The following is a 72089-nucleotide window of genomic DNA, read 5'->3' as shown; positions in this document are numbered from 1 at the left end:
TACCCATGAAACGGGTGATGAAGTTTGGGAAGAAGGGCAAGCTTAGCCCGAGGTACATTGGCCGGTTTGAGATTCTCAAACGTGTGGGAGAAGTGGCTTAAAAGTTGGCTTTACCTCCGGGTCTATCAGGCGTTTATCCGGTGTTCTATGTGTCGATGTTGAAGAGGTACCACGACGATGGTTCCTATATAATTCGTTGGAATTCGGTTTTGTTAGATGAGAATTTATCGTATGGGAAAGAGCCTGTTGCTATCTTAGATAAGGATGTTCGCAAGTTGAGGTCCAAGGAAATAGCTTTTGTGAAAGTTCAGTGGAAAAATCGCCCAGTGGAAGAAGCTACTTGGGAAATAGAATCTGATATACGTAGCAAATACCCTCAGCTTTTCACCGAGGCAGGTAGCTCCTCCCTAGATTTCTCACCCTTGTCCGTTCGGGGACGAACGATATTTTAATTGGTATCTGGTGTAACGATCCTTCCGGTCGTTATGGGAAATTAGAATTCCGTTGGGAATTCCGAGACCACGGGTGGATTCGTAGGGCGTCTTTTTGTATATGTGCATATTTGTTTTGTGTTTTTGAGGCCTTGGATGAAATGTGGGGTGATAGGGGGAAAAGGTGGACAAAAGTCGAGCTCACTGCCCAAAATGTACCGCTGTGGCGGTGGGAATACCGCTGCGGCGGTATCGCTAAGGCGGTACATGGACCGCTGCCAGCGGCCATCCATTTTCCTTGGTAGCCGCTGTGGTGGGCAGGGTACCGCTATAGAGCGGTGGATAGACCGCCATAGCGGTCACAGTGATTTCGTGGCGGGCCGCTATAGAGGTCAGCGGTCGACGTAAAATAGTAGCCCAAATTTTATATACTCAGTTTTATTTCTCTTTTCACAAAACACTAACACACTTCCTAACAAGCACCTAGGGTGAATTTTCAAGCTAGGACAAGATACTTTGAGAGGTAAGTTTCTTTGATTTACATTCTATCGTTCCATTCTCCTTCACTATTGTAATCCTCTTTATGGGTCTCGAATGGTGAAATTGAAATAGAAATCCTAGAATGTTAATAAACCTTCTAATCTTGCTGGGTTATGGTTGTTATCGCTTAGTTATCATCTAAATGTATTGGTTAGTTGCTCTTGATCATAAATTGAACATTTTAGAGACATAAACTAAATGATTGGAGACCTAGGGCTCTATAAAAATGGTATCTTTACCATAAAAACTGTTTGTAATGGGAATGTTGATAGAATATTGTTATAAATTGATGATTAATGATTACTAAGGGACTTGATAGGTTGTTTATCACCTATAAAATCATCCACCCCTTGGAATGGGGTAAGGGAAGGGTATTCTTGCTTTAGTACTTGTGATTTGAGTATTATGACTCATTGAGCCTTCTATTTCTAAACTTTGAGCGTTCTGAGGCTTTGAGGAAAGGAAAGGCTGTAGCAGAGTGACTTGTATTGTTCCAGCTCTACTTTGAGGTAGGTTACGGTCTACTTGAGTTAGACTTTGGTTAGTTGATTGTATGTTTTATGATTTCCTTAGGAGAAAGGATGTCTGGTTTTCACACATGACATTGTGTGGTTAAACTCCTATGTGAATGCGAATTGAGTGTTTGTGTAGGATTTGTGCCATTATTCCTATGTGATTGAATCTTCAGTGGTTGTATTGTGATGAGAAGCTAATATAATCTTCTCGATGGTATTGTGACATGAAATGATGAGGTGAGTATTGATACTGAAAGGTAAGAAACACTGTTCTGTAAGAGGTATGGAAAGGCACATATGTGACCTAGATTATGGGTTCGTGGTCCGAGGATAGTTCCGAAAACGAGAGGTACATTGATATGTCATGCGTGTGAGGTTCGTTTCGGAGCGGAGGTTTGTGCTCGGGTCCGAGGAGTATTCCAGAACGAAGTGTACATGGACATCATGGGTCCCCTGCAGGTCATGGCTACTGAGCAATGACATCAGTTAGCATGTGTGTACAGTGAGTGAGGTTATTGTGGTAAACTTATTTCCGTTGTGGCTTACGTGATTGTGATTTCTGACATTTTGGTGATTTGATCATGATTATCCTTGGTTGCTTTTCTGTGATCTATTGATATTTATGTCTGTTAACTGGTTTGTTTATTCTATTCATTTGATGAAATATGCATTATACTAATCTTTGTCGGCCTATGATATGTACCGATACATAGTGTTTGTACTGATACTACCTTGCTGCATTCTTTTGAGTGCAGATTGTGATACAGAGACCGCTATTCGCCTTCACATCTAGCGTGGGGACATTTGCTGACAGATTTTAGGGTGAGCTTCTTCCCATGTCGGGGCGCCCGAAGATCTTCTTACTATGATGTCTTTTCGTACTCTGGACATTATGGTTATTTATTTGTTAGACTTTAGTTCTTAGATATGTTTTAGATTAGAGTCCTGTACGATGACTTTCAAATTTTGGGGATATTTGTAATTGTTAGAACTTCCGCACTTATTTCAGTATTTTATGGCATGACTTACTTAGTTTATTTTGATGCGTGATGAGTATAATCGGTTGACTTGGTTAATATAAAATCAGACGTGAATGAATAGAGATCTTGTGTGTTGGTTCGCTCACTAGGATTTAGTTGGGTGCTAGTCATGGCGGGCTGGGTCGTGACAAGTTATAGTAGTTAATTATGTTTTATATGCTTAGCTTTAGTTAATCATGTATTAGTTAGCCTATAGTTGCTTAATTATGTTTTATTCTGATTAGCCACATATTAGTTTAGGTCTATAGCTGCTTAATTGTGCTCCATATGTTTAGTTTAGTTTAAATCATGTTCAGTACACTGCTAGTATGGTTTATCCGTTTATATATCCAGATATTGTGGCCTATGTCCTAACTTTAGTAATATAAATTAATATAAGTTTGTTTTAGGCTAAGTTAAGCTCCTAAAAGTATGATTAATACTTGTTTAGCTCAGTCTTAGTTGGATTCAGTCACTTATGATTTGGTTAGAGTAGACTTAACTTGATTAAATCTGTTATTAGGTTCAGTACATGGCTATTATTTACTAACAATGATGTTCTGAATGCTTAGATGTTTGTAATGATCACGTTAGTTAGACTTTGGTTGCATATAGACATATAACTCTATATGAGTATGATAGTTGGGTATAAATGATATAAATCATGTTTATTGAATCAAGCTTGGGTATGTTGACTTGAATAAGTCTTTATGTCTAAACTGCATGATAATCACTTTGCAAGCATGATTAGTTTCCTTACTATAGGGGGTACATCTGCATGACCATTTTAATCTAGTTTAACTCTGATTTGCAAATCTATTTGTGTAATGACCCGCTAGGTCGTTATGGTGGTGAGTTAGTATACTAGACCTCCGGTTGAAATTTTGAGAGCGCGGGTGAGTCCGTAGCGTGTTTTTATGTATATGTCATTTTTGGTTTGCGCCTGTAGGGCCTCGGATTGGTGTTGAGATTTTTGGGTGAACATTGGTGGAAAAACCTGAGCTATTGGTCAAAATGGACCGCTGTAGTGGTTGTGGGACTGCTGCAGCGGGTTCATCGTAGCGGGTAGGTGACCGCCGCAGCAGGGCGGAGGGAAATTAATGAGGTCCGTCATAGCGGGACATTTAGCGCTATAGCGGGACCGCCACAGCGAGAAGTAGCTATCGACGGGAGGCAGAATCAACATTTTATATTATTAATTTCGAACCCATTCCCCACATAACTCCAAAACAGTTCCCAAAAACTCTTGTGGCGAATTTCTAAGGCTAGGGCTAAAATACTTTTGAAAGGTAAGTCTCAACCCACTACTTTGTTCATTCGATCATCACATTAAGTTCCATGATTAGTTTAAGGTTCGTTAATGGTGAATGAAAGGACTAAAGCCCTAGAGCGTAAAAAACCCTTGAATAATGAATGGGTTAGTGATTTTATTGTTGTTTATTCATCTAAGGTTATAGATTATCATTTCTAGGGTGAGAATTCAAGTTCTAATGGATGAGAATGATGTATTGGTACTTAGGGTTTCATGAAGTTGGTAACTTTGGCATAAAAACTACTTGTAAAAGGGTTGAATTGATTAGAAAACTCATGAATGGGAATAGTATGATGGTTGGGGTTGACTTTATGATGAATTCACACTTAGTGATAGTTCACCCATTTGAAAAAGGTAGAAGTAGTTGGGTTCTCTTCCCCAATTGTTATTTGTTTGAGTAGATGATCCATTACTCACTTAGAGTTATGATTACTAGACTTTCAACGTTCTGAAGCTTTGCGAAAGGGGAAAGCTATTGCAGAGTGATTGCATTGTTCCAGTTCGGCTTTGAGGTAGGTTATGGTATACTTGAGTTAGACTTTGATTGGTTGATTGTGTATGTTATGAAATTGATAGGAGAAAGCATGATTAGGGCTTCAGACATAAAGTGTGGTTGGAAATTCCTAAGTTTGACATTGATTGATTTATTATGTGATGTATTGTTATGATATGATAAAGAAGGAGTTTGAATACTCTTCTTGTTGACTTGGAGTAATCCCTTGTTTATGTTATTGATAAATCAATTCTTGAGTCTTGATATGACTTGTGACAAGGTGACTTATGTTCCTTGATATTGATTTATTGACTGTTCACATTCCCTATTGATTGTTGGAACAGAAATTCATTGAAATGAGAAAGAACATATAAATATGAAAAGACACATTTGACAGGGGGTGAGGATGTGGCCTAGTTCTGACAGATTTGAGAGTGAGTTCCTATCCATGCCAGGCCATTTGAAGATCTTCTCTTATAGATGTCTATTTTCATTCCAGACATTACTTATGTTATTACAGACAATTGTTATATACTTAGACAGTTTATGTTTTAGAGTCCTTGTACGATGACTTTCGAATTTCAGGGTTTTAATAGTTAGACTTTCGTATTTGTATTTATTTATGGAATGACTAGACGTTATGAGTGATTATTAATTTTGTTATATCCTTGATTTATCTAAAAGTGGTTAAGTAATTGGTAATCGTTTGGATGGTTGGTTAAGTAGATGGTTCGCCCACTAGGGTATTTATGTGGATGCCACTCACGGCTGTTTGGGTCGTGAAAAAGTTTGTATCAGAGCCAGGGGTTCGTCGATCTCGTTGTACAAGGACATGTCTAGTAGAGTCTTGTGGATCGGTACTGTAACACCTCGTAAACTAACTACGTGTGAATGAGTAAAAATCTAGTGTTAAGATGATATTTTATCTATATGAATCCATTCTTGATGAATTAGGGTGGAAGATGGTCGTTTTGAAGTCAAACCAACAATTGAAGTTCTTAAGGGCTTTTAAATTCGCCTAGGTTTTCGTAGGTCTGTCTTCTGGGAAATTTTCATGAAAATTTGTTGAGGATCTGGAAAAACTTCCTTGATGAAACTTGTAAATATTTGAAATAGCTTTCCAACGGTAGGTCGCCCAACCCAAGCAAAGTTTCTTACAAAAAGTTATGCCCATATTACTGAAGCCTGTCTTCGCTGGAAATTTGGCCTGTGTTACGGTGAGACGTTACAGACCGTAACACGTGTTACGGGCCGTAACATGGAACCGTAACCTCAAAAATCACCAGACCTCTCTGAAAATTTCCACAAAAGGACGGTCCAAAGAACGGTCCGTAACACGAAGGACGGTCCGTCCTTCAAGGGCGTCTTTTGGCCCGTTTTCACCAGAAAAGTATAAATAAGACACTTGTTTTGTTTATTCCTCCACTTTCTGAACAACCCTAAGGATGAAAATCATTCCTCCAAGTCTCCAAATCAAAGGTAATAACACCCCTAACATTACTATTCGATTCTAACATCAAACCCATGATTCTTAACATGATTCTTGTGATCAAAACCTAGGGTTTGCAACATAATTCTTCCCAAAGTGATTCAAGCTAGGGTTTGGGTGTTCTTCATTAGAAAAGGGAATTGTTAAACTTTGTTTAACATATTAAGGTATGTCTCTTTTAAAAATCCTTTTGACTATAAAGGTGATTTGTATGTCTCTTTAAAAATAAAATCCTTTTTGAATATAAAGGTAATTTATATGTCTCTTTTGCAAACACTCTTGAAAGATTGATTCTTTATAAAAGCATGTTTTGAATGATATGATGAATTGGTTTTACACTCTTGAAATCTAATATATGTTTTGATTAATGGTTAATGTGCGTGAGGGGACAAGCCCACATTAAACCTTGATTGTATTATCCTCTATATACTTATATGAAATCATAATCGTTTTCTTCTATAAGAGATGATCAGTGATGATGGTTAATTGTTGGTATTGATCATTTTACAAAGCAACTATGACAAAGGAATCTTGTTTAAAGAAGTGGAAACGTTTTCAAGATTATCTATGAAATTATGGATTTTCGTAATGGCATAATGAACTTTAATGCTATTTGATGGTGTGACTACTTTGAGACAAATTGTGAATCGACTTCTATGCTATGAACTATGTTGTTGTGTTTGGCCTAGATACTCGGGAGGAAGGGTAGCCACTATGGATCCTAGTGTGGTAATTGCCTAGCCATTCGGGAGGAAGGATAGCCACCGAAAATTTCATATTTCGGTATGGTGCGCTGTGACAAGGGAACCCTACGGTCATCCCTTCGATGTGATTGATTCTTGGGCCTGTATTGGCATGTGTGATATTCTTATTCTCTCATGGAACTGTTGTTGACAATCATGATCAATTTGAAAAGCATAATTGAAAGTTGTAACTTGACAAAAGACTTTATAATCGGTTTTGATAATTCTTATTGAGATACACAAACTGAATAACTGCTCTTACATTGGTTTCATATGATTTTCAGAACTGATCTTTTTATGTATTATTGTACTTTATTTTTATAATACTTGTTGTCCCTGAGGCACTCACTGAATACGAAAGTACTCAGGCATACCATTGTTTTTTTTGATGGTATGTTAGGTAACGGAGAAGAGTAGGTTCGTGATACTCTCGACGCTTAGGATATCTTGCTGCTGTTGTTGATTTGGTGAGCCCACATCCTTGTTCGTGGGACACTTCCTGTTTCATTTATTATTCTAGATTTTCAGGCTGCGTCCCGAAGTTAGATGATTGTTGTGTCTCTTAGAAGCTCCATAGATAGTTATCAGAATTGTGGGTAGATTGTCAAAGTCTCGTATGACTTAATGGGTGTTTGCCACGTTTATGACTATTTACTTATATTAGACTTCCGTTGATCTTATTTCATAATTGTGATCCTGATATATGCAGTTACTTATAACTTTGTTTAATTTAATAAGAAAATATTATTAAGAAGGAACTTGATGTTACATTTATTTTATAAACTGTTGGAGGCGAATATTGAACCTGGCGGGTTCAAGTGTTAGTATTGCTTCGTTTAGGTTGTTCCGATGTTGTTCATGACGTCGGATGCCGGTCACAGCTAGGGTGAGTTTTGGGGCGTGACAAGCTTGGTATCAGAGCCAGGTTTAAATGTGTCCTAGAGTTGTCTGTGTCTGTGGAGCCGTGTCTAGTGGAGTCTTCCTTGTGCAGCCTGATCACCTGCATGATCGAAAGACTACCAGGGCATTTATAGGTGTTTCTCACTCTTCTTTATTCTAGATTGTGCTATAGAGCTTGAACTACCATTAGGATCATTCTGACGTGTCCGATAATTCGTGCCCCGCAGAAATGGCTTTAACTCGTACGAGGACTGCTAATCAGGGAAACAATAGTGCTTCTAACTCATCGTCTGGCGGATAATGTAACACCCCGTAAACTTGAACTACGTGTAAATGAGTAAAAATCTAGTGTTAAGATAATATTTTATCTGTATGAATCCATTCTTGATGAATTCGGGTGGAAGATGGTCGTTTTGAAGTCAAACCAACAATTGAAGTTCTTAAGGGCTCTTAATTTCGCCTAAGTTTTCGTAGGTCCGTCTTCTGGGCAATTTTCATGAAAATTTGTTGAGGATCTGGAAAAACTTTCTCGATGAAAGTTGTAGATCTTTGAAATAGGTTTCCAACGGTAGGTCGCCCAGCCCAAAAAAAGTTTCGTACAAAACGTTATGCCCATTTTACTGAAGCATGTCTTCGCTGGAAATTTGGCCTGTGTTCCGGTGAGACGTTACGGACCGTAACACGTGTTACGGGCCGTAACATGGAACCGTAATGCCTAAAGAATCACCAGAACCCTCTGGAAATTTCCACTAAAGGACGGTCCAAAGAACGGTCCGTAACACGAAGGACGGTCCGTCCTTCGGGGGCGTCCTTTAGCCCGTTTTCACCAGAAACGTATAAATAAGACACTTGTTTTGTTTATTCCTCCACTTTCTGAACAACCCTAAGGACGAAAATCATTCCTCCAAGTCTCCAAATCAAAGGTAAGAACACCCCTAACATTACTAATCGATTCTAACATCAAGCCCATGATTCTTGACATGATTCTTGTGACCAAAACCTAGGGTTTGCACCATAATTCTTCCCAAAGTGATTCAAGCTAAGGTTTGGGTGTTCTTCATTGGAAAAGTGAATTGTTAAAATTTGTTTAACATATTAAGGTATGTCTCTTTTAAAAATCCTTTTGACTATAAAGGTAAAATCCTTTTTGAATATAAAGGTAATTTATATGTCTCTTTTGCAAACACTCTTGAAAGATTGATTCTTTATAAAAGCATGTTTTGAATGATATGATGAATTGGTGTTACACTCTTGAAATCTATTACATGTTTTGATTAATGGTTAATGTGCGTGAGGGGACAAGCCTACATTAAACCTTGATTGTATTATCCTTTATATACATATATGAAATCATAATAGTTTTCTTCTATAAGAGATGATCAGTGGTGATGGTTAATTGTTGGTATTGATGATTTTACAAAGGAACTATGACAAAGGAATCTCGTTTAAAGAAGTGGAAACGTTTCAAGATTATCTATGAAATTATGGATTTTCGTAATGGCATAATAAACTTAAATGCTATTTGATGGTATAACTACTTTGAGACAAATTGTGAATCGGCTTCTATGCTATGAACTTTGTTGTTGTGTTTGGCCTAGCTACTCGGGAGGAAGGGTAGCCACTATTGATTCTGGTGTGGTAATTGCCTAGACATTCGGGAGGAAGAGTGGCCACTACCGAGTTCGCTACCCGGAGTGTGGTTAATGCCTAGCTATTCGGGAGGAAGGATAGCCACCGAGAATTTCATATTCTGGTATGGTGCGCTGTGACAAGGGAACCCTACGGTCATCCCTTCGATGTGATTGATTCTTGGGCCTGTATTGGCATGTGTGATATTCTTATTCTCTCATGGAACTGTTGTTGACAATCATGATCAATTTGAAAGGCACAATTGAAAGTTATAACTTGACAAAAGACTTTATAATCGGTTTTGATAATTCTTATTGAGATACACAAACTGAATAACTGCTCTTACATTGGTTTTATATGATTTTCAGAACTGGTCTCTTTATGTATTATTGTACTTTATTTTTATAATACTTGTTGTCCTCGAGGCACTCACTGAGTACGAAAGTACTCAGGTATACCATTGTTGTTTTGATGGTATGTTAGGTAACGGAGAAGAGCAGGTTCGTGATACTCTCGACGCTTAGGAGAACTTGCTGCTATTGTTGATTTGGTGAGCCCACATCCTTGTTCATGGGACACTTCCTGTTTCATTTATTATTCTAGATTTCCAGGATACGTCCCGAAGTTAGATGGTTGTTGTGTCTCTTAGAAGCTCCATAGATAGTTATCAGAATTGTGGGTAGATTGTCAAAGTCTCGTATGACTTAATGGGGTTTTGCCACGTCTATGACTATTTACTTATATTAGACTTCCGCTGATCTTATTTCATAATTGTGATCCTGATATATGCAGTTACTTATAACTTTGTTTAACTTAATAAGGAAAGATTATTAAAAAGGAACTTGATGTTACATTTATTTTATAAACTGTTGGAGGCGAATGTTGAACCTGGCGGGTTCAAGTGTTAGTATTGCATTGTTTAGGTTCTTCCTATGTTGTTCATGATGTCGGATGCGGGTCACGTCTTGGGTGGGTTTTGGGGTGTGACAGGTACGGAGACGTCTGTACTTGTCTTCGAGAGGCTATGGGGCACTAGGAAATTTCAAATTCTTTCTTTCTTTCATGCGACTTGATTCTAATTGGTATCTGGATGATTCAATTGGTATCTGACTTTTCTTTCTATTCTTTCACAGATGGTGAGGACTCGTGCGGCAGCAGCAGCTAATGAGATACTCGCACCGGCCGTTGGGGCCACAGCTCGCGGTGGGGGGTATGCCGCTGGGGCCGCAGTTCATGGTGGAGGCTCGACCATGTTAGGACTGTTGAGGGTGTTAGGCAGCATGGTTAGAAAAAGTACGCGGAGAAGAAGGCCCGAAAGGGTGGTAATTTCAGGGGCTCTTTCTCTAAGGGCCAGATTTCCCAGGTCTATTCGGGACGCCATGTTCAGTCAGCCATGCAGGCTTCAGTTGGAGGCCCATTAGGGGCCAGTCAGCACTATTGCAGTCAGCCAGGGGTTTGTAGGACAGAGCTTCGAATTATGGTGGTTATTCGGCTTCGTCTGTTTCTGTTCAACGTCCGATGCAGATGCTTCGAGTGTGTTGATATGGGGCATTTTAAGAGGAATTGTCCCAGACTTAGGCAAGGTGGCCAGGGCAATCAGTTTCAGGCTCCCAGAGTTCCAGCATCAAGTAGAGGGGGAGGATCCTATGGGGCTACCCGCGCTCAGTCTGGGCATGGCGGTCACACAGCTGGTAGAGGTGGCACCCAACCTAACAGAGGTGGGTTTCAGTCTGGTAGAGGTGGACATCAGCCGGACAGGGGCGGAGCTCAGACATGGAAAGTTGATCGCAATGGTTCGTAGGCTACTGGTGGACGGGTCCATTGTTATACCTTTCATGGCAGGACAAAGGCTAAGGGCTCAGATTCAGTCATTACAGGTAACATCTCAGTCTGTCACCAGATGGCTTTTGTATTGTTTGACCCGAGTTCTACATTTTCTTATGTGTCTACATATTTCTCTATAGGGGTAACCGCGCTCAGTCTGGGCGTAGCGGTTACACAGCTGGTAGAAGTGGCACCCAACCTAACAGAGATGGGTTTTAGTCTAGTAGGGGTGGACATCAGCCCGGAAGGGGCGGAGCTCAGACAGGACAGGTTGATCGTAATGGTTCGCAGGCTGCTGGCGGACGGGTCCATTGTTATGCCTTTCCTGACAGGACAAAGGCTGAGGGCTCAGATTCAGTCATTACATGTAACATCTCAGTCCGTCATCGGATGGCTTCTGTATTTTTTGACCCGAGTTCTAGATTTTCTTATGTGTCTACATATTTTCTATGGGTCTTGATATGGTATGCGATTTCCTTGATGCCGTTATACATGTATCTACTCCAGTTGGAGATTCTGTGGTTGTAGATAGAGTCTTTTGATCTTGTACTGTCACACTTAAAGGGTATGGCACCTGCGTTGATTTAGTGATTCTGGACATGATAGATTTTGATGTCATCCTGGGTATGAGTTGGTTAGCTCCTTATCATGTAATTCTGGATTGTCATGCCAAGACAGTCACCTTAGCTATGCCCGAGGTGCCTAGACTTGAGTGGAAGGGTAACTTTAGTCCATCCCCAAAGACAATTATTTCCTTTATTCGTGCAAAGAAGCTAGCAGATAGGGGATACTTGACTTATTTGGCACATATTTGTGATACCAGTGTTGACGACCCATCTCTTGAGTCATTTCTTGTGGTACGTGAGTTTGCGGAGGTGTTTCCCGCAGACTTGCCGGGCATGCCACCGGACCATGATATTAATTTCTGCATTGTATTAGAGCTAGGGACCAGCCCTATTTCTATTCCGCCATATCGGATGGCACCAGCAGAGTTGAGGGAATTAAAAGAACAACTTCAGGATCTTCTCAGTAAGGGTTTCACTCGTCCGAGTATCTCCCCGTGGGGAGTTCCTGTTCTATTCGTGAAAAAGAAAGATGGGACTATGCGGATGTGCATTGATTATCGCCAGTTAAATAAAGTCACCATCCGAAATAAATACCCCATCCCTCATATTGACTATTTGTTTGATCAGCTTCAGGGGGGCTTCTGTGTTTTTGAAAATTAATTTGAGAATGGGTTATCATCAGTTGAAAAAATTTCGGGCAGAGGATATTCCTAAGATAGCTTTCCGGACTACATATGGGCATTATGAATTTTTGGTTATGTCTTAGGGCTTACTAATGCCCCAGCTGCTTTTATGGATTTGATAAATGGCTTTTTTAAGCCATGCTTAGGCTCCTTTGTGATAGTGTTTATTGATGACATCCTGATTTATTCAAAAAGTAAAGAAGATCATGAAAAACACTTGAGAGTTGTTCTTGGGTTGCTGAGTGACAAGGAGTTGTATGCCAAGTTCTCTAAGTGTGAGTTTTGTCTTTCGTCTATATCCTTCTTGGGACATGTGGTTTCGAAGGAAGGGATTATGGTTGATCCTAAAAAGATCGAAGTGAGAGATTGGGATAGGCCTACATCAGTGACAGAGATTCGCAGCTTTGTGGGGTTGGCCAGTTACTATCGTCGGTTTGTGAAGGGGTTTGCTTCTATTGCTTCGCATTTGACCCGTTTGACTCAGAAAGAGGTACCTTTTCAGTGGTCCAATGAGTGTGAGGAGAGCTTCCAAAAGCTTTAGTCTCTATTGACTACAACTCCTATTTTATCTTTGCCCGTGGAGTGTAAGGACTTTGTGGTTTATTGTGACGCTTATTGTTCGGGTTTGGGTGCTATTTTGATGCAAGAAAAGAAGGTGATTGCTTATGCTTCCAGAAAGCTAAAGATTCATGAAAAGAACTATTCTACTCATGACTTGGAGTTGGCAGCTGTGGTTTTTACGTTGAAGATTTGGAGGCACTATCTTTATGGTGCCCATTGCGAGTATTCACTGATCATCGCAGTCTTCAACATGTGTTTAATCAGAGGGATCTTAATTCTAGGCAGCAGAGATTGATGGTGTTGCTTAAGGATTACAATATTACTATCTTGTATCATCCTGGCAAGGCAAATGTGGTGGCAGATGCCTTGAGCAAGAAAGCTAGCATGGGTAGTTTGGCCCGTTTGGTTACGTTAGAGCTTCCGTTGGCCAAGGAGGTTCAGACTCTGGCTAACAGTTTCATGAGGCTTGATCTGTCTAATTCGGGCAGAGTGTTGGCTTGTACTGAGGCGAGATCATCGTTAATGGAGAATATTAAGGCTAAACAGTTTGAGGATGCGAGTTTGAGTAAGATTCGCTATAAAGTATTGTGTGGAGAGGCCAAGAAGGTCGTGATTGATGATAAGGGTATCTTGAGAATCAAGGGGCGTGTTTGTGTTCCCCGTGTTGATGGTTTGATTAAGATAATTTTAGCGGAGGCTCACAGTTCTAGGTATTCCATTTATCCTGGTGCTACCAAGATGTATCGTGACTTGAGGAAACACTACTGGTGGGCTAGGATGAAGCATGATACTATTAAGTTCGTTGCACAGTGTTTGAATTGTCAGCAGGTGAAATACTAGCACCAGTGACCTAGGGGTACACTTCAGAGGATGCCCATTCCAGAGTGGAAGTGGGAGAGGATAGCGATGGATTTTGTGGTTGATCTTCCGAAAACCCTAGGTCATTGTTGATAGATTGACCAAGTCTGCCTATTTCATACCCGTTCAGATTAACCTTACTGCCCAGAAGTTGGCCCAGATTTATATCCGTGAGATTGTTCGTCGGCATGGGGTTCTTATTTCCATCATATCCGATAGAGGCACAATGTTTACATCCCAATTTGGAAGACTTTGCATTCCGAATTGGGCACTAGATTGGACCTTAGTACAGCTTTCCACCCTCACACAGATGGCCAGTCTGAGCGGACTATTCAGATCCTAGAAGATATGCTCCGAACTTGTGTGATTGACTTCGGTGGCCATTGCGATCAGTTCTTACCCTTGGCAGAGTTTGCGTATAAAATAGTTACCACTCGAGCATTGATATAGCCCCGTTTGAGACTCTTTATGGGAGGATATGTAGGTCTCCTATTGGGTGGTTTGATGCATTTGAGGTAAGGCCATGGGGTACAGATCTTTTGAGGGAGTCGTACAGATTCCTATGAGTTGGCTTTGCCGCCAGGGTTGTCAGGTGTTCATCCAGTTTTCCATGTCTCTATGTTGAAGAGATATCATGGTGATGGTTCATTTATCATTCATTGGGATTCTATCTTATTGGATGAAAATCTGTCTTATGAGGAAGAGCTTATTGCAATTCTAGATAGAGAGGTTCGTAAGCTGAGGTCGAAAGAGGTAGCATCAGTGAAGGTTCAGTGGAAGAACCGTCCCGTTGAGGAAGCTACTTGGGAGACCAAATCCCATATGTGCAGTAACTATCCCCAGCTTTTCACCGAGTGAGGTAACTTTTCCTCGTTTCTCTTCCTTGTCCGTTCGGGGATGAACGATTGTTTAATTGGTATTTGATGTAACGACCCGTTAGGTCGTTATGGGGGGCTTTGACCATTTTAACCTTGATAGTACCCTCCCAAAGTTAGAATGAGCTAATAATAACTCAAAGACGTAGAAGTCTAAAAACTGGAACTTGAACTGTTTGTTGTTGCTGTGTTTTGTTGAAAAACCCGAGCTACAGGTCAAAATAGACCGCTGCAGTGGCTGTGGTACCGCTGTAGCGAGTTCTCCGTAGTGGGTAAGGGTCGCCACCGCGGGGGCGGGAAATGTTAATAAGGTCCGCCATAGCGAGACATTTCCCACTATAGCGGGACCGTCGTAGTGAGAAGGTCAACAACTGGGAGGTAGAATCAGTGTTTTATATTCTTTATTCCGAACCCATTCCCTACATAACTCCAAAAAGAATTTCAACAACACTTGTGGCAATTTTCTATGGCTAAGGCTAAAATACTTTTGAAAGGTAAGTCTCAACCCTTTACTTTGTTCATTCCATCATCATATTAAGTTCCATGATTAGTTTAAGGTTCTCTAATGGTGAATGAAAGGACTAAAACCCTAGAACTTAAGAAAACCCTTGAATAATGAACGTGTTAGTGATTTTATTGTTGTATATTCATCTAAGGTTATAGATTATCATTTCCTAGGGTGGGAATGCAAGTTCTAATGGGTGAGAATGATCTATTAAGACTTAGGGTTTCATAAAGATGATAACTTTACCATATAAACTGCTTGTAAAAGAGTTGAATTGCTTAGAAACCCATGAGTTAGAATAGTATGATCTTTGGGAGAGAGGTAATGATGAGTTCACCATAATTAATAGTTCAACCAATTGGAAGGAGTAGAAATAAGTGGGTTCAACCAATTGGAAGCATGATTAGGGCTTCAGACATAAAGTGTGGTTGGAAATTCCTAAGTTTGACATTGATTGATTATTATGTGATTAATTGTTATGATATGATAAAGAAGGTGTCAATGAATACTCTTCTTGTTGACTTGGAGTAATCCCTTATTCATGCTATTGATGAATTGATTCTTGAGTCTTGATATGACTTGTGGCGTAGTGACTTAAGTTCCTTGATGTTGATTCATTGATTGTTCATATTCCTTATTGATTGTTGGAACGGAAATACATTGAGTTGAGAAAGAATAGATAAATATGAAAAAGCGCATTTGATAGGGGGTGAGGATGTGGCCTAGTTATGGGCTCGTGCTCCGAGGTCAGTTCTGGAGAGAGTGGTACGTGGACACCATAGGTCCCCTGCTGGTCATGGTTATTTGGGCAAAAAATACCATTTAGCATGTGTGTACGGATATGTGACAGAGTTGAGATAATTCGTGAGTTACGGTTGTGTTGATAATGACATGGGTTGAGTTACTCTTATTGATTGCTAACTGTGTGGACTTATCTTATCTTAGTGTTGGATGATTCTTGTTGATAATTTCATATGGTTATGTGATGTTGTGCCTATCTGTCTATTCTATTGATTTTATGATTTTATGTACTAATCTTAGTCGGCCTATGATATCTACCGGTACATAGTGTTTGTACTTATACCACCTTGCTGCATTCTTTTGAGTGCAGATTGTGATCCATAGACATCTACCAGACCTCACATTTAGCGTGAGGCCAGTTTTCGACAGATTTGAGGGTGAGCTCCTATCCATGCCAGGCCGCCTGAAGATCTTTTCTTATTGATGTCTATTTTCATTCCAGACATTACTTATGTTATTTTAGGCAGTTGTTATTTCCTTTGACATTTTATGTTTTAGAGTCCTTGTACGATGACTTTCGGATTTTGGGGTTGTAATAGTTAGACTTACGCAATCGTTATTTATTTATTTATGGCATGAATATATGTTTTGGTGATTATTACATTTGTTATATCCTTGACTTGAAGTAGACGGTTCGCCCACTAGGGGATTTATGTGGGTGCCACTCATAGCTACTTGGGTCGTGGCACTTATCTCTCAAGAAATTAGTTCCATAATCTCCAATTCAAAGCTATAATCGATTGGAATAGGAAATTCTTACATACCTTAATCGCTCCAAAACACTCAGAGAAGAACCCAACTTTGGAGAAGAATCACAAAAGTAAGAACTTGAATCTTTAAGAAGGGTTTTCTTAAGAACCTTAGGATTATAGAGTAGAATCTTGTTAATAATCCGTATATGGGAGTTACTCCTTGTTAATATGATGAAATAATACTTAGGGTCTGAGGAAGAACTCACCTTAGGAGGTTTGGGGAAGTTCTAGGGTCATTTCTCCTCAAAAAAGTCGGCCAAAAACGAAGTGGAGTGAATGATTTTTGAAAATTTCACGATCTGTACTTTTATAGCCAAGCCCGACCTGCGAAATGCAGGTGTGACCTGCTGGACATAGACCGAACGTAGATTGCGACAGTAAATTATGATTTTTGGTGTTCAGCCTGCGAAACGCAGGTTATGCCGCAACATGTCAGAGGTTAGTAAAACGGCCATATATTTTTACTCACATGTTCATTTGAGATCCACTATATATCATTGGTATTTCAAAGGTTTACAACTTTCATGTTTTAAGTTTTCTTAAATTCCCAATGGATTTTCACGTAAACTTGTTGGAAGGTAGACCTACCGTAAACTTAGTTGATTCTATCGAATCTTATGCACCTTACTATTCGTCTATCCGAAGCAACTATTTCCATTCAATCTCATCTCGATAAGACTTCATATGGATAAAGTGTTACGCTAATACTTATTTAACACATTCACACGTAATCTAGATTTGCGGAGTGTTACAATGTAGCACATCCGGGAGGGCTAATGTTTTTTCCAAAGTGACCTGGTTATCTGCTTATGCTTCAGGCTATTCTTATAATCATTCCATGAGTCAGGCAACTTCTCGATCTATACACCAGCAACAAATTTTTCTGGAAGAGTGATCCCCTCGACCTTCAAGTCTTCAAGTAATTTTTTATATTTATTTATTTGGACTTTCATCTCCTTCAAATCACTCATCCGCCATTGGTAAAATTTTCCGACTACAAACTTTTGTTTAGTAGCATCTTTAGCGTTGAATTTCTTAATTAAGGTTTCCGAAATAGTTTTTGCTTCCTTGCAACTACAATACACGTCAAACAGTTCGTTAGAAAGAGTTTGTAGTATAGTATGGCGACATATCTTGTTGGTGTATTGCCATGATTCTAGTAATTTATTATCAGCATCTGCACTAGGTTGTGGATGCAGCAGCACATGTGCAATACAATGTACATCAAGTAGTGAGAAAACACGTTCTTGCCAACGCTTGAAATTTTCATTAGCGAAAATTTCAATATTTGATACATCCAGGAATGGTTTAGCGTATGGTAGGACGGCAGGGGTTGAAGCAGCGGGAGCAACATTGGTATTGGTAGCATCAGTAGTATTTTCGATAGCAGTATTGTTTGCCATAATTTCCTAGATTGTTAGGAGACTGAGGTATTTTCACAAAAAAAGATATACTAATATTATATTTAGTAAACAATAAAGTAAAAGTAAAATTACAGTAATAAGATTATGTATTAGCCAAGTAGAATAACAACACTTGAAAAACTAAATATCACTACAGTAATAATTTCAGTAAATACACGGTTTGACTTGAGTCTTGCTAGGCACTGTCCTAAGAAACTATTTTAGCAATGTGAAATGTTTTTCCCAGGATTAAACAAGCCCTTCTCTAAATATAGAGGAATAGAAATCAGCAAAATTTAATTTAACTACAAATCCAACTTAATAGAAAAAGGAAATAAGGAAAATGAGCAACTAATATTTTATGGGGAAACATTAAAAATAAAGAGGAACAAGACGTGTGTATTAGTAAGGAAGGAAGAGGATTCTTTGCTTTTTGGGTTGATCTTTGCTGGAGAATAAGGGAGCCTATTTATAGGCTTTGAAGAAGGATAATCTATTGCCATGTGGCAAGCATATTTGGCAAAAACTATTCATGCATAGTGCCACATAGTTAATCTCTTGCCCTCTAATTTTTAAGTGGACATTTGTCTAGTTAATTGTCCAAAAATTGGGGAAGCCACTTGTCAAAAAATTGGTGAAATTTATTAAAGTTTACACACATAGCTTCAGATGTAGTGCTAAAACCTTTAGGGTGCTTTTCAGACACTCCACTTGAACAACAAGTATCCAACCATTTCTGCAGGAGAATTTGTTGAACAAGAACAGAGATGTCATAATCCTTCAGGGTGATACGGAATAGAGATGTCATAATCCTTCAGGAGCTCCATCCATCGGCGCAGCCTGGAATTAAGATCTCTCTGAGTAAACACATGTTGAAGGCTACGGTGATCGGTGAAAACCTCACAATGGTCACCGTACAAGTAATGCCTCTAAAGCTTCAAAGCAAAGACTACGACCAACAACTCCAAATCATGGGTAAGGTAATTCTTCCCGTGAACTTTCAACTGACGAGAAGCATAAGCTATCACTCTACCCTCCTGCATCAACACCGCACCCAAACCCATACGGGAAGCATCACAAATAGACCGCGAAGTCCTTGCCCTCCACAGGTAAGGCTAGGATCAGGGCTGTGGTCAAAAAAATCTTGAGCTTTTGAAAGCTCTCGTCACAATCATCCGTCCACTAGAAGGGAACATCCTTTTGAGTCAATCTAGTCAAGGACGAAGCAATGCCAGCAAAACCCTTCACAAAGCGACGATAATAACTGGCCAAACCCATAAAACTACGAATCTCGGTAACAGTAGTGGGCCTCGCCCAACCCCTCACACCCTCAATCTTCTGTGTGTCAACCATAATTCCCTCTTTGGACACCACGTGACCCAAGAATTCCACAGACTCTAACCAGAACTCACACTTAGAAAATTTCGCAAATAGGCTATGTTTCTTCAACAACCTAAGTACGGCACGAAGATGACTCTCATGCTCCACTCTACTCTTGGAATACACAAAGATATCATCAATAAACACAATCACAAAAGAATTAAGGAACAACCTAAAGATGCCATTCATCAAGGTCATAAATGCAGCTGGGGCATTGGTAAGCCCGAAAGACATCACTAGAAACTCATAGTGGCCATATCTCGTCCGATATGTTGTCTTCGAAATATCCTCCGCCCTAATCTTCAACTGATGATAGCCAGAACGCAAATCAATCTTAGAAAACACCGAAGCACCCTAAAGCTGGTCAAATAGATTATTAATAAGAGGCATAGGGAAATTGTTTCGGATAGTGACTTTGTTCAACTGGCGGTAATCAATGCATATCCTCATGGTCCCATCTTTCTTCTTCACAAATAACACTGGAGCACCCCAAGGGGAGACGCTCGGTCTAATGAACCCCTTGCTCAATAAATCCTGCAATTGTTCCTTAAGTTCTCTCAACTCGGCAGGTGCCATCTGATATGGTGGGATGGCAATAGGATGAGTACCCGGGTCCACGTCGATATAGAAATCATTGTCATGATCGGGTGGCATACCCTGCAAATTTGATGAAAATACCTCCGCGAACTCGCTCACAATAGTAATAGACTCGAGGGATGGAGATGCAACAGTCGTATCACGAACATACGCCAAATACGCTAAACACCCCTTACTTACTAATCTATTCGCCCGAAGGAAGGAAATAATCTTCTTCGGAGCGGGACTAGGAGTACCTCTCCACTCAAGACTAGGGATGCCTGGCATGGCTGAAGTGACTGCCTTGGCGTGGCAGTCCAAGATCGCATGATAAGGAGAAAGCCAGGACATACCCAATATAATATCAAAGTTCACTATATCCAGAATCATCAAATCTACCCAGGTGTCATACCCCATAAAAGTAACTAAACAAGACCGGTAGTCTCGATCAACAACCACAGAATCTCCGACAAGAGTAGACACATAAACATGTATATCTACGCTATCACATGGTAAATCCTAACCAATGACATGAAATGCAGATGCATGCGAATAAGTGAATCCAGGATAAAAAAACACAAAATAGACTGACTTCGAACAAAAATAATACCTGTCATCACCCTATCAAGGATCTCCACCCGGAGGCTTAGCTGCTCTCGCCATCGCGGGCTCAACTCTCACTGCACAGTCAATAATGGCCTGGAACAAAGCGTCCGCTGCCTCAAGCTGGACACAGGGCAGCTGGAGAGGACCATCCAACCCGCTAATGAACCACCGAATCCTATCGGAATCAAGAGGTAGGAGTAACGAGCCAAGTAGGAGAAGGATAGCGCATTGGTAGCGACCGACATGCCCTCATGACGTAGATCGAGGAACTGACCCTGACGCTCGTCCCTCCAAGAACGTGGCACGTATCTCTCCAGAAACACCCTATAGAACTGCTCCCAAGTAAGTGGGCGCGCGCACGCTGGCCTACTAGTGTTACACCTCGAAAAATCTTCCGTTGGTAAGCAAGTGAATGAACTAGTGAAGTATGAGTATCAGGTTAATGATGACTTAAGGGCATTTTGGGAAAGAGTTATAACGTCCCTTAGATTGCTAATGAAGTGTTAAACAAGTGTTAAGAAGGTTCCATAAGTATTGGAGATCAACGAAGTGACGAGAACAAGTTCAGTGGACTGGTGAGTTTTACGGCACATTATACGGACCGTATAATGTTTTACGGACCGTATAATGGACCGTAAAACCATCACAGCGAAGGTTGCTCACTGGTGCAATTTTACGGTAAATTATACGGACCGTATAAATTTTTACGGCCCGTATAATGAACTGTCAAATGGTCACAGTGAAGGGTGAAGGAAAGACACGTTTTACGGTCAATTATATGGACCGTATAACGATTATACAGACCGTATAATGGATCGTATAATGGACCCGACAGATCAGTGAATGGGTTATTTAATAGGCACCAAGTTCATAAAATCATTTCCACATTTCATCCCTTCTCTTTAAAACATCTCTCTACATTTATTACACAAGTTTTCAAGGATTATAAGCCATCAACAACATAAATCAAGTGAATCAAGTGTAAGCCAACCCATTAAAGATCATTCAAGTCAAGAAATCCAAATGGAGGAAAACTAGGGTTTTTGCTCAAGAGGAGTATTTCGACTAAGGCTTGTTCCTACAATATCTAAGGTAAGATTTATGGTATTTATATGTTGTTTAAGGTCTTTGGAAGTTAAAATTCTTGGATGTTAGAAGAGTATAGCAAAATGGGTCATGAAAGATGAATAATGACGTTTTGAGAAATAGTTTGAATTGAATCATGATTGTTGTTGTGTTGTGACCTGAATGGGTTATAAATGACGTTAAGATCATGGAATAGGCATTGTACGTGAATGGAAGAAATCGTGTGTTGTGGTCTCGAATATGGAAATTGGGAAGTGAATTGAGAATATGGATAATGTAGATGACTAAAGGCTATTGTTATGGTATTGTAAATGTATTGTTGACGTTTGGGAGTTGAATTACGATATGGAGGAATGTTGTATAAATAAAGGAAATGCTGTCCAATTTTTCCTAGCTTTATCCATTTACGCTAGTTGTCGATTCTAACTATAGTATGACCTTAATGAAGGTATAAACGCAAGTATTGAAAAGAGAACGTGCAAGTGCTATATAGTCGAACGAAAAGGTATGTAAGGCTAACCCTTCTTTCATAAGGCATGGTTCCTTGGCCAAATTTCTAAATCCTCTATACGAGTATGTTGTCTTCAAATGATTGATCTTCCGAGCTCGTAAACTCATAATCCTTGATATGTACTACGCTCCTCATGTGACGAGTAAGCCTATAAGATAGACGTAACGATAATAATGATGATAGAAATGTTAATGATAATAATAATGATGCTAAAGGTGCCTATGGGCTATTATACTTATGTGTGCCTATGAAGGGCTATAATGAAACCCCGAGCTTATAACGCCGGGTAGATATGTATACGATTACGTAACGCGCGCACACATCTGCAGATGGTACGGATAACCCTGAAGCCTTGGTAGGGCCAGATAGAAATAACCTTGAGCCTTGGTTGGCCAAGTATGTATGAAACACCGAACCTCTATGGTCGGGTACACTATGTATGCCTGTATATATATATATATATATATATATATATATATATATATATGTATATGCTATGTATATGACATCATTAAGAGTACGAATATGTTACGAATATGATATGTACATGATCATGAGGGTAACCAAGTACGAATATGGGTATATGTATGCGGATACGCAGTAGAAACGGAATGTCTCTATGGAAAGTAAGTAAGTGCCATGATGATGATATTATTGACTCCACCCCTATGCAACTTCACATGTTATTCATTATGCTTCTATATCGATGTTGATCATGCTTTACATACTCAGTACAATCTTCGTACTGACGTCCTTTTGTTTGTGGACGCTGCGTCATGCCCGCAGGTGCACAGGGAGACAGACTTGATACGTAGCTGCTTTCTCAGAGATTTCATAGCAGAGCTCCATTTCATTCGGAGCTGTAGCTTTTGGGTACTCATTCTTTTGTGTATATAATTATGGGCATAGCGGGGTCCTGTCCCGCTCAGGTGATATGTTATACTCTTCTTAGAGGATCGTAGACATGGGTATGTGGTTAGATGTGTGTCCTTGTCGGCCTATATTTTGTATATCATTTTGTTGGCCTTGTCGGCCTATGTACATTGATGTGGCATAGATGCCTATGATGATATAAGCAATGTTATCGTCCAATTGGGACTAGTGTGATTAATGAATAGAAATGTATGTTAAATTATGTGGCTCACCTAGATGTAAGTATAAAAGTATGTCAAGGGGTGCTCGGATGGGATGGTCACCGGGTGCTCGTCGCGGCCCCTAGTCGGGTCGTGACAAAAGTGGTATCAGAGTAGTTCAGTCCTAGGGTGTGTCTACGAGCCGTGTCTAGTAGAGTCTTGGTTATGGGTGTGTTGCGCGCCACACTTATAAACAGGAAGCTGTAGATATTTTAGGAATAATTGACCTTCTTTCTTCATAAGAATCGTGCGATAGAGCTATGATGTAAGAAATGCTTGTTCCTTAATAGTGTGTTGTGTATTTCAAAGAATGCCTGTAAAGAGAAAGGCTACAGCGGCCCAAAAAGGAAAGACGGTGGCAGAAAAGCGAGCTCGAAAAGCACCGCCACCGGTAGTAGAAGAAAATGAGGCCCAGAGTGCGGCTCAATCCCAGTCCTCCCAGACAATGCCTGTTACTGAGGAGTGTGAGGGAGCTCCAGCTCCTCCCCCAGATGCTTCAGGCCAAGATGTCAAAGAGGCCATACAATTGCTTACACAGTTGGTTGCCGCTCAGAGTTAGCAGCAAGGTATGAGGCAGGGTGACAGGGCTGTTAGTGCAATGGCCCGTGATTTCATTACTTTAAACCCTCCGGAGTTCTTTGGGTCAAAGCTGGAGGAGGATACTCAGGACTTCATTGATGGTATGTTGAAGACGCTCCGATTGATACACGCTTCAGACATCGAGTCGGTGGAGTTAGCGTCATATAGAGTGAGAGATGTCTCGGTCCAATGGTATACGGTTTGGATGGCTTCACGGGGAGCCAATGCACCTCCCCATGTATGGCAAGAGTTTTTTTATGCTTTTCTCCGACACTATATGTCCCCGGATGTTCGGCGAGCTAGAGTCGATAAGTTCTTGAATTTGAGGCAAGGTAGCATGAGTGCTCTAGAGTATAGTCTCCGCTTCAATTCCTTGGCTAGGTATGCTTCAGCCATGGTAGCGGATATGGGTGATCGAGTGCACCGGTTTGTGAAAGGCCTAGGGCCACACTTGATGGATAGATGTTTGACTGCGTCCCTTCAGGACAGTATGGATATTGCACGCATTCAGGCCCATGCTCAGAACTTAGAGGAAAGCTTGCAACAGCAAAGAAGTGAGCGTGAGCAAGATAGGGGCCATAGCAAGAGGGCATGACCGTCGGGTTCGACGGGTGAGTTTAGAGGTGGGCATAGGCAGCATTTCCCCAGACATTCAGGATATTCTATGACCAGTGCGCCTTCACGGTTTTCAGGCCAGAGATTTGATAGATCTACTCGTTCAGGGCCGAGTCAGAGTTTCTCAGGGTCTCAGTTTAGAGGTGATTCGGGTCAGGCAAGGCCACCCGTACCACGATGTTCCCAGTGTGGGAAGTTGCATTGGGGTCAGTGCCGATCAGGTTCAGACGTTTGCTATTCATGTGGTCGGCCAGGCCATATCATGCGTGATTGCCCCTCGGTTCATGTTAGAGGTGGGACCCAGCCATCAGGGTCGGTAGCCGGATCTTCAGCATCTGTATGCCCTATGGGGCCAGGTTCACATACGCCAGCTGGCCATGGTAGAGGCAGAGGGAGAGCTCCCACTTCTAGCGATCCTCAGCACCGTATTTATGCATTGGCTGGACGCCAAGATCTTGAGTCTTCTCCTGACGTGGTCATAGGTATATTATCGGTATTCTCTCATGATGTATATGCTTTGATTGATCCGGGCTCCACATTGTCTTATGTTACTCCTTATATTGCGGGTCGACTGAAGGTCGAGCCGGAGTCGATCAAACCTTTTGAGGTGTCTACACCCGTTGGTGAATCGGTGATAGCTAGCCGAGTGTATAGAGATTGTATAGTTGTGATATGCGACCGCCGTACTATAGTTGACTTGCACGAACTAAAGATGGTAGATTTTGATGTTATTATGGGCATGGATTGGTTGGCTTCTTGTTATGCTAATGTTGATTGTAGAATGAAAATGGTTCGCTTCCAGTTTCCGGGAGAACCAGTTTTAGAATGGAAAGGAAATACGGCATCCCCAAAAGGTAGGTTTATTTTCTATCTAAAGGCAAGGAAAATGATCACAAAAGGGTGTATTTATCATCTAGTACGAGTTCGAGATGTAGAAGCTGAGTCGCCGACTCTACAGTCAGTTCTAGTGGTGAATGAATTCCCGGATGTGTTCCCGGAGGAGCTTCCAGGCCTTCCTCCCGAGCGGGAGATTGATTTTGTAATTGATGTGTTTCCAGACACTAAGCCCATATCTATTCCTCCCTATAGAATGACACCCGCAGAATTGAAAGAGTTCAAGGAGCAATTGAAAGATTTGCTTGATAAAGGCTTCATTAGGCCTAGTTCATCCCCGTGGGGAGCACCCGTATTATTTGTCCGAAAGAAAGATGGCTCTTTGAGAATGTGCATTGATTATCGGCAATTGAATAAAGTGACGATCAAGAACAAATATCCTCTTCCGAGGATTGATGACTTATTTGATCAATTACAAGGTGCCAAATGGTTTTCAAAGATTGATTTGAGGTCCGGGTATCATCAAGTGAGAGTTAGGGAGAAAGATATCCCTAAGACAGCCTTCAGAACAAGATATAGTCATTTTGAGTTCCGGGTAATATCGTTTGGGCTAACGAATGCGCCGACCGTATTTATGGATTTGATGAACAATGTATTCAGGCCTTTTCTGGATTTGTTCGTGATTGTATTCATCGATGATATCTTGGTGTATTCTAGATCCGAGGCAGAGCATGCAGATCATTTGCGTATTGTCCTCGGAGTTCTTCGAACTCGAGAATTGTTTGCAAAGTTTTCCAAATGTTAGTTTTGGTTGAACTCAGTGACATTTCTGGGGCATATTGTTGCAGCCGATGGGATTCGAGTGGATAGTCAAAAGATTGAGGCCGTGAAAACTTGGCCAAGGCCCACAACTCCTACAGAGGTTCGTAGCTTTCTGGGCTTAGCAGGTTATTACAGGAGATTTGTTGAAGGTTTCTCTTCGATTTCAGCACCACTCACAAAGTTGACCCAGAAGTCAGCTAAGTTTCAATGGATAGATGCTTGTGAACGTAGCTTCCAAGAGTTGAAAGATAGATTGACTTCTGCACCAGTCTTGACACTTCCAGAGGGATTGGAAGGATATGTTGTTTATTGCGATGCTTCAGGCATCGGTCTAGGCTGTGTATTGGTGCAAAATGGTAAGGTGATAGCGTATGCTTCAAGGCAATTACGGAAACATGAGCAGAATTATCCAACACATGATTTAGAATTGGCTGCGGTGGTCCATGCATTAAAGATATGGAGACATTATTTATATGGTGTCCATGTGGATATTTATACAGATCATAAGAGTCTCTAGTATATTTTCAAGCAGAAAGAGTTGAATTTGCTGCAACGACGATGGTTGGAGTTGCTAAAAGATTATGATGTTGATATCTTGTATCACCCCGGAAAGGCCAACGTTGTGGCTGATGCTCTTAGCCGCAGATCCATGGGAAGTCCATGTGAAGTGCGACAAGAGAAGAGAGAAATGACCCGTGAGCTCCAACAGCTAGCTAGCCTAGGAGTCCGAGTGATGGACTCAGGTAGCCGGGGGACCACTATTCAGAATTCTGCAGTCTTGTCGCTAATAGCAGAGGTGAAGGAGTGACAATATGAGGATCCCATGCTAATGCAGTACAGAGATACACTCCCTCAGAAAGAGGAGTCATCATTTGGTGTTTCAGGAGACGAAGTCCTTCGATGTCGAGGCAGATTATGTGTTCCCGATGTGGCGGGGCTACGCCACCAAATATTGAGAGAAGCTCATTGTTCCCGTTATTCTGTCCACCCCGGAGCGACGAAAATGTATCATGATCTCAAGTCTATATATTGGTGGAATGGGATGAAGAGAGATGTCGCGGAATTTGTGGCTCAATGTCATAATTGCCAACAAGTGAAAATCGAGCACCAAAAGCCGGGCGGATTGTTGCAAGCTATAGAAATCCCAACTTGGAAGTGGGAAGTGATTAACATGGATTTCGTTACAGGCTTACCCCGTTCTCGACGTAAGTATGATTCCATATGGGTGATTGTTGATAGGCTCACAAAGTCAGCTCATTTCTTACCGGTCAGAACGACGTATGCGGCTGAAGATTATGCAAAACTGTATGTTAAAGAGATAGTAAGACTCCATGGTGTTCCAGTATCGATTATCTCAGACAGAGGAAATCAGTTTACAGCCAAATTTTGGGAGTCTTTCCAAGCGGGTTTAGGGACCCAAGTGAGCCTTAGCACGACATTCCACCCACAGACCGATGGACAAGCCGAACGTACTATTCAGACTCTTGAAGATATGTTACGGGCATGTATGATAGATTTTGGAGGTAGTTGGGATGATCATTTTCCACTCATTGAATTTTCTTACAATAATAGTTATCATTCTAGCATTCAAATGGCACCGTATGAGGCTTTATATGGGTGAAAATATAGGTCCCCAATTGGGTGGTTTGAAGTAGGAGAGGCTCAGTTGATAGGGCAAGATTTGGTCCAACAAGCTATAGAGAAAGTCAAGCTCATACAAGATCGGTTGTTAGCGGCTCAATGTTGTTAGAAGTCCTATGCAGATAATCGTCGAAGAGACTTAGAGTTCCAAGTTAAGGATTGAGTATTCTTGAAAGTGTCGCCAATGAAAGGCGTGATGAGATTTGGAAAAAAGGGGAAGCTTAGTCCCCGATATATAGGGCCTTATGAGATTGTGCGCAAGATAGGCAAGGTGGCCTATGAGTTAGGTTTACCCCCAGATTTGGAGTCAGTTCATCTAGTTTTCCATGTCTCGATGCTTCATAAATGCGTTGGAGATCCTACGAGGATCGTCCCAGTAAATGATGTTCAAGTGACCAAAAAGCTAACTTATGAAGAAATACCCATTGCCATATTAGATAGGCAAGTACGGAGGCTTAGAAAAAAAGAAGTAGCCTCAGTTAAGGTTCTATGGAGAAGCAGTAAACGAGAGGAAATGACATGGGAAGCGGAAGAAAATATGCGATCCAAATACCCACATTTATTTCAGCCTTTGGACGATGGCCAAGATGAGACGTCAAAATCATAAGGTATGTATGATTTCCTTTTTATGCTTTTGGGTCGTGTGTGGCCAAATTTTAAATGCTATTGTGTTGTGGCCCTGTGAGGCATCGATATTATGGGTTGTTGTGACAGGTTGGTAGTGCCATATTATAGGGGAAACTCTGGCAAAATTTCTGTAGAATCCCCGAGTGCTTAACATTCGAGGACGAATGTTCTTAAGGGGGGAAGAATGTTACACCTCGAAAAATCTTCCGTTGGTACGCAAGTGAATGAACTAGTGAAATACGAGTATCGGGTTAATGATGACTTAAGGGCATTTTGGGAAAGAGTTATAACGTCCCTTAGATTGCTAATGAAGTGTTAAACAAGTGTTAAGAAGGTTCCATAAGGATTGGAGATCAACGAAGTGACGAGAACAAGTTCAGTGGACTGGTGAGTTTTACGGCACATTATACGGACCGTATAATGTTTTACGGACCGTATGATGAATCTAAACTAGGGTTTTTGCTCAAGAGGAGTATTTCGACTAAGGCTTGTTCCTACAATATCTAAGGTAAGATTTATGGTATTTATATGCTGTTTAAGGTCTTTGGAAGTTAAAATTCTTGGATTTTAGAAGAGTATAGCAAAATGGGTCATGAAATATGAATAATGACGTTTTGAGAAATAGTTTGAATTGAATCATGATTGTTGTTGTGTTGTGACCTGAATGGGTTATAAATGACGTTAAGATCATGGAATAGGCATTGTACGTGAATGGAAGAAATCGTGTGTTGTGGTCTCGAATATGGAAATTGGGAAGTGAATTGAGAATATGGATAATGTAGATGACTAAAGGCTATTGTTATGGTATTGAAAATGTATTGTTGACGTTTGGGAGTTGAATTACGATATGGAGGAATGTTGTATAAATAAAGGAAATGCTGTCCAATTTTTCCTAGCTTTATCCATTTACGCTAGTTGTCGATTCTAACTATAGTATGACCTTAATGAAGGTATAAACGCAAGTATTGAAAAGAGAACGTGCAAGTGCTATATAGTCGAACGAAAAGGTATGTAAGGCTAACCCTTCTTTCATAAGGCATGGTTCCTTGGCCAAATTTCTAAATCCTCTATACGAGTATGTTGTCTTCAAATGATTGATCTTCCGAGCTCGTAAACTCATAATCCTTGATATGTACTACGATTGTACTACGCTCCTCATGTGACGAGTAAGCCTATAAGATAGACGTAACGATAATAATGATGATAGAAATGTTAATGATAATAATAATGATGCTAAAGGTGCCTATGGGCTATTATACTTATGTGTGCCTATGAAGGGCTATAATGAAACCCCGAGCTTATAACGCCGGATAAAATATATGTATATGTATGTATACGATTACGTAACGCGCGCACACATCTGCAGATGGTACGGATAACCCTGAAGCCTTGGTAGGGCCAGGTAGATATAACCTTGAGCCTTGGTTGGCCAAGTATGTATGAAACACCGAACCTCTACGGTCGGGTACGCTATGTATGCATGTATATATATATATATATATATATATATATATATATATATATATATGTATATGCTATGTATATGACATCATTAAGAGTACGAATATGTTACGAATATGAGATGTACATGATCATGAGGGTAACCAAGTACGAATATGGGTATATGTATGCGGATACGCAGTAGAAACAGAAAGTCTCTATGGAAAGTATGTAAGTTCCATGATGATGATATTATTGACTCCTCCCCTATGCTACTTCACATGTTATAAATTATGCTTCTATATCGATGTTGATCATGATTTACATACTCAGTATAATCTTCGTACTGACGTCCTTTTGTTTGTGGACGCTGCGTCATGCCCGCAGGTGCACAGGGAGACAAACTTGATCCGTAGCTGCTTTCTCAGAGATTTCATAGCAGAGCTCCATTTCATTCGGAGCCGTAACTTTTGGGTACTCATTCATTTGTGTATATAATTATGGGCATAGCGGGGTCCTGTCCCGCTCAGGTGATATGTTATACTCTTCTTAGAGGCTCGTAAACATGGGTATGTGGTTAGATGTGTGTGGCCTTGTCGGCCTATATTTTGTATATCATATTTTTGGCCTTGTCGGCCCGTGTACATTGATGTGGCATAAATGCCTATGATGATATAAACAATGTTATCGTCCAATTGGGACTAGTGTGATTAATGAATAGAAATGTATGTTAAATTATGTGGCTCACCTAGATGTAAGTATAAAAGTATGTCAAGGGGTGCTCGGATGGCATGGTCACCGGGTGCTCGTCGCGGTCCCTAGTCGGTTCGTGACAACTAGCAAGGTAGTCTCTCCACCATGACCTTGCGCCACCACTGAATCGAAGGGTAACATGCCTAACTCCGATGGTATCCGTGATCCCTGCTGCATGGAGTAGCTCGTGCGTGATCACGATGAACTCATAGACATCCTCGTGTGGTGCGCCTGTGAAAATCGGAAGGGGGGTCAACCTCGTGTACCTCCTTCATGCTGGCGTGTCCCGAATCCTCACCATCTGTGAGGGAAGATATAAGAGTCAAATACCAATTTGGTCTTTCCAGATAATAATTTGAATAAAGTAGCACGATGGAAAGAAAGAAGATGAGATTTCCTAAATGTCCCATAGCCTCCCGCAGATAAGTACGGAGCTCATCGTACCTATCCACGAGACTCTACTAGACACGCTTTTGTATTAAAGACCGGGTAACCTAGGGCTCTGATACCAACTTGTCACGACCTAATTTAGCCTAGGTCATGCGGGCACCTACCTTTCCCACCTCGGTACGCGAACCCTTAACTCAACATTCACAGTCAATAAAATAATAGCGGAAGAAGTAAAATGACGTAAGTCTCACAATATGATATAATATAGATAAGTGAGGAAGTAAATGAATCCACTCCAGTATCTGGTCTAGTCATACAAAAGCATCTAAATCGGAATACTAAGGTCTGAATAATAATACATAAAATGTCTCAAATCATGTCTTGAGTGAAAAGTAAGACATAAACAATAGAAGAGTCTTCGAGGTCAGCGGACACCATGCTTACCTTGGAAAACTCAAGTAGAAGCTGAGGAGTCGATCAACCACGAGTCAGAAAAGTAGATCCGGCCTGATACTCTGCATTCATAAAAGAATGCAGCAAGTGCAAGTCAGTACAAACAACAGTACTGGTAGGCATCATAGGCCGACTACGCATAGTTAACACAATTAAGAAAATAACACAGATAAACAAGTAAACCAATCACGCATGAAACAATATAATCGTAACCAAGTATCCGTCAACACCTATGTAAGTATCTGACCCCAATATAATTAGTCTGAGTATATCTAGTCCTGAAACAATCACCACATTAGAATCATCACAGTCCAATCATCAATAACACAATCGTCACAATACAGTCATCACGACATCTCACTCAAATCATAATGCATGCAATAATGGTATGAATGTGATGCCATGCCATGCTATGCAAATGAGGTGTACACATGCACTCCGGACGGAAATATCGACGTCTTGGTAGCACAACCCAGTGTGACTCGCGAAGTCTAAGTGCCATCCATCCCGGATCTTTGCCTAACAGACAGACGGGTCCCTGGCTAATTGCTTACACGGGGAGTCTCACCGGCACCACTCTGGGGGACCCGCGGAGCCCATGCACTACAATCGATTCCGGAATAACATCGAAATCGGCCATGCAACAACGTTTCCCTAATATAACCATCGGACATCGACCTCCTCACAATCACTTAAAAGAGTTGTCAAATATCAGTTTCATAAATCAATGATTCCGGAATTGAACCTCGGACATCGGCCTCCTCACAATCACTCAAGTAAAAGAGTTTATCAAGTATCAGTTTCATATAAATAACGATTCTGGAATGGATCTTCGGACATCGGCCTTTTTCACAATCACTCAAGTAAAAGAGTTTATCAAATATCAGTTTCGCTCAATCAACGATACCGGATCATTACCGGATATCGGCCATGCATGATAATTATGAGAGAATGCATGCAATGCATATGTCAATCATCAACAAGCAAGCTCTATATCACAAGTACCTCAACGGGGTACGCCAACAATGTATCACATCACAATACCAACAGCGGGTATACCAACATATATCAATAACTCAAGTGCCAACATATGTCAATAACTCATTACCAATAGTGGGTACGCCAATATACATCAATAACTTAAGTACCAACAGTGGGTACGCCAATAATGTATCAAAGTACAAATACCAACAACGAGTATGTCAATCCTATCCAAATCAGGATAATAAGCGACATTCGTTATCTACCAACTACACATGGCATCAAGCCAACACAATTAAACAATTAAACACATATAACGGGGTGGCTAGTCCCAACACACATTAGGGCCCAACCTAAGGCAATATCCATCCCAACTTCACACCCGAAGGTTCACATGCTGTCTCCGACATCATAATCTAAATATGTCATTCACTATACTAAGTCTCACCAAAGGTAAACCATAACCTACCTGGACTGCCGAACCGCAACACCAACAAGTCACTCTATCGCCTTGCCCTTCCTCTGAAGCTCAGAACCAAAGAAGTCGAAGCATAATCAAATTCTAAATTAGAAATCATGAATAATGAAACTAATATTGCTATGATATCAATTAGGCCCAATTTAACCTTAGAAATTGGGAAAACGGGCCCACAAGGGAGAAACGAAAAATTCACAGGTAAAATACCAAATTGAATCCTAGGTAATCATAACCCCATCATTAATTGTTGATTTAGCTCAAGAATTATCCCCAAATCTAATTTCTAGTAAAAACCCCCAAATTGGGTATGAACCCTAATTCTCCAAATCCGAAATTCAACGTTAAAAGTGAAAGATATATGATTACTAAGCTTAGATTCATCAACTTTTATCATCAACATCATCAATTTATCATATAGGACCCTAAGGGAAAATCTCTCAAAACCCTTCTTCAAATTCCAACTCTAAGGGATTGTAAAAGAGAAGGAGGAATTCTAAGATGATTGTGATTAAGAAAGAGTAAAAGATTGGACAAAGTTTTACCTCCAAGAATCTCCTCAATTTGTCTCCAAGAACAGTTTCTCTAAGCTCCAATATCGAGATATGAAATAATGAGGGTCTAAGACTTATTCAAGACACATTTAATGAAATGTCACTGCCCGTGACCGCCACGGCGGAGGGAGTGCCGCTACAGCGGTGCTGCTACGGCTGCTGGGACACCACCGCAGCGGTAAAGCCTAAATCACTCATGACCGCCCCAACGGTCATCACACCGCCATAGCAGTGCCGCTGTTGCGGGAACCAGACACCACCTTCCCCATAAATTTTCTAAGTTTCAATCGAAAATCCGGGTTATTCCCGAGGCCATCTGCTCACAACCCGACCACCTAAACCCATACAAAAATACGCTGCGAACGCACTCGTGGTCTCGAAATTTCCAACGAAGGTCTCATTGACCGAGTCAACCACCGGTGCCTACTTCCCATTTCCCATCCAAAGTCCTGAAATGCACCAAAATGCATTGGGAACCGAACCAACCATACATACAGGTTCTAAACAACCATCCGGACCTCTCGGAGTTGACGAAACTACGAAAAAGGTCCGTTAGCCTAAAAGTCAACCTCGGGTCAAAAGTGAGTCAATCAATGTTCGGAAGTGGCGAAAGTGCCAAAAGAGCTATAATGACCAAACGGGTCATTACAGAAATGATGGACTAGTGCGATAACACTAGTTTTTTGGTCACTTGATTGACTAAATAATGAGATGTCAAACCATTCACATGTACCAATCAATATTTGCAATGCCACTTCTGTTAAGTAGTTTCTCTTATGGTACTCGGTGAGCTTTTTTTCAAAAAACATATATTTTTGTGTGTCAACTTCTATACTTGCTATTATGAAAAAAGAAACAATTGAATTGGTTATGAGTCATTTTCCACTCAACAATTGAGAATATTCTATGTTCATGATCGGTTGATCTGCATTGACTTTGTGACCCATTATCTGATTACCAACTGGTAGAAGCACCAAACAAGGTGACCTTTGGAGCCACATACCTAGGATAGGATTTCAAACACAAAGTAGAAAAGGCAAACTTGAAGAATAACATCATTATCTGGTATTTCTTCTCCCTGTTGTAGTTTTCAGTAACCAAGAGAGCAGTCTCAGTCAAACCAAGTGTAAGTCTTCCTCTTAAACTTTGTACCTTTCTTATTTCTCCACTATAACCTGACTTGGGACTTTACCTTTTGTTTCACCAAGTCAAACCATGATCATTCTCAGTCCTTTTGGATAGATCAAGCAGAATAAAGCCTGAGTAAGTTTAGAAATTGAGAACTTCGAAAGTTTCTAGCGAAGTTCCTTTTAATTTAACTTTGCTGTATTTGGTAAAACTTTCGGCGTAATTGTTCTGAAATTTCTAGTCTGGTATGGTCAACGTCCACGTAATTTCCAAGGAGAAGCGTGTGTGCCTTTGCCTAATGCATAAAGAAGTCCAGCTTCAGTGACTAACAAAGTGCCTAAACAGGGGACCACAATATAAAATATTCCTAGCTTGACTTGTTTGGTTTTGATTCTTGCCTCTTCAAAAGAATTACCAGGAAGATGGGGCTGTTCTTAATTTTATTACAAAAGCAAATGAGCATAGACACTTGCGAAGATCAGGTGGAGATGGCAGACTGTGTTGTCGTTTTTGTACTTAACAAAATCACAAACTTATTAGCAGAAGAAGCAACACTGCTTCGGGGAGTCAAGCACGATATCCAGTATATCAAAGATGAATTGGAGAGAATGATAGCCTTTCTTGGTGTGGCTGATGCTTTAGAGGACGGAGATGCAGAGGTCAAAGTCTGGGTTAGGCAAGTGAGAGATGTCGCCAATGACATTTAGGATGTTCTTGATCAGTCCAAGCTCTTTTCATATGATCATCACTTCCGTAGATCTTGTTGTCTGATTGCTAAATTAGTTTTCTCAATCAGAAACATCAAATTCCATCATAAACTTGTCTTTGAAATCAAAGCCATCAGATCAAGACTCTGCAATATTGCAAAGGGCCATCAGAGGTACCATTACAAATTTTATGTCCCGGAGCAAGGTTTAAGTTCTAACCGTGCCTACGATACTGTAAATGATCGTAGAGGTGATGCATTATTGCTAGAAGAAGCTGAGCTCGTGGGCATTGAAAATCCCAGACAACAGCTAATCGGTTGGCTCGTGGAGGATGATCCCAGACTTAAAGTGGTTTCGGTGGTAGGAATGGGAGGTTCAGGAAAGACCACCCTGGTTAAGAAAGTGTATGAGGATGCAGCAGTCAAGAAAAACTTCAATAGCCTTGCTTGGATAACAGTTTCACAGTCCTTCAAGGTTGAGGAGGTTTTGAAAGACATGATTCAACAGCTCTACGAGGAAGTGAAACAGCCAGCACCTGAAGGACTAAGCACCATGAACAGTAATAGACTAAAAGCAATAGCAAAAGTATTCCTGCAATCGAGAATGTATTTGCTAGTTTTTGATGATGTCTGGACCATTCAAGCTTGGGATGCTATCAGATATGCTTTGCCTGATGTAAATAGTGGAAGTCGTGTTATCCTCACAACACGTCTTTTCAATGTAGCTTCCTTTTCTAGCATAGAGACCAATGGCTATGTTTATGAGTTGAAGACATTGTCTGCAGAAGAATCTTGGATTCTTTTCTGTCAAAAGGCATTTCAAGGTAATTCATGCCCTTCAAACTTGGAGAACATTTCTAGGAACATCTTAAAGAAATGTGGTGGATTGCCGCTGGCTATTGTGGCTGTTGGTGGGGTTTTGGCTACAAAGAACATGACTAATATTAGGGAATGGGGAATGCTTAATCACAGCCTTGGCCCTGAACTGGATAGCAATGACAAATTTGATAGTATGAGAATCGTGTTGTTACTAAGTTTCAATGATCTCCCCTACTATCTTAAACCATGTTTCTTGTATTTGAGCATTTATCCCGAGAATCATCTAATTGAGCGCAATACACTGATCTACCGGTGGATAATAGAAAGGTTTGTGAAACTAAAAGAGGGGAGGGTAGTTGAAGACGTTGCAGAAAGCTATCTGAATGAACTCATCAACAGAAGCTTGATCCATCCAGTTCAGTACAATGACGACGGTAGCTTGAAATTGGGACGGATTCATGACCTATATCGTGAGCTTATTCTTTCAAAATCAAGAGATGACAACTTTACTACAACTACTGATGAGCAGAATGTATTGTGGCCTGAAAAACCTCGGTGCCTGTCAATCCATGGCACATTGGGGAACCTACAAGTGAAAAGGTCAGCCACTAAACTCCGCTCTTTGCTTACATTTGGTATAGCAGATTCACAGTCCTTGTCTTGCATAAGTCAAGTGCTTGGTAGCTCCAGGATGCTCAAAGTTTTAGATTTGAGAGGATCTCCTCTAGAAATGATTCCAGTGACGGTTTTCGAATTGTTTCACTTAAGGTATCTAAGCTTGAGGAATACCATTGTGAAAAAACTTCCAAGATCCCTTGAAAGGCTCAAACAGCTAGAAATATTAGACCTTAAGCAAACATATGTCACTGAGTTGCCTGTGGAGATTTTAAAACTTGAAAATCTCCGTCACCTTTTAGTCTATAGCCATGTATCCTATTCGTATCTTCCTTACAATTGTTCACCAGGTTTTAAGGCTTTCAGAGGAATTGGAGCTTTGAGAGCCTTGCAGAAACTAGTTTATATTGAGGCAACCCCTGGCAGTGGCATACTCAGAGAAGTAGGGATGTTGAGTGAACTGAGACGACTTTGTATTCTGAAGTTGCGAAAAGAAGATGGGAGGATTGTGTGCTCATCAATTGAAAGGCTCTGCAAGCTTCACTCTTTAAATCTTAAATCGGCGGAAGAGCATGAGATTCTTGATCTTTCTTGCATGTCTTCTCCTCCACCTCTTCTTCAGCGCCTGTATTTGACAGGACGCATTGTTAAGTTTCCCGAGTGGATGCTAGATCTTAATTCCTTGGTCAAAATTTACTTCAGGTGGATTCGTTTAACAGAAGACCCACTCAAATATCTCCAAGATTTTCCCAATCTTGTCCATCTTGAATTTCTTGTGGGATACACTGGAGAGGATCTGTACTTTGAGCAAGAGAAATTTCAAAGGCTTAAGCTGTTAAATTTGGACAAGTTGGAAGGACTAAGACGGGTGACAATCGGGGAGGGTGCAATACCAAATCTTGAGAAGCTGGTTATCCAGAGATGTGCTTTGCTGGAAAGCATGCCAACGGGAATCGAGTGCCTCCTTAATCTGAAGGTTCTTGAATTCTTTGACATGCCTGATGAATTTATCATGACATTGCGTCCAGACAAACTAGGTGCCGATTCTTGGAAAATTTCACATATCCCTGAAGTATATTATACGTATTGAAGGGACGGTTGTTGGATGGTACACTCACTAAAGGCGAAGTGCAACAATCAGGTTTCTGGTCATTCTGGAGCTGTCACTAGGACATATGGAAGGCGAAATTCTCTCTAGATTTATTTGTTCGCTTGAAGGACGTGGAACTACTACTTCTCAGTCTCCTTCCAGTTTCTGTGTACATAAGCTTTCTATGATGTTTCATCAGAGTTGATAATTGAAAGCACTTTACTTTTCCTGTTGTAATAAGTTGTGTATATAAATTTGTTATGTTGTCTTTACATAGAAAAAGTGAACATACTGTCTAGTGCAACTTTCAGTTATTTGTTTCGAGGAGTTTGTGGGTTCTCAGAGTTGCATTATGCTGCCATACTAATCTGGTGCAATTTTGCAACCTCTGTTTGTATGAGTTCTCGTTTTGCACTTTTTCATCTATGCATAGTTAAATCAAACGAAAAATATTTCCTTTTTTTTTTTTCAAATAGTATCAGTATACCCAAAACCTTGATGTAACAATAGATAAAAAAACACCGGGTTCGGATAAGTATCTTTACCTCCTTTTAACTCATGCATATTTAAGTTGTTTGGATCAAATTGGAGCCACTTAATTATTCAGTCTTAATAACATTTCTGATTTTTAGTGGTATTATCTGTAATTATAAACTTGACAAACTGAGAGTCTTTTCACTTGGGTTCAAATTTTACACTACTATGCATACAAATATTTCTTTTGGCGTTTTATCTTCCAAGGCTGCTATGATAAAATGGAAAAGCAAAGTGAACTTCTAATCCAGTAGCACTTTGTTTCAACACTTACTTTTAGATTTTGTGTCTTAATTCTTTTATTTATTTTATACCTCTAAATAATTTTTTTTTAATTTTCATGAATTGTTTTTGGTGTGGCCGTGTGGGAAAGGGGTATATAGTGGTAAAAAATTGTACATATCTAGTCTCCAAACCTAATCTGGAGGTAATGCCCAGCCCGTAACTCAAAAGAATCCTGTAGGACGACCCCCGGCCTATGGCTCAACCGTCGCCTGATTGAGTCAAAGCCTTCAACCGTAGGCAATGTGGCACATGGGTCATGCCTTGGCACTTCTAGTCTCGCCTCAATCCACGTGGACTCCTATTGACTGAGTCTAAAGGGATAACATGTAAGTTTAAACAATTAGAAAAGCATATATCGGCCCCAACAACTAAATTAGTTTGATGGACTAATGGAAGACCCAAGTTAAACTTGGACCCCAAGGATCCGAAAAGTTATAAAATACAGGGTGGAGGACAAGCAACTAGGAAATTCAACTACAGTCTCCTAAATTGCGAGTACCTACAAGACCTTTTCTTTCTTTTGTCTTACATTTGCCCTAAAAAGTGCATGTACTAACCTCTAATTTCAGCTTCCCTAAGTAATCCTAAATTTTTTAATTGTTATATTATGTATACATTTTAAAATTTAAGATTATTCTCTAACATGAACTAATTTATGCATTACTTGAAGAAAGAGAAGCAAAAGGGTAATAAATATTTTAGTGGAAATAAATGTGTGAGAGGAGGTAAAAGGAAAAAAATTACTTTAATTTGTGTGGACTCCTAAAATATACAGAACAAGCAAAAAATAGTTTCTAAATTTTCATGCAATTCTCAAACATACAGAAAAAGGGGAAAAATTTTGAATTCCGTGCATTCCTTAAATATATAGGAAAAGAAAAATTGTTTTAAAATTTCCACGCACTCCTATAGGAAAAGGATTAGTTTCTAAAATTCCTACCATTAAGGTGTATATAATAGAGAAATGTGATAGAGCTTCATGTCATCCCTCCCTATTCTTTACAATAGCAAATATTTTATCACAGTGTTGTTATTCGAGTATAAGCAGGGACGTTATTGAAGCAGTTTGTATGAGTTGTTTTTCGATAAAAAAGAAGCCTGTAAATATATTCGAGTTGATTGGAGTCATGGGTAGCTCGAGAGTAAGGAAACTAAAGCATCAGCTTTAGGCCCCCAAGAGTGCTATTATTATGTAACTAATCATTTCTATGATATTTATAGTTATATCTTGGTATGCAAAAAGTGATCAATATCACATGTCTTATTATATAACTTGGAAATTCTTTTGAGTTAATAGAATGTTGGTAATGTGTTGCAATACAATACCTTGATTCTTGTTATCAAAAATCTTATTGGTAAATATTAAGATTTAAGTAGTTTAATTCAAAGCTCTAAAATATCACACAAAGTCCTACTATCATTTAACTAAAAACTTAAAAAATTGAAAAGAAAATTTACGACATGCCTAACGTCATGATGATATAAGGAAATAATGAACCTTTTTAAATATTAATGTAACTTTGTAATACGTATGGTAATTCTATAGTGCGTGTAAGAAGACTTTGTTAAAGAACTAAAATTAATTGTGACTTGAGATATTGATAAAAAAAACTTGATAGTATGGAAGAAGCTCTAATGCATTCCTATGTCACTATACAAGAAAATTATAAATATTCACATTAAAAGACTTGAGAATGGTATTTAATCTTATATAATATATAATTTTTCTAATTATCATAAATAAAAGGTTTTATTTTTCTAAGATTTTAGTTTGGGTTGTTCAAATGAGTGAGAAAATTGTGTTAAGTTTCTACCTCTCATTAATTAGTACATATGTTTATCCTATTGTTATATTTTTTCTTGATATCATGCTTCTTTTTCCTTTTATCTTGCTTTGTTCTCTTGAGCCGAGGGTCTACCGGAAACAGCTTCCCTACCCCAAAAGGTAGGGTAAGGTCTACGTACATCCTGCCCTTCCCATACCCCACTTGTGGGAGTACACTGGTATGTTGTTGTTGTTATATGTCTATCCTGTTGGTTCTAATTTTCCTTCCTCCCGTTCATTCGTTCATGTTTATAATAGTTTATATACATTTTTAAAGACAATTTTTTTGAATCAATTATTTTTATTTGTCTATGAAAAAAGAATATTTGAATGAATTAATCCTTAGAAGGATAACTTTATAACTTTGCATCTAAAAAGGTTAAAATGGTAAATTTAAAAAGAATGAATCTATTAAAAGTATTTATGATATTTCGTTTGATTTTGGCTTGAGGCCACTGATTGTATTGAGCGGCCCTTAATTGGAGCGGCTATCTTTCACGACCAATTCGCGGGTCGCGGTGGCACCTACTCTATCCCTGCGGGTAGGCAAACAGCTTTCCCAATCTTTAAAACCAAGCTTAATAAGCGTAAAAATTAAATGAAAATAAGCTAGGGAAAATTTCATAAATGACTACATTTTGAGGGTTAAAAATCTGGCATAGCTACATTTTGCTGATTTACAGCTCGTAGCTACTTTTATGTTTGCTGTATTCATTTTTTCTTTTTGGCTGTATTCAATTTTTGTTTTCACTGTATTCATGAATATGATAATTTTTTCACTGTATTCCTGAAATGAGTATCTGTATTCATAAAGAGCTCGCTGTATTAATGAATACAACAAGTAAAACTGAATACATAAAAATATAGATACATCAATAATTAACAAATACACCACTAAAAATGATTACAATAAAAACATTTAACAAAAAAACTCAAAAATGTGAATACAATCACTAGTTTCGAACAGATCTGGAGACGATTTCCGGCCAGATCTACGTGAAATTTCATAACAACAACAACAACAACCCTTATGCGCCGACGGAGCCGGATTTAGTGGAAGCAACACTAGTGGTCGGGGGCCAGATCTGGAAGCAACACTACTTGCCTTATTTGTATCACTTAGCAACTAGTTGGGGGTTATATGAGTCCGTGGAAGAACATTAATTTCTTCAGCTACCCTTCTCCAATGGCGAAGAAGGGATAAGAGGGGAAAAAGGAGAGAAAATTGAGCGAGAAAAGAGATGGGCGAGAGAGAAGGAAGAAAAGAGGGAAGAGAGCAGTGAAAGTGAGAAGAAGAAAGAGAGATGAGAGAGGTAGGTTGAAAGTGAATAATGTAATATGGGTATTCTACATTATATATATAAGTAGCTATAAGTTGTATTTAACATATTATAATTAGCTATGAAATGTAACTATTTTAAATTATAGCTACTAAAAATAAAGATATAGTAGAGTTAGTTATGCCGTGTAAAGTCTTAAATACTCATAACTAAAAATGCCCCAATGTCCCCAAAACCTGGTCAAAGGGTACAAGAGCGCTAAATACAATCTGGAATACAAGTTTGAAAATGCCCAAAGGCTACATACTGTCTGTCGAATGCAAATACAAAAGTAAATAAAAGAGGATCCTTCAGGGGCCACGGATGACCAAGTAGCTCACCCTGAATGACCAAAGGATGTCATCCTCACGTATCAGCCACGGGTCATAGAACTGGAGCCTGGATCGTACTCTGCTCTCAACAAAAAGTGCAGCAAGAGTAGTATCATTACAACACTAGTGCCGGTAAAATCATAGACCGACAATGATTAGATAATGCATGAAGAAGTGGAAACTGACAAGTAGCATATAGAACAAGCAGGTATGTTCACGTATCATACACAAGTAAAGAGTAAGGAATCATGAAATCAACCAAGAAAGATATAATTCACCAAATGATCAGTCAAATATATGAGTAGATGAATGCAATGCAATGCAATAGTCACCTCTCTCACTCTACTCTCGTACACACATGATAAGGGCAGTGCCTCAAAGCCATAACCCATGGAGGATCCGCGAAGTCCGTGTACCACTCGTGCTTTCCGGCAGAAACCTCGGAGGATATCAATTACTCTCAATCTCCGGCAAAGACCTCGGAGTCTCTCTGTCACTCTCAATCTCTGGCAAAGACCTCAGAGTCTCTCTGTCACTCTCAATCTCCAGCAAAGACCTCAGAGTGTCTTAATCACTCACCTCACCATCATCACAAGAATAATATGGAAAGCATGTGATGCATGATATCAGTTTCAACAATATCACCAATATACAATCAAGGCTTAATACATATAAAGGCCCTTAAACTTGCCACAATTTTCCTCTCAGGCACTTGAACTGTGGATTGTTCCTATTAAGCACCTAAACTACTAACATAATGTGTCAATTGAACACTTTTTGCAAACATAACATTGTGTGTGCATCATACCTCTTTTTGGAGTGTGAAAGGCATCAAAACATTATCTTAATTTTCATTTCCCACCCCCCACCCCACGTATCATACACAAGTAAAGTGTAAGGAATCATGAAATCAACCAAGAAAGATATAATTCACCAAATGATCAGTCAAATATATGAGTAGATGAATGCAATGTAATGCAATAGTCACCTCTCTCACTCTTCTCTCGTACACACATGATAAGGGCAGTGCCTCAAAGCCATGACCCATGGAGGATCCGCGAAGTCCGTGTACCACTCGTGCTCTCCGGCAGAAACCTCGGAGGATATCAATTACTCTCAATCTCCGGCAAAGACCTCGGAGTCTCTCCATCACTCTCAATCTCCGGCAAAGACCTCGGAGTCTCTCTGTCACTCTCAATCTCCAGCAAAGACCTCGGAGTCTCTCTGTCACTCTCAAATTTCAGCAAAGACCTCAGAGTGTCTTAATCACTCACCTCACCATCATCACAAGAATAATATGGAAAGCATGTGATGCATGATATCAGTTTCAACAATATCACCAATATACAATCAAGGCTTAATACATATAAAGGCCCTTGAACTTGCCACAATTTTCCTCTCAGGCACTGGAACTATGGATTGTTCCTATTAAGCACCTAAACTACTAACATAATGAGTCAATTGAACACTTTTTGCAAACATAACATAGTGTGTGCACCATATCTCTTTTCGGAGTGTGAAAGGCATCAAAACATTATCTTAATTTTCATTTCCCACCCCCCACCCCACATATCATACACAAGTAAAGTGTAAGGAATCATGAAATCAACCAAGAAAGATATAATTGACCAAATGATCAGTCAAATATATGAGTAGATGAATGCAATGCAATGCAATAGTCACCTCTCTCACTCCACTCTCGTACACACATGATAAGGGCAGTGCCTCAAAGCCATGACCCATGGAGGATCCGCGAAGTCCGTGTACTACTCATGCTCTCCGGCAGAAACCTCGGAGGCTATCAATTACTTTCAATCTCCAGCAAAGACCTCAGAGTCTCTCTGTCACTCTCAATCTCCGGCAAAGACCTCCGAGTCTCTCTGTCACTCTCAATCTCCAGCAAAGACCTCAGAGTGTCTTAATCATTCACCTCACCATCATCACAACAGTAATATGGAAAGCATGTGATGCATGATATCAGTTTCAATAATATCACCAATATACAATCAAGGCTTAATACATATAAAGGCCCTTAAACTTGCCACAATTTTCCTCTCAGGCACTTGAACTGTGGATTGTTCCTATTAAGCACCTAAACTACTAACATAATGTGTCAATTGAACACTTTTTGCAAACATAGCATAGTGCGCATTATCTTCATTTTCATTTCCCACCCCCCCAACCCCACCCTTCATCGAGTCCGGAACCAAAATGCCCCCCCAAAAAATATTTTGAACCAAAATACCCCAACAAAAAAAAAAAGTTATCAAAGTACCATAGCGCAGTATTTTACTGCGCTATAGCACTAACGGAGACAGAGCCGTTAAGTGCTATAGCGCAGTATTTTACTGCGTTATAGAAAAAAATTATTTTTTTTTGGTACTTCTATAACGCAGTAAAATACTGCGTTATAGAAGTACCAAAAAAAAAAATTCTTTCTATAACGCAGTAAAATACTGCGTTATAGAAGTACCAATTTTTTTTTTGTATAACGCAGTAAAATACTGCGTTATATAAACAGTACAAAAAAAAATTGGCCAACTTTATTTTTTGCAACACTTAGTGTTATTTTCCATACTTTGACCAATAATTAGTCGTGTGTCAAGATTCCGAAACGTCAATATTTTATATAGAACCTAATATTTTTTCTGCGTACAATAATGTAGGCCCAATACATCAAGGATACGTAGACGTTCGCATCGTCATTTTAGGGGTTAAAAAGGTGCCCGAAGTAAGTTTTGTTTGAAAAAACTCAGTGTTTTTTCCATACTTTGACCAATGATTAGTCGTGTGTCAAGACTCCGAAACATCAATATTTTATATAGAACCTGATATTTTTTTCTGCGTACAATAATGTAGGCCCAATACATCAAGGATACGTAGACGTTCGGATCGTTATTTTAGGGGTTGAAAAGGTGCCCGAAGTAAGTTTTGTTTGAAAAAACTCAGTGTTTTTTTCATACTTTGACCAATGATTAGTCGTGTGTCAAGACTCCGAAACGTCAATATTTTATATAGAACCTGATATTTTTTTCTGCGTACAATAATGTAGGCCCAATACATCAAGGATACGTAGACGTTCGGATCGTCATTTTAGGGGTTGAAAAGGTGCCCGAAGTAAGTTTTGTTTGAAAACTTTAGGGTGTTTTATTTTTTAAGATTTTGATTTAAGCGTGTTATTTTTTAATCAAGACATAACTTTATTTTGAATATAAATATAATTCTAAAAAATATAGGGACAAAAACTAGTTGTAAAGTCGTCAAACTTTAGATGGTCATAACTTTGCGCTCGGACGTCCGTTTTACGCGTTTTTTTTTTTTTGAAATTGCGTATTTTTTCGAGATCTATGCGGACAAACTGCCGCAAGGCGAGGCGGTTTGGCCGAGCCGATTTTTAAAAAAACTCCTTTTATCCCATTCAATTTCGATTTTCCCCCAAATTGGCGTGAAATTTTCAATTTTATTTACTTATAAGATGATGATACGCAATAAATTTCAACGTAAAAATCCCGGGGTAATGTAGCTGTGAATGTCAATTTCACTTCTACGGTTTCAATATTTGAAAATAAATCTGACTAATATTCTCGACACATAAAGTTGACTAAACTAACCTTACAGTCAAACACTAAGTTTTTTCAAACAAAACTTACTTCGGGCACCTTTTCAACCCCTAAAATGACGATCCGAACGTCTACGTATCCTTGATGTATTGGGCCTACATTATTGTACGCAGAAAAAAATATCAGGTTCTATATAAAATATTGACATTTCAGAGTCTTGACACACGACTAATCATTGGTCAAAGTATGGAAAAAACACTGAGTTTTTTCAAACAAAACTTACTTCGGGCACCTTTTCAACCCCTAAAATGACGATCCGAACGTCTACGTATCCTTGATGTATTGGGCCTACATTATTGTACGCAGAAAAAAATATCAGGTTCTATATAAAATATTGACGTTTCGGAATCTTGACACACGACTAATTATTGGTCAAAGTATGGAAAATAACACTAAGTGTTGCAAAAAATAAAGTTGGCTAATTTTTTTTTTTTGTACTATTTATATAACGCAGTATTTTACTGCGTTATATAACGCTGATGCTTTAGTTTCCTTACTCTCGAGCCACCCATGACTCCAATCAACTCGAATATATTTACAGGCTTCTTTTTTATCGAAAAACAACTCATACAAACTGCTTCAATAACGTCCCTGCTTATACTCGAATAACAACACTGTGATAAAATATTTGCTATTGTAAAGAATAGGGAGGGATGACATGAAGCTCTATCACATTTCTCTCTTATATACACCTTAATGGTAGGAATTTTAGAAACTAATCCTTTTCCTATAGGAGTGCGTGGAAATTTTAAAACAATTTTTCTTTTCCTATATATTTAAGGAATGCACGGAATTCAAAATTTTTCCCCTTTTTCTGTATGTTTGAGAATTGCGTGAAAATTTAGAAACTATTTTTTGCTTGTTCTGTATATTTTAGGAGTCCACACAAATTAAAGTAAATTTTTTCCTTTTACCTCCTCTCACACATTTATTTCCACTAAAATATTTATTACCCTTTTGCTTCTCTTTCTTCAAGTAATGCATAAATTAGTTCATGTTAGGGAATAAACTTAAATTTTAAAATGTATATATAATATAACAATTAAAAAATTTAGGATTACTTAGGGAAGCTGAAATTAGAGGTTAGTACATGCACTTTTTAGGGCAAATGTAAGACAAAAGAAAGAAAAGGTCTTGTAGGTACTCGCAATTTAGAAGACTGTAGTTGAATTTCCTAGTTGCTTGTCCTCCACCCTGTATTTTATAACTTTTCGGATCCTTGGGGTCCAAGTTTAACTTGGGTCTTCCATTAGTCCATCAAACTAATTTAGTTGTTGGGGCCGATATATGCTTTTCTAATTGTTTAAACTTACATGTTATCCCTTTAGACTCAGTCAATAGGAGTCCACGTGGATTGAGGCGAGACTAGAAGTGCCAAGGCATGACCCATGTGCCACATTGCCTACGGTTGAAGGCTTTGACTCAATCAGGCGACGATTGAGCCATAGGTCGGGGGTCGTCCTACAGGATTCTTTTGAGTTACGGGCTGGGCATTACCTCCAGATTAGGTTTGGAGACTAGATATGTACAATTTTTTACCACTATATACCCCTTTCCCACACGGCCACACCAAAAACAATTCATGGAAATTAAAAAAAAATTATTCAGAGGTATAAAATAAATAAAAGAATTAAGACACAAAATCTAAAAGTAAGTGTTGAAACAAAGTGCTACTGGATTAGAAGTTCACTTTGCTTTTCCATTTTATCATAGTAGCCTTGGATGATAAAACGCCAAAAGAAATATTTGTATGCATAGTAGTGTAAAATTTGAACCCAAGTGAAAAGACTCTCAGTTTGTCAAGTTTAGAATTACAGATAATACCACTAAAAATCAGAAATGTCATTAAGACTGAATAATTAAGTGGCTCCAATTTGATCCAAACAACTTAAATATGCATGAGTTAAAAGGAGGTAAAGATACTTATCCGAACCCGGTGTTTTTTTATCTATTGTTACATCAAGGTTTTGGGTATACTGATACTATTTGAAAAAAAAAGGAAATATTTTTCGTTTGATTTAACTATGCATAGATGAAAAAGTGCAAAACGAGAACTCATACAAACAGAGGTTGCAAAATTGCACCAGATTAGTATGGCAGCATAATGCAACTCTGAGAACCCACAAACTCCTCGAAACAAATAACTGAAAGTTGCACTAGACAGTATGTTCACTTTTTCTATGTAAAGACAACATAACAAATTTATATACACAACTTATTACAACAGGAAAAGTAAAGTGCTTTCAATTATCAACTCTGATGAAAGATCAGAGAAAACTTATGTACACAGAAACTGGAAGGAGACTGAGAAGCAGGAGTTCCACGTCCTTCAAGCGAACAAATAAATCTAGAGAGAATTTCGCCTTCCATATGTCCTAGTGACAGCTCCAGAATGACCAGAAATCTGATTGTTGCACTTCGCCTTTAGTGAGTGTACCATCCAACAACTGTCCCTCCAATACGTATAATATACTTCAGGGATATGTGAAATTTTCCAAGAATCAACACCTAGTTTGTCTGGACGCAATGTCATGATAAATTCATCAGGCATGTCAAAGAATTCAAGAACCTTCAGATTAAGGAGGCACTCGATTCCCGTTGGCATGCTTTCCAGCAAAGCACATCTCTGGATAACCAGCTTCTCAAGATTTGGTATTGCACCCTCCCCGATTGTCACCCGTCTTAGTCCTTCCAACTTGTCCAAATTTAACAGCTTAAGCCTTTGAAATTTCCCTTGCTCAAAGTATAGCTCCTCTCCAGTGTATCCCACAAGAAATTCAAGATGGACAAGATTGGGCAAATCTTGGAGATATTTGAGTGGGTCTTCTGTTAAACGAGTCCACCTGAAGTAAATTTTGACCAAGGAATTAAGATCTAGCATCCACTCGGGAAACTTAACAATGCGTCCTGTCAAATACAGGCGCTGAAGAAGAGGTGGAGGAGAAGACATGCAAGAAAGATCAAGAATCTCATGCTCTTCCGCCGATTTAAGATTTAAAGAGAGAAGCTTGCGGAGCCTTTCAATTGATGAGCACACAATCCTCCCATCTTCTTTTCTCAACTTCAGAATACAAAGTCGTCTCAGTTCACTCAACATCCCTACTTCTCTGAGTATGCCACTGCCAGGGGTTGCCTCAATATACACTAGTTTCTGCAAGGCTCTCAAAGCTCCAATTCCTCTGAAAGCCTTAAAACCTGGTGAACAATTGTAAGGAAGATACGAATATGATACATGGCTATAGACTAAAAGGTGACGGAGATTTTCAAGTTTTAAAATCTCCACAGGCAACTCAGTGACATATGTTTGCTTAAGGTCTAATATTTCTAGCTGTTTGAGCCTTTCAATGGATCTTGGAAGTTTTTTCACAATGGTATTCCTCAAGCTTAGATACCTTAAGTGAAACAATTCGAAAACCGTCTCTGGAATCATTTCTAGAGGAGCTCCTCTCAAATCTAAAACTCTGAGCATCCTGGAGCTACCAAGCACTTGACTTATGCAAGACAAGGACTGTGCATCTGCTATACCAAATGTAAGCAAAGAGCGGAGTTTAGTGGCTGACCTTTTCACTTGTAGGTTCCCCAATGTGCCATGGATTGACAGGCGCCGAGGTTTTTCAGGCCACAATACATTCTGCTCATCAGTAGTTGTAGTAAAGTTGTCATCTCTTGATTTTGAAAGAATAAGCTCACGATATAGGTCATGAATCCGGCCCAATTTCAAGCTACCGTCGTCATTGTACTGAACTGGATGGATCAAGCTTCTGTTGATGAGTTCATTCAGATAGCTTTCTGCAACGTCTTCAACTGCCCTCCCCTCTTTTAGTTTCACAAACCCTTCTATTATCCACCGGTAGATCAGTGTATTGCGCTCAATTAGATGATCCTCGGGATAAATGCTCAAATACAAGAAACATGGTTTAAGATAGTAGGGGAGATCATTGAAACTGAGTAACAAAACGATTCTCATACTATCAAATTTGTCATTGCTATCCAGTTCAGGGCCAAGGCTGTGATTAAGCATTCCCCATTCCCTAATATTAGTCCTGTTCTTTGTAGCCAAAACCCCACCAACAGCCACAATAGCCAGCGGCAATCCACCACATTTCTTTAAGATGTTCCTAGAAATGTTCTCCAAGTTTGAAGGGCATGAATTACCTTGAAATGCCTTTTGACAGAAAAGAATCCAAGATTCTTCTGCAGACAATGCCTTCAACTCATAAACATAGCCATTGGTCTCTATGCTAGAAAAGGAAGCTACATTGAAAAGACGTGTTGTGAGGATAACACGACTTCCACTATTTACATCAGGCAAAGCATATCTGATAGCATCCCAAGCTTGAATGGTCCAGACATCATCAAAAACTAGCAAATACATTCTCGATTGCAGGAATACTTTTGCTATTGCTTTTAGTCTATTACTGTTCATGGTGCTTAGTCCTTCAGGTGCTGGCTGTTTCACTTCCTCGTAGAGCTGATGAATCATGTCTTTCAAAACCTCCTCAACCTTGAAGGACTGTGAAACTGTTATCCAAGCAAGGCTATTGAAGTTTTTCTTGACTGCTGCATCCTCATACACTTTCTTAACCAGGGTGGTCTTTCCTGAACCTCCCATTCCTACCACCGAAACCACTTTAAGTCTGGGATCATCCTCCACGAGCCAACCGATTAGCTGTTGTCTGGGATTTTCAATGCCCACGAGCTCAGCTTCTTCTAGCAATAATGCATCACCTCTACGATCATTTGCAGTATCGTAGGCACGGTTAGAACTTAAACCTTGCTCCGGGACATAAAATTTGTAATGGTACCTCTGATGGCCCTCTGCAATATTGCAGAGTCTTGATCTGATGGCTTTGATTTCAAAGACAAGTTTATGACGGAATTTGATGTTTCTGATTGAGAAAACCAATTTAGCAATCAGACAACAAGATCTACGGAAGTGATGATCATATGAAAAGAGCATGGACTCATCAAGAACATCCTCAATGTCATTGGCGACATCTCTCACTTGCCTAACCCAGACTTTGACCTCTGCATCTCCGTCCTCTAAAGCATCAGCCACACCAAGAAAGGCTATCATTCTCTCCAATTCATCTTTGATATACTGGATATCGTGCTTGACTCCCTGAAGCAGTGTTGCTTCTTCTGCTAATAAGTTTGTGATTTTGTCAAGTACAAAAACGACAACACAGTCTGCCATCTCCACCTGATCTTCGCAAGTGTCTATGCTCATTTGCTTTTGTAATGAAATTAAGAACAGCCCCATCTTCCTGGTAATTCTTTTGAAGAGGCAAGAATCAAAACCGGCAAGAATCAAAACCAAACAAGTCAAGCTAGGAATATTTTATATTGTGGTCCCCTGATTAGGCACTTTGTTAGTCACTGAAGCTGGACTTCTTTATGCATTAGGCAAAGGCACACACGCTTCTCCTTGGAAATTAAGTGGACGTTGACCATACCAGACTAGAAATTTCAGAACAATTACGCCGAAAGTTTTACCAAATACAGCAAAGTTAAATTAAAAGGAACTTCGCTAGAAACTTTCGAAGTTCTCAATTTCTAAACTTACTCAGGCTTTATTCTGCTTGATCTATCCAAAAGGACCGAGAATGATCATGGTTTGACTTGGTGAAACAAAAGGTAAAGTCCCAAGTCAGGTTATAGTGGAGAAATAAGAAAGGTACAAAGTTTAAGAGGAAGACTTACACTTGGTTTGACTGAGACTGCTCTCTTGGTTACTGAAAACTACAACAGGGAGAAGAAATACCAGATAATGATGTTATTCTTCAAGTTTGCCTTTTCTACTTTGTGTTTGAAATCCTATCCTAGGTATGTGGCTCCAAATGTCACCTTGTTTGGTGCTTCTACCAGTTGGTAATCAGATAATGGGTCACAAAGTCAATGCAGATCAACCGATCATGAACATAGAATATTCTCAATTGTTGAGTGGAAAATGACTCATAACCAATTCAATATTTTCTTTTTTCATAATAGCAAGTATAGAAGTTGACACACAAAAATATATGTTTTTTGAAAAAAAGCTCACCGAGTACCATAAGAGAAACTACTTAACAGAAGTGGCATTGCAAATATTGATTGGTACATGTGAATGGTTTGACATCTCATTATTTAGTCAATCAAGTGACCAAAAAACTAGTGTTATCGCACTAGTCCATCATTTCTGTAACGACCCGTTTGGTCATTATAGCTCTTTTGGCACTTTCGCCACTTCCGAACATTGATTGACTCACTTTTGACCCGAAGTTGACTTTTAGGCAAACGGACCTTTTTCGGAGTTTCGTCAACTCCGAGAGGTCCGGATGGTTGTTTAGAACCTGTATGTATGGTTGGTTCGGTTCCCAATGCATTTTGGTGCATTTCAGGACTTTGGATGGGAAATGGGAAGTAGGCACCGGTGGTTGACTCGGTCAATGAGACCTTCGTTGGAAATTTCGAGACCACGAGTGCGTTCGCAGTGTATTTTTGTATGGGTTTAGGTGGTCGGGTTGTGAGCAGATGGCCTCGGGAATAACCCGGATTTTCGATTGAAACTTAGAAAATTTATGGGGAAGCTGGTGTCTGATTCCCGCAACAGCGGCACTGCTATGGCGGTGTGATGACCGTTGGGGCGGTCATGAGTGATTTAGGCTTTACCGCTGCGGTGGTGTCCCAGCAGCCGTAGCAGCACCGCTGTAGCGGCACTCCCTCCGCCGTGGCGGTCACGGGCAGTGACATTTCATTAAATGTGTCTTGAATAAGTCTTAGACCCTCATTATTTCATATCTCAATATTGGAGCTTAGAGAAACTGTTCTTGGAGACAAATTGAGGAGATTCTTGGAGGTAAAACTTTGTCCAATCTTTTACTCTTCCTTAATCACAATCATCTTAGAATTCCTCCTTCCCTTTTACAATCCCTTAGAGTTGGAATTTGAAGAAGGGTTTTGGGAGATTTTCCCTTAGGGTCCTATATGATAAATTGATGATGTTGATGATAAAAGTTGTGAATCTAAGCTTAGTAATCATATATCTTTCACTTTTAACGTTGAATTTCGAATTTGGAGAATTAGGGTTCATACCCAATTTAGGGGTTTTTACTAGAAATCAGATTTGGGGATAATTCTATATAAAATATTGACGTTTTGGAGTCTTGACACACGACTAATCATTGGTCAAAGTATGGAAAAAACACTGAGTTTTTTCAAACAAAACTTACTTCGGGCACCTTTTCAACCCCTAAAATGACGATCCGAACGTCTACGTATCCTTGATGTATTGAGCCTACATTATTGTACGCAGAAAAAAATATCAGGTTCTATATAAAATATTGACGTTTCGGAATCTTGACACACAACTAATTATTGGTCAAAGTATGAAAAATAACACTAAGTGTTGCAAAAAATAAAGTTGGCCAATTTTTTTTTTGTACTGTTTATATAACGCAGTATTTTACTGCGTTATACAAAAAAAAAATTGGTACTTCTATAACGCAGTATTTTACTGCGTTATAGAAGTACCAAATTTTTTTTTTCTATAACGCAGTAAAATACTGTGCTATAGCACTTAACGGCTCCGTCTCCGTTAGTGCTATAGCGCAGTATTTTGTGACAAGTTTAAGGGCCTCTATATGTATTAAGCCTACAATCAACAAGCACAAGTCATATTACTGTCCGCTGTTCAATTATCAATATTATCATTTCTTTTCATGTGATGAGTGAGCTAGTATGTTACGGAGATACAAACAGGTGATAATCACAGAAAATAACACATATGGCCACAAGCCCACATAACAACCGACAGAACCAACCTAATTGGAATTCACCTCCACTTCATGCCCGAAGACCTATCATGCTATCCCCGTCACTTTCTACAACTACATACAATTCTCTAATCAGAGTCTAACTAAAGTAAATCGTAACCCACATCAATGTGGAATAGGGCATTGTTGCCCCAATTAACATACAGTGTAATTTTCTCATAATTTATTTCAATAGTTTTCCAATTCACTTAAGCCCTTAACCACTTTGAGTATTTAAAATTTACCCACTCCGTCAAATACTTTATTTACCAACTTATATCTTATTTGTGTGCAAATAAAATTCCTACGAATAAAATATTCACACATTAAATAAATATATTCCAAAAATTACCCATCAATTATATAACCGTGCCACCTATCCCCGCAAATCAAAAATACCATTTAAGACTACGAAAAAAGTATTTTATTGAGAAAGAGTCCAAAAGCGCTAAATAACCAAATGGGTCGTTACACTATCATACCTCCGCGAGCAGATTGGTTTCAAGCTTAGGAAATATTATAAGCTCAAAGAGAAGCTTAACATGCATAACCATTTGGGATGTTTAGATTAAATTTTCTATTTCTGGTTGCACTTAGTGTAGTTTGTATAGCATCTAGGGTTACTTAACAGGATTTGTTGGAACTTGGAAATGCCTTTCATTTTATCAGGTGGAGACCCACTTAAGCAAGACAGAATCTATATGTGTAACACAGTATATATTTTCGTAGGAGATGTTTAACGGCCAATTGCAGGATACCAAAGATGCCAGAGAAAAAGCCATATTTTAAACATTGATCTCAACCATATTGTGGTCCCCCACTTGTGACTTGTTATGTTGTTGTTGTTATCTCAAATATATTGTGGTCAAAACAAGTTAACAACACTGAATACAGAATTTGTACAATGCCAAACTCCAGCATATAAATCTTTTGAAATACATAATGAAGATGAAATTCTACGTTGAGGAGTAACATATGATGTTACTTTACCCAGCTTAGACATCATGTTCTGTGGATCATTTCAGCATTAGCCACAAATCAAGACAATTAAATATCAAGATCTAACAGGAAAGAGAAAAAGCAAATGATATTAGTACTAGACATGCCAAACTAAGTATGTTCTACATCTGTTAAACGGAAGTTTCAGGGTTTACAGAACTACATTTAGACCTTTTTGTTGAAAATGTTTTGATAATTTATTACTGTTAGTGAAGTAAAACTTCCTTGATGAACTTAACTAGGATCAATCGATTTACGTCAAGCAAGTCGAGCAAAAATAATGTGTGATGTTAGTTATCTAAATTCTAATACTAGGGCAATCTACGCTGCAAGCATGGCTCTGACAAGGAAGTGTATTGCTACAATTATTCTATTACTATCATTTAGTAAAAGCTTTTTTTCTTTTGTCATAAGATCAATATCATTCACGAAAATCAAACACTTTTGTAACACTTCAATACCATGAAAAAGCCTAATTTTTGTAATCACGGATTTGATGGTTTTTGCGTGGTTACGTATTTCATTTTTCCATTATACTCCCACCTCCGTCACACCCAAACCCACCCTACCCCCACCCTCCGCGACACCACCCCCACCCTACCACCCACCCCCATCCTCACAACCACCCACTCCCCTCTATCATACCCAAACCCACGCATCCCCTATTGAGATCAAAATAATCTGGCATCATGCGGAAGCTAATAATTACAAACCTCAAACGACGATTGTTACAATTCACTTTTACACAGGTGCATAAAAGCAACTAGGAGGTTGTGGACACTATTCAGATTTTTGTATTTTTAGATTCGCCACCTAATTTTATAACGAAAATTAGGAAAACGAAGTAAAAGGGTTTATTCAAACAAAGAAAAATCCTTTTAAACTAGAGTTCGAGGTAAGAATTCTGATGATCCCCTAGGGAAGATTTTAATCACCCTAGTATTAATGATCCGTAGAATATAGTTGACCTACGAGTTATGCAACTCAAGCAGCCATGGATAATATTAAATGAGTTATGCAAGAACATGAGACAAGTGGATAGGCTTCCATTAATCAGGTGACATTTTATTGGGGGGGGGGGGGGGGGGGGGGTTGAAACCGGCATTCATACTAATCTTTAATACGCAGCTTAAGCATGGAAACAAAAGAGGGGTGCTCATAAGACATGCTGACTCAATTCAAGGCTGTTCAAATATTCTTATACTAAGTCAAATGGAAATGGATCCCAAGTAAACACATCAAATTCCTTTCAGGCCATTTCAAACTTATTTTATATGTAAAATTTAACATGATTAAGTCAACTCTCATTTTTTGACTCTTGATTAGGCTAAGACTGCAAATATGCCAATTAGTGCTAAATCAGAGGATGAACGTGGCCTTTAAAGGATATAAATGACAAGGAGAGTTTATAAGTAATGTTAAATGCTAGGGAACTGAAGATAAAACGCCTTAAATATCCTGCTCTTTTATGCTTTAAACTAATCCTTTGTAACGACCCGCTAGGTCGTTATGGGGGGTGACTTAGAAAATTAGACCTCCGTTGGGAATTCTGAGGCCGCGGGTGAGTCCGTAGCGTATTTTTATGCATATGTGCATATTTTGTCTGCGACTGTAGGGCCTCGGATTGGAGTTGGGATTTTTGAGTGAAAAACTAGTGGAAAACCGAGTTGTTGGTCAAAATAGACCGCTGCAGCAGGTAAGGTCCCGCTGTAGCGGGTCCATCGTAGTGGTGATAGGCTCGCCTCCGCGGGAAGCTGGGGATTAATGAGGTCCACCATAGCGGGAGGCTTTTGATACGCTCAAATTACACCTTTATTAGCGTAAAGTGGACGATGTCAAATATAGTAACCCAACAAGGTTGGGGTCGAATCCCATAGGGAATATGGTGTGAAAAGGTTACTAAAATCGTAGAATACTTTATTTAGGTCTAATGTCTTATTCCGATGAATTTGTAGATAGTTGGTTGTTTATGACTAATTGCTAACTAATTGCTTTGGATTGTAATATATGGTAAAAAAAACCAAGGTTGTGTTCCCGCCAGGTGAATGCAATGCTTAGGGTTTTAATATGATATACTTCTAATGGGTCGTCATATGAGTGCACTTAATCTCTAATGGAGTTCCTAATATTTTCCAATAATGAAGAACAATATCTATTTATGATTTTCCCAAATACAAAAGAGTATATATGAAGAATGATTAATTATGCCAAGTAAATTCCTAAGTGAATTTATTAAATAAGGTTTAAAGCCTTGAGTTCTTGTTATTAGTTCTTACCAAACCCTAATTATTTTCCCAAATAAATCAAGATTTATGGAATATGCTAATGTTTGCAACCATCAACTAACAATGAATATTGAAGAACTAACAAACCCTAACAACCCATTACGCATATATCACAACTAGAAACCCATTCGCAATACACCCATCCTTGGGTCCACAACCTTAGTAGGGAATTTAGCTACTCATAGAGAAAGAAGAACGAAAATAGATAATTGAAATCATAATGCTCACGAATGATTGATTGGAATTGAATAGAAATTAACCGCAATTGTTTGTAATCCCCAAAAAACTCCCAACAACTATGAGTATTCAATACTAAGGAAATTAAAACTGAATTATGGGAAAAAGTGTTCTAAACAAACCCTACAATGGGTATTTATAGTGGGCCAATCCTCTTCAGGAAAAAAAAAATAACATCTCTGGCCCGATAGAACTTTTCACGGACCGTGAAAATGTTTCTGCTCTTTGTGAAATTGCCATCCTTCTGGCCTCAGGATCATTTGGACGCTCCTTTTAACGGATCATGAAATAGAAAATGGCGTGAATTTCTTCTTCCAACATGACTCCCTACAACCGTTCCACGGTCAGTTTCATGGTCCGTGTTTCTTCTCGGGAAATGGTTGCTTCAGTTTTTTCCACAATGAGTTGTCTTTTGGACCTCTTTATGCTAAATCTTCCCACTTCAGCCTCTCAGGCCCTTAAATACCTGAAACATGATAAAACCCATAAAAACGACACTAACTTTCTTGAAAAATAAGTAAAACTCTCCGTTAACAGCATCAAATGTGCCACAATTATGCGGCACATCAGCTTCCTTCTATAGCGTGACCGCTGCAGTGAGACATCGACCGCTGTAGCGGTCGATGTGAGGTAGAATCCGTGTTTTATATTCTTTATTCCGAACCCATTCCCCACACAACTCCAAAATAATTTCCAAGAACTCCTGTGGCGAAATTCTAAGGCTAGGGCTAAATCACTCTTGAGAGGTAAGTCTCAACCCTTCATCTTGTTCATTCTATCATAGTGTTAGGTTCCATGATTAATTAAAGGGTCTCCAATGGTGAAGGAAAGGATAGAACCCAAGAAACTGTAAACCCTCGAATAAATAAATGGGTTATTGATTTCATTGCTGTGTAATCATTGGGAGCGTAGACTATCACTTCCTAGGATGAGAATTTGATTATTGCATGATGGGAATGATGTATTGAGACTTAGGGTTTCATAAATATGGTAACTTTGGCATAAAAACTGCTTGTAAAAGGGTTGAAATGATTAGAAACCCATGAACTGATAGAATATGAGTATTGGGATCAATATAGTATGAATTCACGCTTAGTGATAGTTCACCTATTTAAAAAGGGTAGAAGTAGTTGGGTTCTTTTCCCCAATTGTTGTATTGTTTGAGTAGATGATTCAAATACTCATGTAGCGCTATATATCTAGACTTTGAACGTTCGGAAGCTTTGCGAAAGGGGAAAGTTATCGTGGAGTGATTGCATTGTCCCAATTATGCTTTAAGGTAGGTTACGGTCTACTTGAGTTAAACTTTTATTAGTTGATTGTATGTGTTATGAAATTGATAGAAGAAGCATGATTAGGGCTTCAGAAATAAAGTGTGGTTGGAAATTCCCTTATTTGATAATTGGTTGATTGGTTATGTGATTAACTATTTTGATATGGTAAAGAAGGAGTTAATGAATACTCTTCTTGTTGACTTGAAGGAATCCCTTATTCATGGTATTGATTCTTGAGCCTTGATATGACTTGTGACATGGTGACTCCTTGATATTGACTTATTGGTTGTTCACATTCCTTAATTAATTGTGGAACGAAAATACATTGTGATGAGAAAGATAACAAAAATATGAAAAAGGCACATTTGACAGGGGGTGAGGATGTGGCCTAGTTATGGGTTCGTGATCCGAGATCAGTTCCGGACTGAGTGGTACATGGACACCATGGGTCCCCTGCAGGTCATGACTAATTGGGGAAAATAATACCATTTAGCATGTGTGTGTACACGGTTGAGATACTTCTATTATTTATTGCATTGTATCGGCTCATGACTAATTGGGGAAAACAATACCATTTAGCATGTGTGTACACGGTTGATATACTTCTATTATTTATTGCATTGCATTGGCTCATGGCTATCTGGGAAAACATTACCATTTAGCATGTGTGTACATATATGTGACAGAGTTGAGATAATTCGTGAGATACAGTTGTGTTGGTGATTACATGATTTGAGTTACCTTTATTAATTGTTGGTTGTGTGGGCTTATCCTAATTTAGTGGGATGATCCTTGTTGATAATTTCTTGTGGTTATGTGTTGTTGTGCCTATCTGTCTATTTTATTGATTTCGTGATTTTATGCATGATACTAATCTTAGTTGGCCTATGATATCTACCGGTACATAGTGTTTGTACTGATACTACCTTGCTGCATTTTTTTGAGTGCAGATTGTGATCCAGAGACATCTACTAGACCTCATATTTAGCGTGAGGCCAATTACCGACAGATTTGAGGGTGAGCTCCTGTTCATGCCAGGCCTCCTGAAGATCTTTCTCATTTTGGATGTCTATTTCATTTCAGACATTTATGTTTAGTTCAGACAGTTGTTCATTGTTTAGACAGTTATGTTTTAGAGTCCTTGTACGACGACTTTCGGATTTTGGGATTGTAATAGTTAGACTTCCACATTTGTTAATCATTTATGGCATGACTAGACGTTTGGATGATTATTACTTTGTTTATATTCTTGATGTGTCTAAAAATGGTTAGGTAAATGGTAATCGTTGGATGGTTGGTTAAGGGGATTGGTTCGCCCACTAGGTGAATTACTGTGGGTGCCATATAAGTGACTACGCCCTTCTTGAACACTACACAACATTTTCCATTTCAATTGGTCCACTTTCCTCTTTATTTCAATACATCACTCCTTCCTTTGCATACTAGTTTCCCCAATTATTCCAACTTCTTTTTGTGCAACCTTTTTTTTTTGTTGCACAAAAAATTTGCAACCTTTGTGTATTTTCAAATTTTCTTCATTTCTTTTGACTTTTCCATTAGGCATTTATTCACAAAACCACAACACCATTCTTTACCACTTCTCAAGCAACACTAACACCCCCAACTTAGGCTTTTGGCCTCATATTCACAATTTTAATTTTCAAGGAGGGAAAGGTTCAAAAGAGAGAATTTCATCAAAAAGGATAAAGGCTTGTAATGTGGCAATCAAAGAAAAGGTCAAAGGCTCAAATGGGGTTACTAGTGATGATATTTATGCAATGGTAGGCTAGAAAGACTAAAGAGGTTTTTTTTCAAAAAAATCACAAAGATAGCCCAAGGTCATCTCTCCAATCAACATAACCAAAATTAGTATTGAAAGACTAACCGGGCAAGTTCTAGTTAATAAAAGTAAGCACAAGAATTATTCAACAAACACTTACCACACATGGCATATGAACTAGTCAAGATGGATCAATTTCACTTCCTAAGCAAGAACAAATAGAGAAATATCTCATAATCCAAAGTAAAACCATCTAGTAGGTAAAGAGTCACAAAATGAGCCAAAAAGTTGTCACAACCCTAATTACCGATCGTGCGGAAACCTACCTTATTATCACTAGTAGGAGAACCCTTATCCGTTAACCCATTAATCATTAGCAAATTTTAACTTCTTTCATCATGTATACTTAAACAATCAATGATCATGTGAATGAATAAATAATTACAACAATTCATAATTAATAGATAATATAAGTGCGGAAGTCTTAACTATTACACCCCTAAGATCTGAAAGTTATCGTACAAGGACTCTAACCAACAATTTCTAAAGAATGAAGTATATCTCAAATATAATAACAAATAATGTCTAGAGTGAGATTAGACATCTGGAAAGAGAGATCTTCAGGTGGCATGGCATGGGTAGAAGCTCACCCTCGGATCTGATCGAGCAAACTAGCTTCAAGCTAGAGATGTAGTCTGGAGGGAATCTCTGGAACATAATCTGCACTCAAAAAGGGTGAAGCAAGGTCAAATGTGCATGTTCACACACACACACACACACACACACACACACACATATATATACCACTCGTTTTCGGAACGAACCTCGGACCACAAGCTCACAACTAGCATCAAATAGCATCACAAGTTCAACAAGAAGATTAACTTCTTCACTAATTTCACATCACAATGTATGTCTCAATGTATTTCAGTTCATTAGTATGTATGGACTACGGACAATTAACAACATCAATGTCAAACACAAGGCATCATGCCACAAGGCTTTCATGAATCCTTACCGAACCATTCCATCCTGTATGAGTGTATGAATGCATGAATAAGTGTAAACATGGTAATTCAATGCAACCAATAAAGCAACCGTGAAAGTACAAGTCACAAGCCACAAGTCATATCAAGACTTAGATCAACTCAACCATGAAATGGGTCATATAAACCGTCTCACCCAACATAAGAGTCCATGTCCCTCTTTACCTCCACATATAGCAAGTATGCCTCTAAGTCTTGCATCATCAAGGTGCTGCATTTTTCTATATATTATCATCAGCAGTAAATCATACATCAAGTTTTCATCTACGTACTGTCGTAAGTTTATATCACAATTCAAGCCTAAACTCATTATCCTTCCTTTCTCCAATGATATGTGTCACAATAAGAGAGAACTGAGTACAACACGACAACTTAGGTAATAAGTCAAATCGCAATAACAAGGCAACAAGCCACCACCAACAACAATCAACCTAGAAGAAATCCACCCTGAACCACCACAATATGAATACAACTACACCTCATATCTCAGTACATAAAGTAATGGCGACGAGCCCACAAAATCAGAAATCATACCAACCTTGCTAATATCCAACTAAAACACCACGTCCGAAGACCTAATCATGTTTTCTCCCGTAAATTCTACACAATACATGCGTTTCGCTAATCAAAGTCTAACTAAAGTAAGCCATAACCTACCTGGAATGCCGAGCAACAATCTCGAATTGCCAAACCGTAGCCTTGATTTCCTCTTTGGAGAACCTCAAAATTATTAACGTCTATCAAATATGAATTCTATGTCAGAATACGAATCTAAGGATACCTATATTGCCATAGTTTTACCCAAAACCCAAAAATGGACCCAAAATAGCCAAACCCGAGCCACAAGGGTAAAACTATAATTTTATTGAATATTCAGATACAATATAGTTAAAATAGTACTCTACTAGTCTAAACGAGTCCAACGATACCCATATTGCAATACTTTCAGAAAATACCCACAATACCCCTACAATGTGAATATGGTTTCATGAGGGTAAAATGGGAAATTTAGTGCATAATATGTTATCCATCATCTAGTTAACCTTCAATCTTAATTTCATAGAATTCTATTCATCACAAGATATCTAAATTCATCTTTTCTTTTTTTAGCCCTAGGGTTCTTAACCCATTAGTTCTTCACAATTAGTGTGTAGGATGACTATGAGAGGATGATAATCGACAAATAAATAACGAATACTAGGTTAGAATCTCCCCATAAATGCTTGTGAATGCTTTCCCATTGCTATCTCCCCAACCCTTCAACTATTGAAGGTTTCATCAATTCCTGGGTTCTAATCTTGCACCCACCATTAATACAGCTTAATCTTGTCATGGGATTTGAAGAAGGGATGATAAAGAATCACATAAGGGTTTTCACTTACCTTCAAGAAGGAACTTCACCCTAGCCCTAGGAAAATAGCCTTTCACATTCTAAGGAAGTGTTTTTGGGTTTATGAGGGGAAAGACTAAAAAAAACACTTAAAAAGGGACCTTGGGGGGTAAGGGTTCGAAGTTGGGGTATAAAAATAGGGCATTCTACCCCTGTCTGCTGCTGCAGTGGTCAGTTGGTCGCTGCAGCGGTATGGCTATAGCGGCCTTTGCTGGAACAGTCCGTACTAAAATGGTCATATCTCCCTCATACGGAGGCGAAACGAGATGATTCTTTTTTCTATAGCTTCGTAATTTCAATACGGATCTAATGTTTCAAACCTCACCCAAAAAAGGTCGGATGATAAATCTGGAGCCATTTCTATCCACAGACCTCCGGCGAAATCACCGAATACGAGCGCGACAAAACCCAAACCCATCTGAAACTCTTTGGAACCTCACCAAAACTTGTGGACAAGTTTAAAATCATCATAATAACATGTTGGAACTTCCAAAACATTGACACGGGGTCATCCTAACTCGACGTTGACTGTGGTCAACTCTAACTCGCTAACTTAACTAGCTTCTCTATCAATGACTCAATTTACAGTCGAACCTTACGGAAACCAACCCAATGACTTCATTAAGTCATAGATCATACTAACGGGACTTGGGGAAAGGTCAACGGGTCAAACACTATAACGACCAAATGGGTCGTTACAAAAGTTGTCACAAAGATCATTCTTTCTTTGTATCTTGCTTCTCATTTCACTTAAAACAATTGGAGGGGTATGCTCAATTAAGAGCTTCACATGCAAGAGACTAACTCTATTAGTACCAAACAAGCCATAAGTTTTCACATTTTTGCTCAAAGGAGAACCTACACCTAAGCTACAAGACTAATAAAGAAACTACTACTACAAAAAAAAAAAAAAAAAAACTATTCCACAACTACACCAATTATCACAAAATAAGCCCGACAAGGGCACACATTATCCATACATAACATAAAAGCCCGGTAAGGGCACAAGTCAAGAATAAACAAAATATAATATGCCAGTACATGCCACCCCTAACTAAAAACGCTGCAGTGTCCTCACTGTACAATATCAAAACAAAACATAAAATAGTTTGAGGGACTCCCTGAAGTCTGCATCAGACTAGCCGACGAAAGGAGAGGATAATCGCTACTGACATGTGCATCAATCTGAGTTGGAGCTACTGGTCTCGGGTAGGACAAAGTCGTCCTCATCTACATCATCATCCTGTTCTCCATAGGACTGTCACTGTGTGGTCATTTTCTTTGTTAGAAACTTGCTTTTTTTCTTTTCATGCTCTCTTTGCTTCTTTTGTCTCCTCTCAATCTTTCCCAGTTTTTCATTGATATTCTGCTTCTCCCGCACAAAACTCAACAAGGCCGGACCATTCTTCCTAGACGGACGTGTAGAGGAACCCTCTCCAGTTGGGCTCGCAGGGATACTAGCCACAAGCTGGAGAATCTGTGCGTCCATGCCATAGAACTAATTAGAGATGTATCTAAATGGAAAGGGTCTATCTCGAAGTGGACCAATGGACTCTGCAGCTGCAGTCGAACCAAGGATGGAGCTGCTACATCAATCTTTCTTTTCTTCTGTGCATTCCCTATCTGTCTTTTCTTCAACAGATGAATCGGCTTCTCAGGACCCTTCTCACTATCACCATCCTTTTTGGTCACCCTATCAAGCTGGCATAGATATGTGATTAAGGACAGAAAGAATAGGCTCTTGGTTATCTCCATAACCACCTCATGAATCTCTTACACAATGAACTGGCCAACATCAATCGGTAACCCATCCACAACCGCACAAATTATTTTGTCCCTCTCAAGTGTCACATCTGACCCGTTCTTTGACGGTAAGATTCGAGCACACAAAATGGAAAGCCATGTCCTGGCTTCAGCAGTAAACTCAGAGTACTCAATCTTCAAATTATTGGCTATCCAAGTCATAACAAGACCAAATATAACTCCGCTCATTAATCACACAGATTTGACATCCGCTAAATCATGACATGAGTACTCTAATAAAGACACATACGAATTACCACACAAGTCACCCCACCCAATAGTACAACATGAAGCTAACTATGTTCTAAGTACGAACCACTCTAGAATATGATCTAACAAGACTCTCTATTAGTCAACTCATTAGTAAGACAACTCCCATCCTTCAATTAAATCAACCCCAAGAGGATACACACTCTCTACCACCTCCCCTTGAATATAACAACTACACACTTGGTTCGACTACTTCTCGTAATGACGATAAGTCCACATAATTCTATAATTACTTCCAACCTAACTAGTATTCCACCGAACGTCGTGTTCGAAAACCGAATCATGCTTTCTCCCATCAATTCTACACATATATAAGAGTCACTAATCAAAGTCTAACTACAGTAAACTATAACCTACCTCGAGGTCAAGCATGTGCCACGAACAATCACTGAGTCTTCATCCCTTGCTTCCAAATCTAGAGATCACGACAGAGGAGTCTTACTCACGTCTCTATGTGCTTTGCCCAAAATTATCCCAAGTGATGGCTTGGAAAAGGGTTTGGTGGAAAAGTGGGATTTAATCCCGTAATAAGTTTTTTAACTGGGTCTGGTCCGCTTGGATAGCTGCAGCGGTCTGCTTGTCCTTTATGGCGGGTCTTGGACAACTGCGGTGAGGCTATGCTATCCGGCCCCACACCATTTTAACTCCTACCAATTTTATCACGACAAAACAAATATACACAAAAAACTTCCTTGTGGACTAATTTTATAACCAGAAATTGGGTTTTCATACATGGGCTGCGGAAGGTCCAATAATGACCAGGCGGGTCGTTACAGTGAAAGAAACAATCATGGCTTTACATGTTTTAAAGGTTGAATTTCAGCCTTAATTCTTGAAACTTTTTTGTGCACCAATTGTTGATGCTTGCTGGGTGAGGTTGGTTAAGAGTGTTGAATGTTTGGTTATTGGGCCAAATTGGGGGAAAGTGGGTGCTAGATTAGGCTGAAATCTAGCAAGAAAAATAGTGCTCTTGAGTCGTTTGAAAAAATGCCTGAAAGAAGGCCGTCCAAGCGAAAAAGAAAACCTTCACAAACGTGATGGCTTTTCCGCGAACGCTAAGGGTAAAAGCTCTGAAAAAAATTGTTGCTCTTCGCGAATGCGTTGGTTTTGACGCGAACGCGAAGTGTAATTTCTGGCAGTCCCAAACTGTCCCAAAACAGTATGTAGCAAGGGTAGTATCAGTACACTACACGTACTGGTAAGCATCATAGGTCGGCTAAGATTAGTTTACGCAACACAATATAAAGTCAATAAGATAAACAGATAATTCAAGGTTCTCGGATTTTCGATATAGGTTCCTTCACTATCACCCTCTTACCTTTCTACTCCAACTATTCACTTCTTTTATTCCCAAGAATTACATGTGTTCTAACTTATTCCCACCATTCCCTTCCTTCCATCCAACTTATTAAATCTTGTCTCCACGTTCATTTTATCCTCAAATTTCTACCCTTTTTGTCCATGAAGTTCATCTACTCAATTTAATTACTTCGATGCGATGCACCTAGGGAGTGGCTCACTATCTGAAATCCGCTACTACACTTATCTCTATATTATCCACCATTCCACACACAATCTCAACGAAATCATAAAGATGAATAAGCAATATAAAAGACTAGCAGTACATACAAGCATAACATATAAATATGAGATGTAGTGCAATGCAGAATGCGATGCAAGGGCCCAACCACGCTGTACATACATGCTAATTGATGTCATTGCTCAATAGTCATGACCTGCAGGGGACCCATGGTTTCCATGTACCACTCGTTCCGGATACTCATCGGACCCGAGCCATAAATCCGTCGCTCCAGAAAGAACCTCGGACGCGGATCCATATCATATAGATTTCTCGTATTCAACTCAACGACCATAAGACCAGATAACACAATTGCTCATACTCAGCCTTTCCTGCTCCATGCATTTCCTCATAACCCATGCAATGCAATGATGCAATAAATCAAACAAGTCATGAATTGTGCCCTTGATGGGCGTAGTACTAATCCCGACTTACTTCGGTCCTCTCAATACAATCTCTTGTTAACAAGAAAGGCAACCATGTGAATATTTCATTACAAACGGGAATAAAGACAGGAATTACCCACCCCTAGGGATGCATAATTTAAACAACGAAGTACCCCTCAGTTATAATAGCACTCCCCATTCAATAATTATTCATTGTCACCCTAACCACTATTGACACTTGATTTTAGTTACATTATAGAATATGTCCATCCAAAATCTATGTCTGAAGACCTAGTCATGCAGTCTCCCGTCAACTCTAAAAGTATATGTGATTCGCTAATCAAAGTCTAACTCAAGTAAACCATAACCTACCTCGTTGACGAATAGCTAATTGAATCCCCATGAATTTCTCACTTTCCTAACCTTCATCCGAATCCATGAGAGGTAATAGTCGTAGGGAATGGTGGGGAGGACAAAGAAAAGTCTCTTTTTCTTGATGTCAAGAGTTTTTCTTTCATATGGAAACCTAATAGTAGCCTTTGGGAGTCTTTTATTATAAATGAGGGTAAAATAAACTAAGTGACAAAAACGCGGTCACTGTCCCGCGTCAACCGCTGCGGCGGTCGTTTACTCGCTATAGCGGTCCCTTGACCGCTATAGAGGTCCGCTTCCTTCCCCGGTCCACGATTTTCTAATTCTATCCGAAATTGATTTTTCCCACTCTTAACCCTTAAAACACTCCATAGGGCTTATTATTTACGATCCTAGACCTAGATTGGGCATAGGTTCGTAGAGTGTTAAATAACGACTAGACGGGTCGTTACACGGAGCGAGTGGTACATGGACATCATGGGTCCCCTGCAGGGCATGGCTATTTGGGCAAAAAATACCATCTAGCATGTGTGTACGGATGTGATACTAATTCGGGTTGCATTACATGATACTTACTTCTATGCGTGTGATAGCGATGATACTTGTCTTGGTTGTATTACATGGAATCGTGACTTATTCTGTGATTTATACTTGATTTGCCCACATGGTTGTGCGGTTGTTTTTACGTGTAATTTCATGGCTCCGTTGACTAATGAGGGAAGGTGATGTTGGAATGATTTCATTTAGCATGGTCCAGGTTTGAAAGTATGGTTGAGATACAGTTGAGGGTTGTATTTGCTTTTACTTAGACTTATTTGTAATTGATAAGTGAATTTTGTCTAATGTCTGATGTGGGTTGTCGTGCTGTTATGTTTAATCGTTAAATTATGAGCATGTTAAAGTAAGGAGGAAAAAGGTAAGAATTAGTGGTCCTACTGAGTGTCGATTGATAGGGAGGTTGAGGTCTGTCCTTTATAATTTGTTGTTGTTTAATTAGTCTAGGAGTCCTTCTTGGATATAATTGGTTGTTGTCTGTTGGTCTTACTTCCTAGTGTTGCGTTGACATGGTAATGGAATACGAGCATTGTTTATGTCAGCACCGTTTAAGTACGGGTTGGATTTAAAAAGCTATTACGACTATACCTAATTGATTTTATATCGTATTGCGTGAACTAATCTTAGTCGGTCTATGATGCTTACCAGTACGTGTGGTGTACTGATATTACTCTTGCTACATCCTTGTCGGGTGTAGATATGTTTCAGGTTATTGTTGAAGGTTTGATAAATCGGAGTGGCGGACATCTTCCTATAGCTTCTGTGCATCTCGTTCCAAGGCAGAAGTTGTGTCGTTTCATTTTAAGTTTATTCCTCTATCTTGTAGAAGCTCTTGTATACGTCTAGATTAGGTCTCGGGAAATTGTAAGTGTGAATTTTATAAAGAATGTCATTTATGCTTTCTCACTTAATGTTTATATTTATCAGTTATTGCATGGAAAGTGAGTTTCAATAATGGGTTGGTTGGTGAGGGTTCGCCTACTAGGAAGTAATCAGGTAGGTGCATGCACGATCCGTAATTTGGGTCGTGACATTCACTATTTTACCACAATTAGGACTAAGCATATTTAAAGAACAAGAGAATAAGTAATAGCAACATACCTTGAGATTTGCACTTGAAAAATGCTATTAAATTGAAGGATGAAAGATGAGATGATTTTATTTTTTATTTTTTTTGGGTTTTCTTGTTGAAGGAAACAATACTGTTTTGTTTTCAGCCCTTTTTCATTCCTTTTGAATGATTAAGTTACCTGGAAACCGGCCCCATCCGATTGTGTCTGTGTTCACGCGTTTGCGAGGTATTAAGAATTCCAACATGCGCAATCGCGACAAGTGTCAGATCTATCACGAAGCATTGCCTTAAGACCAGTTTTCTGCAAGTTCCAGCAGCTACTAGTTTGGGGCTGCTCCGACCCCTCAACCTGCTCAAATCAACTCCAAAAATTTCGAAACTTTGTGGATTAGTCAAACATAATATACTAAGCTATTCTAAAAAATAAAATTTTGAAAATGAGTTAAAATTTTGAAAACGATGGGTTGCCTCCCACCAAGCGCTTGATTTAACGTCGCGACATGACGGTTACCAACTTTACCACTTCTCTCGCCATTTGGAACTTATAAATTGGGCAACCAACTAGGAATCTAGTTTGTGACCACGAGCAGCTGGGGTAGTAAGTAGATGAACAAGTCAAACGTTAATTTCTTCATTTTACACTTCTTGACTTTCAAATGAGGAATGTCATTTTGCCTTCTTAATCTTTCAAATTGCAAGATGTAACGCACTTGTTTTTCTTATTCAACATCCAACATGGATGTATGTGGCTCAATTCCCATATCACTATACAAATCCAATGTTGAAAAATGCTTGGAGTGAGACTTCAACCTCCCAATGTGCAATTGTTTTTGTATTTTGACATTCTCATTTTCTCCCGAACTAGAGTCATTTTCAACCATATTTTTCATGACCACGGTTGACTCTAATTCCTTTTCTTTTTCTTTGGTATCTCCAATTAGCATAAAGTCGGTTGGAGGATGTTCAATTCTTGATTCCTTCTTTTCAAAGTTGGCCTCCAACATGGGCATTATCCTCTCATATTGAGCATATGAGAATTCTTCTTGATTTTGTTCAAATGCCCATGGAGGATTTTTTTTTTCTTCAATCATCAAGCCATTTTGGAGACTAGTTTCCAAGTACTCCTCCAAGGCTTTTTGATTTTCATTTCCTCCATCAAGTAGGCACTCCATCATGAGCTTGAACTCTCTATTTTGACCATTCTCAACTTGTTCCACTTCCATTTCCTTATCATTGTCACAACAAAAAGTATAATCGTCATAGTAGGGGTTCGGGGGAAGGGACAGACAAATAATCACAATTAACCCAATGGCTATTTTGACCGCCACATCTATCACATATGCTCCACTCATGGGTTTGATACTGTGCATACAATCCTCCCCCGGGAGACTTTAAACAAGTTTGCCAAGAGTGGGGTCCTCCACAATAAGGACAAAGGTCATCAAAGTATGAACAACTGCCATCTGACCCATTTTTATGGAATGGTGCCATTTTTCCAAATAAAAATAAAATAAAGGAAAAAAAACAACTACACAAATATTCACAAGTTTGGACCAAATCAAGTTAGCTTATTTCTCGAACTAGCCTAAATATGCCAAATTATTCCCCAGCAACGGCGCCAAAATTGATGACGTCCAAATACACTCCTCAAAGAGAAAGTGTACACGATCGTATGCAATATAATTTACCCAACTATGAGTCGGGGTCGAATTCCACAGGGAACAATATACTAGGCGATCAAGAAAGTTAAGGATTTATCACCAACTAAGCTAAGCCAAATACTTGATAATATTTTGATTTTGAGAAAATTATGACTAATGCGAAAATATAAATTAATCTAGAAAGCAAGTAAAATGATCAATGGCCACAAGTATGGATACAAGGAAAATTACTCTCAACTAACTCTCAAATGTATTGTACGATTTTACAACTAAAAGGGAGTTCTTGTTAATAGATAATGGTTTCTAAAATCTCATTGAAAGTCTTCCGATCAAATCAATGAATTTCACTCTAAGCTTTTCCAAGCCTTAGAGTGTGATATCAAGCACAATTAATAATATTTCAAGTAACTTTCCTATTCCTAGCTCAAGTTATTAGATGAGGTTTAAAGCCTCAAATTTTTGTTAATTAATATTTTCCAACCTCAATTTTCCTCTTCCTAGCTCAAATCGAAGTAAATGGGTGGGTCTTAGGGTTAGCTAATCCCATAAGAAACATTAAAGAATAAGATTAATTAAAACAACATTAACTCACTTCATTAGCAATAAAAATCATTCAATACATAAGCAAAACAAGAGTTTCATCCAACACTTTAATCATAGAATGTTTCCATAAACAAGATTCAAGTGAAGAAAATAAATACTACACACTTAGATGTTCATTACAAAGCAAGAAATTAAAGAAGTGAAGTAAAGGTTCAAGAAAGTGCTCAACCAAATCTTCAACCCAAAGTGTGGTCTAGGAACCCTAGCCTCCAAAACTTGTGTTTTCTGCCAAAGATGTGTTTCCAAGAGAGCTTGGTCGAGTTTTATGTGGTTTGGGATACCAAAAACGTGAATTTCCAAAACTGCCCCCTAAAAGGACTCTTTGCGTTCGTGTCCAGACCCTAGCGTTTGCGAAGGGTATTTTCTGGCGAAATTTCCTTTTCTTCGTTTTAGCTCTATTTTGGATCGTTTTCACTTGGTTTGATCCCAATTATCGTTATAAATTAATGCACTTGAAATATTAGCAATATACACCAATAATATCCTTATATCATAGATAAAGGACACAAAAATGCACAGAGGCCATAATAAATGGTAAAATCACCACTTATCATAAGAACAGTGTAAAACCAAAAATGGGTTCTTCCGGAGGTTACACAAGTAAATATGTTGAAGTCTATCTCGAATGGCAGTTTTTGGGGTTCTTTATATAGAACCCCCAAATTATAGGGTTTGAGACTTCCAATTGATGTGGGATTGAGAGTTTTGGGGGTAAAAATCCCTCCATTTATCCATCAACCAACCACAATCGAGCATTTGAAATCAAAATAAGACAAAAACAATTAAAGAGATACAGAAAAGCAAAGAGAGAAAGAGAGGGGGATAACCTCACCCTTATGGTTGCTCTACGGTGGTGTTTGGTATGAGAGGGCAAGAGCATTAATTTCTCTTGCCCGATCGGCTTGACAAAGACTGAAAAGTAAATAGTACACTGCGTCGTTACCATATCTGGCAACGATGATGACGATCGAGAGCTTATCTTATCGTCTAGGGTTTTGACCTTCTCAACACAAACACGCTTGTGTATTGAGGGGTCGTTTGGTTGCCTTGAAGTGTTAAGGCGTCATTTAGTAGTGGGCCGGGTCTGGTCCGATTTTGGGTTTTGGACTGGGCCTTTCCTAAATTAAAAGAAATAAAAGGGGCTCTGAGCTTATATACACAGTATACATGAGTATACATGTATATCCATCTATACCCGTGTATATCAGGAGGGGCAAAATGTGACACTTGACCAAATAGCCATAATTCAAAAACTGCCTATCAATTAAACATTTCAAATTATGACCAAACTAATCACTAATTAACCAATTGATTAAATTGAAGCTACGGGCCATTGTTTAAAAATACTTAAATTGC

The 72089-nt window shown here is 39.2% G+C and overlaps 2 protein-coding genes across 2 annotated transcripts; one reads left to right on the top strand and one right to left on the bottom strand.

Annotated features, from left to right (window-relative positions):
* Positions 1-34905: 34905 nt before the first annotated feature.
* LOC132644137 (disease resistance protein RPM1-like) lies at positions 34906-37713 on the top strand. Its single transcript, XM_060360714.1, has 2 exons — positions 34906-35159; positions 35280-37713. The coding sequence occupies exons 1-2, from the start codon at positions 34906-34908 to the stop codon at positions 37711-37713; spliced, it is 2688 nt and encodes an 895-aa protein (XP_060216697.1).
* Positions 37714-47633: 9920 nt separating this feature from the next.
* Positions 47634-51624, bottom strand: LOC132644511 (disease resistance protein RPM1-like). Its single transcript, XM_060361101.1, has one exon. The coding sequence runs from the start codon at positions 50889-50891 to the stop codon at positions 47976-47978; it is 2916 nt and encodes a 971-aa protein (XP_060217084.1). The 5' UTR covers positions 50892-51624; the 3' UTR covers positions 47634-47975.
* Positions 51625-72089: the final 20465 nt, after the last annotated feature.

This window comes from Lycium barbarum, chromosome 6 (genome assembly GCF_019175385.1).
Source record: "Lycium barbarum isolate Lr01 chromosome 6, ASM1917538v2, whole genome shotgun sequence".
Lineage (NCBI taxonomy): Eukaryota > Viridiplantae > Streptophyta > Magnoliopsida > Solanales > Solanaceae > Lycium > Lycium barbarum.
The sequence above is the reverse complement of the archived record's forward strand: the minus strand, read 5'-3'. Positions and strand labels throughout refer to the sequence as shown.

Bases quoted from the DNA above. Each gene is read 5' to 3' on its own strand.
- LOC132644137 (XM_060360714.1), top strand. From the start codon at position 34,906: ATGGGGCTGTTCTTAATTTTATTACAAAAGCAAATGAGCATAGACACT. The intron at 35,160-35,279 runs GCAAGTGAGAGA...TTTCTCAATCAG, and splicing joins GAGGTCAAAGTCTGGGTTAG to AAACATCAAATTCCATCATA.
- LOC132644511 (XM_060361101.1), bottom strand. From the start codon at position 50,891: ATGGGGCTGTTCTTAATTTCATTACAAAAGCAAATGAGCATAGACACT.